Genomic DNA, 71,867 nt, shown 5'->3' on the forward strand with positions numbered 1-71,867 from the left:
GGAGTTTGCTGTATATGAAATTGAGATCCATTTAAATTCAACCCCATGCCACTGACTCTGTGAAAGGCAGGGCGTGCTCAGAGCTGTGGGAGGAGGTGATGGGATTTAGCAGGACTGGATCTCCTCCCAACCCCACTGCTGGCTGCTCTGACCTTGGCCAAATCATTTAAACTCTCCACGCTGTTTAGTCATCTGTAAAATTAGTGTATTACCATTTACCTGCCTCCGAGAGATAGAGTGAAGGTCACCATTTGTGAAATACCTGGAGACCTTTAGGGGAGCAAAACTTAGGTGGAGCCTGCTGGTGTTCCCAAACAGCACCCTGAGCCAAGCCCTGCAAATCCCAGCTCTTTAGCTGATCTGAGGGCAGAGATCCCAGTGCCATGGGGTCAGCAGCTTCTGGACAACTGCCAGCAGCTGAAATGGGTATTTGTCAGGTCTAGCAACAAATTACTGTTTCTTGGAAACTAACCTGGATCACCTCTGCAAAGAGTTCTAAGGTTTAAATCATGAATTGAATTATATTCACTTGAAATTACAAAATAAACAGCTCAGTGCCTGACAAAACTCTGCAATGTTCATCATTTAAACAGGAATGAAACTGGAAAAACCTTTAATTGGTTCTGCCAGCCATTTTTCCTGGAAACATGTCCCATCCTATAGACTGCACAGGTTTGCACTGCTTGAATTGCTGATGGAAATGGCCTTGGGATGTGATGTTCTTGGTGGCTGCTGAGCCATGTCATAGCTCTTCCTTTTTACCCAGATGCTAAGCATGCAAAGAGATGCTAATAGCTGCTAATAGGCAACTAAGAAAAAACTCTATATAGAAAATGTAAATTTGAATCTTTGTGCTTCAAGATCTTTCAGCCTTTTCTTTCTAGCAGCACTCAAAAGTGATGCTCAAAGAGATGAGCTGGAGGCAGATGCTTTGGGTCTAATGCTGTGCCCAGGTCCTCTTACACAGTTTGTCACCAGTGTTGAGGTAAAGTTTTTGTCAGACAAGCAAGGACTCATCTGGGTCAGACTTAGGGGCTTGAGGGAAAATAATTCGTTGGGATTAAACCAAATAGAAGCAAATACACAACAGAGGTGGGCAGGCATATGATAAATAAAAGAAAAAACACCCTCACACTGCACTGCTGAGCCCAGTTTGCTGAGCACTCTGTTTTATCTCCATGGGCATGAATGGAATACAGGCTGCTGGAGAGGCAGGGTAACAGAGGCACTGCTGGTTCACATTTGTGGCATTTTCTTCCATTACAGGCAGTTGTCACCATTCCTAAATCCTGCAGGTTGCTGTTGGAAGAGCATTACACCAATACAGCACATTTTCCACCCAGCCTCTCTAGAAGGTGGGCAAGAATGAGGAGACTTTCCAGGTTCAGAAATCCTGAGAATCTGGTTAAAACCAAGCACAGTGACACAGGCACCTGCCCACACTCTGTCCAGCTCTGTGGGGTTTTGCAGGAGCTGCTCTATCAGAGCTTCCCACAAAAATCGCTGTATCATTAACCTGAGCTTGGCTTTGAACCAGGCCTTGAAGAGTTTATACAAGTAGTAGCTAAAAGGCATTTAATAGTGCACTACAGCCAGTAAGCAATGAATTATTTAGAATATTTTACTAAGAATAATTGCTGTTTTTAAAGAGAATTTTCTCCCCCATCTTCCCTGGGGCCTGTAAATGCTTTCATGGTAGTAATAGCAAGTAAGAAAAAACCCCAAAATACAAAGCCACCTAATAGAGTCTGCCTGGGATCAGCTAAACCATGATGCAGAGGAGGAAGAGTATCTTGAATGTGGTTTCAGCATTTGTGTCTTAATTAAAGTAAATGCACAACCACAGACAATAAAGCAAATGCAGTGCCAAGAGCCAGGCTCACAGCCCAGCTAGTCCAGGCAGGATTGTGTACACTCACACCCTTAAAGCTGTTGTAACTCCCCCAAAATGCTAAAAAAAACTAAATCTTGCTGAGGTCCTGCCGCTCAGCCTGAGATCCAGTGGTTTCTCCCCAACACCAAGCTGTGAGCAGCCCCTGCCTTGCCCTGGCACAGCTTCACCTCAGCACAGCCATGGCACAGCTGTCCCTAAACACATTCACTGCATTTGTCTACCTTTTACCTCACAGAGCTGTCAGAAATAAGCAAAATATTTGGATTATTTTCAGTTAATTGTGTTCTTTCCTTGCTGCCGATCTATCACTGCTGTTTGCAGTGGGTGGGCTGGGGGCTCTGGAGATGAATTTTAGCACAGAGCCATTTCCCAGGGGTCAGGGATGAGCAGCCAAAGGCCACAGCACCAACCCTGCCTTGGATGGTGCCATGAGCTGGGGGTGGCAGGAAGCCGCAGCCTGGGGACAGCTGGCAGTACAACAAGGCTTTTTCCTGGGGTTCAATGCAAGATACTCAAACTGAATGGAAATCAAAGCTGGTGTGCAATTTACCCACCCAGCCCTGGTCCTGCTCAGGCTTCCAGCAGCACTTGGAGGATGCTCTGCCTGCCCAGAGCCCTCTCTCCTGGAAACCCATCAGCTGCTGCTGCAAAAACAACAGAAATGTTTGTTATTTGTGTGCTACATCAGGTCGTGAGCAGTGCTGGGAGAAAGGGTGCAAGAGAGGAGGATCAGAGGTTCACTGCCCAGTGATTAAGAGGGGTTTAACTCAAGCAGAGCTGTCCCTGGCTTTCGCTCATGTTTTGGAAAGTCATTCCTCTCCCTAATTCCAGGTGAGAAAACTCTTTCTTTGAAACACAGATGGGAAGGAGATGCTTCACTCAGGACACTGAGGAGTCCAGAAGTGAAAGGGAAAACAAACCCACCTCCAAAACCGCAGATAAAAAAAAAAATCCAAGAATTTTCCACCTGCCAGTCATTTCCCCTAGATTGCAAATGCTTCCTTTAATTAATAGTACTCTTCTCTGTGAGTGTCTACTAATGATAAGCTCCAGGCAAAAGACTCAGAGCAGGGAGCTCTCCATTGATCCCAGTATTGATTTTTTTATCTTTTTCCCTGTTGTTATTGTACATGCAAATGGCTGGTAATGACTCAACGTTACGACCACTCTCTTCAAGTGACATTTAGGAAAAAATGATTGAATCAGAAGGTCTAATATGCTGCTGTCCCTCTCTGTCCCCCGTGCTGGGCTGGGGTGGCCCTGCTGTGCCTCAACCACCTCTTCCTGGCAGGGGAGTGGGACAGAGCCCACTCTCTGTTCCTCTATTCTCACCAAAAATTTGTCCTACTGTGGGCTGAAACAGGCACCCCTGGTTCCTCATGCTGCCCTCCAGCCATGAAAATCCTCTATGGATGGGGGATGAGGTGAGAGGAGGAGGCTGACACACCCTCAGCATCCCCAGCCCTGCAGGCAGGATCTGAGCTGAGCAGAGATCCCAACTCTCTGCAATCAACAACAAAGCTCCAGCACTGGGTGCAGAAAAGAGCAAATTCAAGCTGGCAGGGCAGTGATTAGACAGAAACCACTTTCAGTCATGTACCTTCAAACCAGTAAGTTTCTGGGGGCTTTTTAGGGACATAATTTTAAGCCCCCTAAAGCGATCACTCACTGCATTTTTAATGTATTTTACTTACCAGTTTGAATAAGAACATGGCTTTATCCCTTCCACTGTTTGCTGCTACCTGCTTGCTCTGCCTAGGAAAATTAGCATGTTAAGTGATATATCTCTTTCCTTCCCTCCTTCTTCAGTACCTTTGCTTGGGACTAGTGAATTTTATGCTGTATTCTCAAAAAAATTATAGCAAAGGACTGCTAGTTTTCCACAAGTCTCACCCTTTTCTTGCTTCTTTTTCCCCTATAACACGCAAACAATGAAGCTCTGTATCCAGCCCAACATGCTCCTGTCAACACAAACCAGAAGAATAAAAAACACAGAAGCACCAAATAAATTTTTTTGAATCTTATTTAAAAAAGGGCCCTGTGAGAAATGCCAGGTCTGGGTGCTAGAGGGGAGGCAGGACACCTGCAATCTCTGCTGCTCCTCCATCCCAGACAGCTCTGGAGTTCAGCTGAAAGTCAAAGACTGCAGATATTCTTGGGAAATTCCTGACATTTTCTCCCTCTGGATGGGCCAGAAGTTATCATGAAAGCAGCCTTTCCTCTGGTGTTTTCATATTTCTTTTTTGGGAACCTCCTCGGTGCAGGCAGAGCCAAGTTTTCCCTGTGGCATCCATCACCCACGGCTCAGCTGGTCACGAGGGATGTCACAAAACCCACTTAAATCCCTGGCTTTGCACTCAAGAAAGTAAATTACTTGCTAAATAGCAAGGGATTGAGGGTTTTTTCCCCCAAAATTTTGTAATGTTTTACAGATTGACTCCTGCAGCTGGGAGATGGCTTATCCTTGCCCCAAAGAGTAGCCTGGCTCAGGAATTGATGGGGACACTTGGTTCAGGATTGGTCCCTGGCAGAGCAAGCTGCCCCATCTCGGGTACCCTGGCACAGCAGTTGTTGGAGCAGATGGAAGAGCAGCTTGTGGCTGGGGAAATGTTGGGAGTGGAGTCAGACCTTGGCTCTGTCCCATCATCACCCCAAGGAAAGGCCCAGGGCAGGGGACAGTGGAGGTGTCCAACCTCCTGACAGTGTCCCTGCAGCTCCCACAGTCTCAGCCCTTCCCACGGCCCCAGGGCTGGACACTCAGCCCAAGTGAGGTGACCACAGCCCTGCCCCAGCAGGGTTTCTGAGCAAAGGTGTCAGCGAGGTTAATGACACTAAAAGAATGTCCTCATCCTGTGCTGTGGCTCATTGAAGAGGTGACCATAAACACCCAAACCCAGGCAGGAGAGGAAGCAATAGGTGAGGAGTGGGACAGAGGACAGCAGGAGACCTTCAGAGCTGTGCTGATCCCCGGAGGAAAGCTCCCTTTCCCCAGCTGTCCTTAAGGCACGCAGAGCTGTAAATGCCTCACGCACATCACATTAGCCTGATGACTCTCTGAGATGTCTAGACTGCTGTTGGAGCTGATAGGAAGCTGGCATCATGCGAGCTCTTTGAGCCTTTCTTGCTTTTTCTTTTTTTTTTTTTTGACTTGTAATAAGATTCTTTTCATATTATGCACTGCTGGAAAGTCCCGTTCTCCTGCAGACAGCTGCTGTGTTTATAGACACCATCCCAAATGCAGCGAAACACGACAGCTCGCCTCCAGCCGAGCAGCAGGATTTGTTACACTGATCATTTCCAGAGGGAGCCCAGGAGCTCACAACATTTTCACTGGTTTTGAGTCAAAGCCTTGTCCTTATGCAAAGACAAAAGTCCCACATGGAAACATGCCTTGGGAAGGACCTGAAAGGGAGATAAAATCCGTAAAACTGAATGATAGCTTGAACAGCAGCAGCTCCCATTAATGTTTACCAGAAATACAAATGCTGAACTAAACAGGCTGTTCTCTGTGAGCATTTGAGGGTCATTCTTGGAGCACAAGAAAGTCATGAGCTTGCCTTTAGTGCTGAGCAAACCTGATGCTTGAAATCCTTCCTTGCAGAGCTGTGGAGCTAAAATAAAACTAAAGTAGGGAATTGCATCAAAACTACCTCCATTAAAAGCCAAGTCCATGAGACAAGCAGTTTGGGAGGATTCCTTCCAAGCAATCATAACACCACAGGAGTAATTTTACAGAAGAAAACAAAGGATAAGAGAATGAATTTGAACACACATTTCCAGTGAAACTCCATTTCCCCCAGATGGAAACCCTACATTAAAGCAAACAGGTAAATCATGGTTATGATACAAAATACAGTTGGTGAGGGAGAAGAGCATCCTAAATTAAAGGTATTTGCATATATTCGGTGAAGGAGCTTTTGTTGCAGAGCAATGCAGATGCTGCCTGTGATGAAGCCCTGGTTCCACCTCCCCATGCTGGCTTTGCCTTCATCCCTCTTCATCCCCCTCTGCCCCTCTGCCCCTCTGACCCAGCAGAGGTACAAAGCAGGTTTTAACCCAAACCAGCGTGGTGTGGGAAGAGGAGCAGGAGCAGCTCTGCACTCAGGAGCTTTGTCCTCAGAGCTTTTGTCCATGGCATGGGGATGGTCACACCTCAGGGACAGTGAGGCTCCTGCTCTGCGGCTGCACAGCTTTCCAGATAAAACACGCTCATCCCAACTGCACATTCCCTTGGATATAGGAAAGTACACAGTGCCCTCTCCTGCCAGCAGCCTGTGTTTTCCCAAATATTCCCCCTCACCTGTCTTTTTGCCCCTTTTTAAGGGGTGCAAATAATTGTATGGCTTGTTTTTACTAGAGGATGGTTACAAACTGTCACAGAGCTGAAAAAGGATGGGATTTTTCCTCTGCAGGCGTTTGGGTTCCGGCAGCACCAGCAGCCCCAGCCGTGACATCTGGGGGTGAGCGGCTGAGCACTGCCTGCTCTTCTCTGGAGACGAGAGGAAAAAGGTCATTTCCCCTTCCCACCCAGCCCGTCCGTCCGACAGCAGCTCGCACCGGGAAGGGCTCCGGAGCCCCGGCAGCCCCCACGGAGCCTTCCCGGCACAGGGAGGGTGAGGGAGATGCCACATCCAGCTCCAGCCTGCCAAGAGCCACAGGAACAAAACGTGCTCACGGCTCTCTGCTGGGGTCACAGGAAGGAGATTCCAGCTCTATTTTTCGAGCAGCTTTCAGCTGCCTAAAGGCAAGCACCCTCATCTTGATGCTGTCTGGCTGCACACCTAGACCTTTATTTATGCACAAAAGCATTTTGTTATGCAGACAGGTAATATCCAATATTCCTGACAAGCCCCAAAGCTTAGAATGCTCAGGTCCTTATGGCATCGAGCCACACACCTCTTCCTCCTCTACTGGAATGTGGCAGCTCCTTTGTGTAAGAACATGCATCATAAAATGGCAAACTAGATTAAAAGTGTAATCAGACTTTGAAATCAACTTATCAAAGCTTGCTTTCTATTATTTGCTTCTATTTCTTTTTGTGAAAAGATTGCAATCAAACAATGTAAGATTGCTGCCAGAAGTTTAACAGAGCATGGACTCAGGACATGGGCAAGTGCCTGGATCCAGAGCCTGCCAAGGCTGGTCCATCCGGGTTCTCTTTCTGCAGGTGCACAGAGAACATTTTCTCTGTTTCCTTTTATTCACCATATTTAGCACAATAAACAGTTCATTCAGAGTTAAAAAGCCCAAGTGGGATTTGGAAAAAAAAAAAGCACAGGAAACTGTTTTTAATTCAACTGCAAGAGGAAAACAAGAGATGAGACTATGAGATTAATTATTCCAACATCATGGAAGTCCCGGCTGAAAAAAAAAAAAAAAAAGTCAAGAACAAAACTTTAAATTCATTTATGGCAAACCAAGAGAGCATTGAAGTGCACACAGAGCTCTGACTGCATCCTGCTGAAGAGGGCAGCAGCTCCCAGCAGTGTTTCCCCACAGCAGGACATGTTCTCCAGCCCAGCTGCATGAGGGGCTCATGGAGAACAGGAGCACTGTGGTGAGTTCAGGTCATGCCAAGCCCAGCCATGCCAGTGCACACCTGGAAGTGCATTTTGAGTAGCTCTTGGCTCCCCACATGAACCACACAGCTACTCTAACACACAGGAAGAGCAGAGCCTGGCACAAGGACATGCCCTGGCAGCTGTGTGCAGATCCCTCTGCTTTCTCCCTTGCTGGCAGCTGAGCTCAGCTCTGGCCCCAGTCTGAGGATGGGAAGGTGCTGATTAACCCAGCTTATGACGATACTCAATTGTGTAGCTGAGAGGGACTTGGACAATGGCAGATAGTGACAGGAATAGATTCAAATTGGCAAAGGGTGGGTAGATACTAGGTATTGGGAAGAAATTCTTCCCTGTGAAGGTGGTGAGGCCCTGGCACAGGTTGCCCAGAGAAGCTGTGGCTCTCCCATCCCTGGAAGTGCTCAAGGCCAGGTTGAACCAGGCTTGGAGCACCCTGGGATAGTGAAAAGTGTCCCTGTCCATGGCAGGGTGGAACTGCACTACCTCCAAAGTGCCTTCCAATCCCAACCATTCTATGACTCTCTAACTCTGTCGTCAGTTTTTGTGTGAAGGAAGTTGTGAGCTTTTATCCAGACAGTGACCCCAAACATGCACATTCCCAGGGCTGATGGAATAGTCACATAGTCCCTTTTGGAACAGTCACATCTCATCTGTCTGCAGTGCAAATGATACCCCACAAAAGGCACAGTGAGAGGACTCTGGTCTCTCTTCTAGAGCTCAAAGGCAATTGCAGGGGAACAGGCAGCTGGCACAGGACCAGAACTGAGGGAGGCTGAGTCCCACAGCTCGCCTGGGGGAACTATTTCAAGCATGTTAAATTTTAACCACACATGGCAGCATCTCTGCGCTCCAGGGAGAGGTCATAGCAGAGAATCACAAGCTCCATCCCAAGTCAGTCCAAAATAAGAAACAATTTTTCAAAACATCCCAGCTCTCTGCAAGCTGAGAGTCTGGAAGAAAGCTCTTCCTCTGCCTCAGGGCAAACAGAAAACAAACCACAGCTCTTTTCATTGCTGACCTTTACATTGTCAGGAAACTAATACAAGCAATCTTCTCAGAAAAGCCATAGGGAAGGTGAAAGGAGAACATGGCATATGAATAAATGTAAATGCAGAGGGGTGTAGGAGAGGAAATCAACATTATATGGTGCTGTGCCTCATCGAGATCATAATCAGGAGAGGAAGCACAGAGCAGATGAGACTCCAGCTGTGACACGCCACTGATGTTGCTCTGAGGTACTTTGAGCTCCTAACCTGGAGCTCAGCAGCCACCCCGTGAAAGAAGCACAGGACTAAGGGTGGCTTGTTCCCAAGTCCCAGCCCCATGCAACCCTGCTGCCTCCAACGAGTCTCCCTATATGAGTCATGTGAATCAGTTCCAGTACTACATGGCCTTGGGGACCACGAGCAGAGGTCAGCTCTCCCTATGACCCTTTGACCTTCCTAATTTCACCTACATTGTGTTGTTATAGCAGTGTAACTGCAATGGGGACCACGAGGTCAGATGCTCCCAGTCCATCAGCTCTCAAATGGGGTCCCTTGGCTGCCCTGCTTCTCCATCCTACCTCAGCAGAGGTGACAGCCCAGCTCCCTGCCAGCTTCCTGCTGGCAGCAGTGCTGGGATCCCTTCCTGCCCGGCAGGCAGATGTGCCTGTGAGAACCAGGTCTGTGCAAGAGCAGCTGCCTGTGGGCACAGCTGTGCTTCTCCTTTGGGATAGGGAGAAAACAGATTAATCAATGAAACTGAATCCAGTTCATCAGAAACTAGAGCCATCTGTCTGCTTATTAATAGGCACAGAACTCCTGTAAAGCACTGCCATTAATACTCTGGGAAGATCTTTTTTTGGAGGAAAAATGTAGGTTGCTGCAACTGCAACGTTGGGTGGGGAAGGGTGGTTGGATGGTGGGATCTAAACCAGTTTATTATTTCACTTCTGCAAAATCAAATCAGTGGATTCCTCCCCACCTTCCTCCAGTACAGTATCTTCCCCCTCAGTAAAGCTAGTCTTACTTCCTTGGCTTTTACATATTACACCCCAAGCCTTCTTTAGATTCCCGAAACATTCACACGCCTGCTCATTTCTAAGGACTCTTTCTACTGAAGGGAATGCAGGTTAAGGTGGGAAAGTGTGCCTCAATAACCTCCCAGACCAAATTTGTACCAGGAACACATCCCAGCTTTGTCAGGTGGGCAGAGGGAAACCTGAAGAGGTTTTCAGAAAACACTTACAGAAACACAGCAGCACTTAAACCAGCTCATTTCCATTTCTTATATCATGAGACTGAACATGTGGGGATGAGGGAGAGGAAACAACTTGCCAGATTATTTTAAACTGTCTTTTATTTCTGAGACATGCATTTAAACTGCAAGGGTTGCTCTTCCTTTAGTTATGACCGAGTTATTTTTGTGCCGCGCTTGATTCTCTTGTGAGAACAGGCAGCTAAAATAAACACTCTGTATCTATTCACATCAAAGTTTTTCCAAGAGGAATTGAAATATCGCTGATGTGGCCTATTTTTCCTTAACCTCCAGCTTCTTGTCCTTGAAGCATCGTGACCGCGGGAGTTGCCTCTCTCGCTGCACCACTGCGATTTCTCGCTCAGAAAGATCAGTGGATGATCCAGGGATGAGCAGCATGAGCCATTTTACATCCATGCCATTTTTCTCATGCCTCACCAGCGGGATACAGCACAGCCAAAACATGTTACAGGTCTCTCTCCTAAAGTGTGGGAAGGGGAATGCAAGGAGCTGTGTCCCTGCTCCCCTGCACAGCCCTGGGACTGGGATAGAGCTGCAGAATTCACCTCCCAGCCAGGGAATTAAACCATGTAAGGGTGGGCAGCTCTCAAATGGGCTACCTGCAGGTGTCAGACAAGCTACAGCCAACAGAGCTGGGGGAGGAAAGCAGCAGTAGCTCCTGGAGATGACAATAAACCAGCCATGGTGACAATGGGAGGGGGCAGCACATGGGTACGGCAGCTCAAGACCCCAACCTGCTGTGCACAAAAAGCAAAGCTGGAGGCTGGAATAAAGTCCCAGCTCCAGCAAAATGGACTGTTTTCAAGTACTCGAAAAGCTACAAACAGCTGTGGGAAGAAAACTCTCCAGGCCTGTGGCAATGTAGAGCAAGGCACACACAGAGACAAGGTCCCCTCTTGAGCAGCAGAGGCACCAAGCAGGTGACAGGACTGGAGGGCTTGGGGACAGCAGGCCAGGCAGCTCAGTAGGCTCCTGCTGAGGAACCATGAATGAGGAAAACTCTCCTTCAAGGTATCTGACAAAATGTGCCTGTCCAGAAGACTCCCAAGAAACCAAGAGCTCTAAGTCATGTTTTGTGGGATCAGGAAAAGGCAGGACACATCCCAGGGGATGGCAGTGACAGCTTTGCTTCCTCTGGAGATTCGCCAGCAAACCCACAGCACCAGCTGGCAGCTCTGAGGAGGCTGATGGGCAGACAGAAGGCTGAGTATGAATCCACAATTGCAAGGTAAAGGATTTTAAACATTATGAGGCTTCAGGGAAGTCGTCACTTCCTGTGGTGTGTAACAAACCAAGGGCAGGGCCTGTGGGTGCTGGGCAGTCAATGCCTCCCTGTCCCACTGGGAATGGCACCAGGATCCAGCATTACAGGATTAGGGAGACAATTATTCAGAGTCATCCAAACTCATTTTCATGTAAGGTGCTTGAGGAACTCCAGAGCATCTAAAAGACTTTTTGCAGGGCTGCACAGAGCTCTTGAAAAGCCTCTGGTCTATTGTGTATTTTCCCTTTTTGCCTTAATCCAATATCAAGCATTTCTCCAGAGAATAATGTGCAGGCTGCTCAGCAGCATTAGCAGTAAGTCATTATTCTTTACAAATTGCAAGTCATGAATTTTAACAACTCTGAGGAAAGTGCTCATTAGTATTTTCCCAATTTCTAAGATTAGAAATTGAATAGAGATTTACCCATAGCTTGTTATCAAAGCTAAAAGGCAGCAACATTTCCAGGCTTCACTTTCCAAAGTGTTGCTCTGCTATTGTGTAGTTAAAAATAATGGATGTTTTAAATAGAACATTGTTAATTAGTTAAAAGTTACAAGTATGTCATGCAAATTGACATAAACCAGAAAATACCTCAACATGCTGCATTTCAACAGATGGCAAGTGTGTAATGTCGAATTACACTTTGCCTCGTGCAAAAAAAATCCATTTAATCTTTAATTTCTTGAAGTATTCCTCAATTTCTTCTTCGTAAACGAATCATTTGTAGGATTTTAGTATTTTTTTTTAAAATATCTTTGCTGTATTCTTCTCTTTTCCCCTGCAGCACAAGGGAACTGCAATTTATGCAGAATCATCAGCGCCTCCTAAAATATGTTGCGTTGCCATTTGCTGTTACACTACTGGAGTATTCCACTACAAAAACAAAACACTAAAAAACCAATCAACCTACAAAGTGACTCCTATGCCCATATGGTTATTTATACTTATTATAAATTAGGGTAACTAAAACTTGCCGCTTTTAATATATAACACCAAAGACTGGAAACATATTGGGGGTGCCAATAGTTGTATTTATGGGAACATATGTTTAAAAAAAGCTAACTTTAAAAAAGACTAGAGCTTTCCTAAAGGGGGAATTAATCTTGTTTTACAGTATCTGTGTTTCCACCAGCCTGGAGCAGAACAGAGCACTGCAGTTGGAGTTTCGGGGGCTGATCTGGAAACTGGGACAACAGCATAAATGGTACAGGCTGGGGGAGAGGAGGGTGAGAAAAGCAGAGAGCAAAGGAAGATGCAGAGAGAAGAAATGAAATAATCCAGGGAGAAAGGGAGGAGTTCTTTGGAACCTTTGGGGAAATCCACGGGTGGAAATACACAGGAGTGTGTCAGCTGGAAATGGAGCTAAGCTGGGGGTGAGAAAAAGGCCAGTCCTGGGGTCAGCACAAGCTCCTGCTGAGGTGAGACAGGAAAGCCAACAGGAAAACCTTGGCTGTGGGTTATGCAGTGAGCAGTTGTTACAAACACGATGGGATCCCCAGGAGCTCTGTACCACCCTGCTAATGCTAGGGACACTTGCTCTTACCACTGGAAAAATCTTTCAGGCTCTTGGCACTACCCCCTCCCAAGCCAGCCTGTGCAGCACACTTGGGCAGCACTCTGGTATTTTTTGGGTCACCTTGAGTGATGCTCTAAATGCCCAAGTGGTTTTAATCTCAGGATGTCACTGCACCTCCCTATAGCTCCCATCTGCACTCTGTGCCTGGGATCAGAACTGCTGTTCCTCTCACTAAAGGGATATTCATTCATGGACAGCAAGGAGGTCCCTTACAAAGCCATTTGCTCCTCTGGATTATAATCAGCCTCTCGACTGCTCTCCCATAACAACACATTAGTCTTAAGAAATACAGTAAATACCTTGATACAGCATTAAAGACACAGTTAAGTATTGACAAAATAACCACTGTTCTTTTAACTAACTGGAGAACTTTCACATAAACAAATAGTATGTTACTTAAACCTGTACCAATTTAAAATTATACTCTCTGTGATAAAAACATGGTTCATTATTAGCTCTTCCAGTCAGATTAAGAGTGGCCACATACCTGAGAGCTCAGTGTCACCAGAGCAGCTGATGGTGTGTAAGCAGCAACCACAGATGCTTTTCTTCTTCCCCAGTGAAGAGCACGCAGCTTGTTTTAGGATCAAATATGAATGAATCAAAAAAACAGTGTCTTATCCCCTAAGGCTCATGGAATGAGACAGCCCTGCTCTGTTCCAAGCCCCAGGCAGCACTGCAACTCTTCATTCCCAAGTGCCTCCTTGCCAACTCCTTCCATGCACAAATGCAAGTGCATTATTGAACAACAGCACGTTTCTTTGCCACCTTCACACCAAACAATCACAAATGAGGTTTCACATTTGAATTCCAACACTTGCATTCTTGTTTTTTTCCTTTTTTTCCTACTTCTATTGCTATGAAAAAAAATGAACTTCTGAAGTCCCACTTTCCTCCAAAAATATTTGAGTTTTGTTTAATCACATCGCTCTGTCCTTAGTGTTTTACAACTGTCCTGCCAGCTTTGAGAACTTGCAGGAAATAAAGAGAAGGTATGGCCTAAGTAAGGAATGTTTTTGGATAATGCTTTGTAAAGCACCTCCCTGCTCACACATTATCATCCTGCTTAATTGTTTTGTTGCTGTTGATCTGTATTTAATGGATTAGATCCTCCTTGTAGCTCAAGCAGCAACCTGAAAAACATCCCATCATCTAATACAGGAATGCTGTGTGATGTACTGGGCATCCCTGCTTTATCCAGATACTCTGTAGCAAAGCCTTGTGGAGAAGAGGTAAAACTTCCAAGTTCATTACACAAGAAAGCAACATTGCTGTAAAAATTATTTCAGACTGTCTCAGGTAAAGGTTTCACAACACCAAAGGCTGGCTGAGAGCCCTTGCCCTGGATCTTGGAAGGCAGCAGTTAATCCTCCCTTTAATACCAGAAATCCTTCATTAAATCCAGTAGATCAAAGCAGCAGCTCAGTTTTACTTCCCATTCCCTGGAGTTAGAGCAGACAGCTCTGCAAAGTGCCTGGAAACCTCATCACTGTCTGCAAAATATTAACGTAGTCCTCAAAAGAAGCACAGTGGAACTATATTTTTCGAACTTCTGCCATTTAAACAACAACAAAAAAACCCCAAATCAGTTTCAAAACACACTTGGCAGTAAAAGCAAGTGCTGTTAATGTGTCCCAATGTTCCTGTTGTTCAGGAAAAACTCACTCCAACCAATTTCTTAAAGCTTTTTTCATTCATTTTTCATGCCAACACTTACCTTTTGGTTAACTGGAAGCTAAAGTGGTAACTGAAACTTTATGTTTGGAAATCTATACATCACCAGTTATATAAAACATTCTACTTCAACACAGGAAGAACCAAGAAAGAAAAAATACAGTAAATAAGACAGGCTGCTCAAATCTTTTATGTATACATATTTATTTGTAATTTTACAGTGGCTTTAGTACTGTTTTACGATACCGTTTTTGGAAAGGAAAAAAAACCCAAAAGCTTCAGAACAAAGCTTCAACTAGAACTACAGAACTAGTTATTGACAGTTTTCCTTATGAAATTCTAGTTTCCTATAGAGTTATCAGTCCAAAAAACCAATGAAGCATGACTGCTGTCCATTAAAAAAAAAAAAAAACAACAAAAACAAACCTCAAAAAACTTTCGAGTCATCCTGAAAACAAAGTCCAGCATCAGACAAAATAGCCACTGCATTGAGAGGAACATGTTCCTATTGCACAAGCATCGAGAATGAGATATGACAATCAAAGCCTAATTCCATAGGCAGACGAGGCCACATGTATCTATAGTTAGACTTCAAAGCACATCTTTCTTCTGAAATTATATACCAGACTATAACTAATATTAAGGCCATAAAACCAGAACACTGTAACAAGTGATAGGGCTTGATGCTACTTTTGGTAAACAGAAGGTGGGAAAGAGGACCAAAGCAACAAAGGATTCTAAGGGAAGTTAAAACCTGAAGGCATTTCAAAAGAAACTCTCAAAGAACTACATTTTGGAGGGGGTTTATTTGGAGTCATTGGATAAAACTAGATTTCATAAATAATCACCTAATGAGCCTACTACACTCTTTAATAGCCTGTGTTCTGTAATACATTAAATAATATATTTTCTGGAATTTATATTTTAATTTGTATGAAAACAGTTAATTATTTCTGCTTGTTATTCCCTCTTTAAAATAGATGAAGATTTGTATAATCTTTATAAATTATCTTAACAACCAGGTAAGGCTTCAATGTACTGAGTTAACTGCACACAGGTATCTGATTTGCTCTTAATTAGGCATCTTGATCACACTAAACTGCTAAAACCACCTGGGGAACCACATTGTGATTTAAAGAAAGGGATAGTTAGGTATTGCTGTCTGTTCTAATTGTGTTCATTTTATTAGTGTATAAAACACCTGAAAGCAATTGTTCCAAAGAAGCAGTAGCTACCATGGAAGTTTAAACATTTTACTTTAGGAAAATCTGGGAATCTGATGAAGCTGAAAATGCACATTAGTAATTTTATAAAGTTTGGCTTGCCACCAGTTAAGAAAATATAGGTATCAAAACCAGACAAATACATTGCTAACCATCTGTTACATTTTCTTTTAAAAAATTAGCACCAATTTAAGCATCTGAATTCATAGAAAAGCTTGTGACACACTTGGGTTTTCAAAAAAAGGTTTTCTCCCTTAGAAGACAAGACAACAGCACATGCTCAGGAGTATAAGGAGCTCTGTGATCAGCAACAAACACAATCTCTGCTTCAGGCAGCCAACATCAACTGCTCTTGGTACCTGAATTCCTTTCTTCTCTGCTTTTGTTACCCTAAGGAGCCTATGGAGTGCTAAGTTACTGCCCAGCCTGGGAAAAAACCTCAAGGGCACCCCAGCAAAGAGCAGGGGTTTGGTGGAGGATTTCAGAGCAGGGACAGTGTCTTCCTGCAGCAGTCACAGAGCATCTGCTGCAGCAGAGTCCCACCAAGCAGATGTCCTGGCCTTACCACAGCATATACAACTACTTCATGATGCATAGCCAAGAGTTAAGAAAAGTTTTTTTTGTTTAAAAAAAGAATCCTAGTGCTCACAGCGAGCTGCCCTTGCTACAGGAACAGACATTGCTGTGTCTTTATCTAACAGATGGCCAGGTAGTCACATTGCCAATCAAGTCTCTCACTCAAAAGGTATTTCTCAAATGATCTCTTACCATGTGTTACATTTCAGCCCCCCAAAAGTTTTAGATTTCAAATCTCTGAAAAACAGGTTTTAAGAAACATGCTGATCAAATCTATCAGAATAGCAAAGACTGCAACCAAAATTTAAACACATTAAACATGTTATGCCATTCCTTTTTACACCATATACTGGTTGTATTTAGAAGAATCCTAAAGTGCTTCAAACCCAGCAATTAATAAAGTTGATTTCTTTTGTGCAAAACTGCAAGCACCTTTTCAAAAAATAAGCAGCAGCATCAAGGAATAAACTTAAATAGTTAAATGTATTTTCTCTATTTTGTTTTGAATTTTTGGACCAAAATGATTTGCCATGTTTTCAATAACAAATTGTGGAAGAGTGCATTTTATTAGTTTAATTTTATACTGGACTTGCTATACACATACTGTTTGAAATAGCGGACCCAGGAAATTTAAATCCACAAAGCAACACTGTGGGATTGAAATCCAACAACTGAAATTTTAGCTGCAAAAATAATCATTTTATAAAACACAAACAGAAACAATGGTTATCTCTCCACTTTCCTCCACAGATAATATGAGAAAAGATGGTTTACTTAAAACATTATTTTAGCTCCAGACATTATTTTAGCATGCAGTGTGGGCAAAAACCAAAACTGATTTGACAACTTGTGTAAGAAGCTTTTAGAACATCACTCATGAAAAAGACAATCTAAAATATGTAAAATAACGTAGCCAGAATACACTTTTTTTGTCATTTTTCAAAACGTTAAAAAAAATAATTCAAGACACTCTTGAAAAGCAAAGAAAACACTAGATTCATTATAGAACTCAAGTCCAAATTCTGCATCTGGGAGCAGGTGTCCCTGGATCAAAACCAGTTTTGAGCAGGAATTACACAACACACATCCCAGGAAAGAATTTGGTTCCCAGTATATGGTCTCACTACGTTGAGCATTGAGCCCTGATAGAACCCACATGACATATGCAGAACATGCAGGCAGAGGCAGTTCAGCATTTTCCCCCAACATTCTGTGCTGCTGCAAGGATGAACCTGCACTCCCCAACGACCTCAAGGATTTGTCTGCACCTGCAGCTGTCACCTCCCAGGTCACCCCCAGCTGGAGGGTGGCCCTTGTGACAACACAAGGCTCACCCACCCTGTTTTTGGAGACTCTGTATGTCAGCTCTGTTTTGAATAGCTAAATCCTACTTCATTCATAAAATTATATTTTAAGGAAAGCGATTTAGCATTTAAGGTCCTTCCTTTAAGAAAGAAAAATTAAACATACGGAATCGCTTTTTTTTCTTTTCATTAATTTGGAATAAACACATATGCTCTGTTAGGATGTAAAAAAAGACAAAACCTCAAGAGCCCTCTGGTTCCTAACAGCTTTTGAAACTCTCCAACCAACTAGTTAATTTCTAGTCAAGGTTGAGTTTTTCATTATTTTGACAAGAAAATGCAAACTTTGCTGGAAACATTACAAAACTTTAAAGGCTGTTTGCAAACTGCAGTTTCCAGTCCTTAGACTAGTTCAGTTTGTATGATCCATGCAGACAAAGCCTTAATTTTGACATTCATTTCTCGTCTTTTTCCATAAAGACCTAGACTTGTCATATCACAGTATTTCCTCAAAGTGCACTTACAGGCTGCTTACCCAGATTGCAAAATGCCAAGCTTCTCTTTCTAAGGTTTTTTTTTTAAGGAAAAATTATATGAGCACAGATGAAATGAACTGTTTAAAACATACTCCATTTCTGCAATGCCATTCAGCTACTCAGTGTTCAGATGTTAAACAAGTTTCTGGTAAAGTATCTGATTGATAGCCAAAGATCCCTTTCTTTTTCAGGTGAGCAGTTAAGATTACAGATTGTATCTATGTTGACCACCATTTATTTTAGTTATAGTTCATAAACTGTCTATGCATACTGCAGTAGTGTTAACACTGTACAAAGTCTCTCAAAGGAAAGTAACATTCATGTTTACAAAACTGAGCTGTTTTCTTAATATCTATGTATACACACACATAATCTTTAAATACATATAAATATTTATAAATGCCAAAGTGCAAAAAAATGGTCAATTGCATCACTTTACATACATAATTTTAGTATTAGGAATAAAAGTGATTATATTGCATACCAAACTATCTTAATTTTTAACCCCCTGTCAAGTTACATTGCATTTTGTTTTCCATCAGTGAGGAGGTTCTTGTGGCATTGACAACCATGTCACAAACCTGGCACTGAATTTCCCCTGCAGTCAGGAACAGTGATGTGGGGAGAAGCTGCATGCAGTGCATGGGGAGCCTTCATGTGCACACTGGGACAGCCTGGGAACTGCAGCGTGCAGCTGGATGGGTTTGGGTGGATATGGTGTGCAGAAGTGTTCTCTAGAGAGCCATGTGCATTTGCAATTTGGGTCTGAATTAAACTGGAGTCAAAATCCACAATATTCACAGACATTTCATGCATGCTCTGAAGGCATTCTGTAATTATGCTTCAATGTAGGCCATAGCAAGAAGAATTTAAAAAAAACATTAAAAAATTAGGTATGAGACAGCTTTTCCTACAAGATTTACAAATAAACTCAGTTAATCTCAAGGTTGGGGTTTCTTTTCTTGTTACAAGAGTACATGTTCAAGCTGCACTAGGAGCTGTGTTCAGTATGTGCTAGGAGAAGGTCAGGTATCAGTTCAAGTAATGAAGACAGGACAGTTTTGTCAAAAATATTAAAAGACAATTTGAATCACAGAATAATTTAGGTTGGAAGAGACCTGGAGGTCATCTGGTCCAACCCTCTGTTGTGCTGAGCAGCCCAAGTCCAACAGGAGAAATTCAACTCTGTGAATATTCAAACCACATGGGAAAAAGATAAATTTTAAGTCTTCTAAAGCAGTAACTGTTAAAATGAACACAGCACAGTACATCTTCAGCTGAAAAAATTTAAAAGTCTTGAAAAATAAAACCCAGCAGATGAATTCCATAATGAATCACTAACTGTTCATTGTGAATAGGTGTCTTCAGCTATTTTAACTTACAGAAATGAGGACTAAAAAAAGCAAAAGAACAGCAAACTGTACTGTTCTGCTATATGGCAAATAGGTATTTTTAAATGTTTTCCCAGTGACAAGAATGCCCTAAAAATATTTCACATATACCATCAGTATCCAAAGATAAAAGTTATCCATAGGTTTAAAACCAAGCAATAAGAAAAATCACAAGCCCCGATATCTTGCAATTCAATTAAATAAGAATTTTAAAAATCAGAGATGCCAGAATAGAATTCTGAAGTTAACATAACTATTTTGTTTGCTGTTTTTTTTAAATATTCTGGAACACTAAAATCTTCATATTTTTGCCATAGCAAATTAAGCTACTAAAAAGGGGCAAAATTTTAATATAAAAGCAGTGTTTGCATACGGAGAAAGTGCTGCTTTTCTAGTCATAAAGTGTGGAACAGTGGACAATTGTGTTTTCCAAGAGAAGCATGTCAGTAATGCAGTGGCTGTCTGGGCCAGTGTATTTTACAGGTTCTATTTATATATTCAAGGCAAGAGTATCTGATCAACAGCTAAATATAGTGCCTTTAAGAAAGTGGTGTTTTACCTCATCTTGTACATCTCTATTAGTCTTACAGTTCCATAGTTTAGTCACACACATGCACACATGAGATCCTTTAGCAAAATTTCACACTTGTGCACTCCAGAGTGAACGTGCACAAAGTCACAAGTGTGTGTTATAAAGCAGTTTAAGCCCTACTCTACTGCAAATGCATTTTCTAATTCAACAGATTGTGCAATGTAACAGGCAATTTTGTATTATCTGATTCTGAAAGCTGTATTGATAAGTCTGTATGGAAATCACAAATAACCTCCTCCTCTTGTCTGACACTGCATTTAGAAAATATGTATTAAACATGTTTTTCTTCTCCACTACAAATAGAGAGGTGTCCCTAAGGTGAGAATAGAGCTAGGCTCTGATAACTAAATACTTAATTTACAAGTGACTCAGAACTACTGTACTTTTATTTCTTTAATTACTCACTAGATAGAATGGACCCATTAAAAAAAATGGAAAATATTTATGCAGCTTTTTGAGGCTGCAAATCTCTCCAAGCCATCTCTCCTTGTATCAGAGTTTGCAGTGAATGAAGAGCATCACAGATAAAATTTCCTTTTCTGTTTATGTTTGTTAAAGGATGAGTATCACAAGCTAGAAAATACAGAACATTTTAGCACACTCTCCTCTTCTACACAGGCACTGCTTCACAGAGAAGTCACTCATCCTTCCTCAAGATTTATTTAAGCTACTGTATCTTCCATCCACATTTAAAAGACTGAAAAAGTTAGAGACACTCAGGTGAAATACAAAGTAATGGCTTTACACTTTAAACTTCACGTTTATCTCTTCTACAAGAAGAGAGAATTTCTGAAAAGTGAAGATAAAAAGGGCTTGATTAAAAAAAAAAAATAGTGCTATGTGGAAGAAAAACTGCCCTTCAAACATAGTACAGAGAGCATTCCACATGTGAGCTCACACTTACACACAACACTCCAGTCGTTAAATAAAGCAAACTGCCACAGTCACACGTTAAAACAAACTTCATAGGGACTATACATTCAAAAAACCTACTAATGAGCAATACTGTACTAAAATGTAAACAACCACTGTGTCACAGAAGCCTGTCAGCTGGGACTGCAGATTGATGAACCCAGTTAAGAGGAGTTATTGGCAAAAAGTCTATTATAACTGCTCACCTGAAATAGGCTGAAACAAAGAAAAGCCTATAACAGTGTCTAAATTTAAATGTTTTGTTTTTTTTCTTTAGACATTGATTTGTTTTCATTCTACAACATTAAGCAGGCAATTTCATAACAACTGAGTAAAAAAAACAACAGGCAGAACATGCAGAACATGGAGTTTTTCTACTTGGTTCCATTAACTCACAAGCAATTCAGGCCCAATGGAAACAAGAGTTCTTTTCCAAAGTCAAGTCTGCAATCGTGGCTGATCATCGACATCCTTCCAGGGGTCCTGTCAAGGCATCCAGGCTGCTGTCTGTGTCTGAGGCCAAGGTTTGCTCTGTTGACATGGATGAAATGTCATTGATAGATGATGACTGGGAAGGACTGGTGTTGCTATTCACTGCTGCATCTGTGCTAAGAAAACCAAACATAATAAAATCTGAGGCGAGACAATATTGCAGACACAAATAACCACGCTTCTGGGCTGTGAGCAGCACTTTCCCCACAGAAATCCTTAGAAAACCAAGGAATTAATAAAAAGGGAGAGAAGCAAGCACTAAGGGCCCTAGCACTCAAAAGCCAAGGTGACCTTTTAAGTGATTTTTCTTTTTCTCCCTCCCCGTTGAGGAAAGGGAGAAAAAACTAACAATGTATAGTGTGAACAGTGACTTGAGTGTCAAGAAATCTAAGCGATATGGTTAATAAGAGACAGTACAGTATTCTGACTACTGAGCCATGAGATTCAAACCCAAGGATTCCATCATGGGCACAAATACTTTGCACTGTTAAGTATCCTGAGGGAGCTCTAATGCTGTTTAACCCTGCAGGAGAGGGGTTCATGCTGAGCCACAGAACAGCATTCAGCACAGAAGTTACCTGCGCACCAGGTGAGGGAATGTGGTGCTGATAATTTCATTTGATGACAGCCTTTTGGGGAGAAGGCAGCTCAGGGTGTGGGAAGACTAGGGAAGTTTTTCTAAAAGTTCAAAACAATTAAGAACCAGAGCACGTGGATCTCCAAAGGCAGATCACTCTCAAGAGTCCCAAACAACAAAAGCTTTGCCTACCTGAGTTATCAAGCAGGATTTCTTCATTCACTAGACCAGCACTACGTGTGACAGTTACAGAACGACTGAAACAATGACTAACCTGAGGGCTGATCTTTTACCACACCATTCTTGCTCCTTTCTTCCCAATCCATAACTTCTTTGTATATTAATTCTTGTGAGAGAATGGTGGGAGGAAAGAGAGAAGAGGCAGAAAAAACACTGTAAGATCACAGAGGATTTGTATACAATTCACATTTGTATCAAGGTACAAGGAAATGGTTAAGGGTCCATCTGGACACAGAACTGTACAGGTATTTATTTTCCCTATTTCCAGCCCTACAGCAGTGATAAGAGAATTATACAGATTTTCTCAAGCATCACAGAAAGACATTAGGACTGTACCAAAACCAACATATTATATGTAAACAGCATAGCTGTCCATTTAAATACAACAAATATCCCTCCCCAGAATTTTATGCATACCTACAATACACTAATTTTAACTGTAAAACAAAATTAAGTATAATATTTGGATTTAAAAATCTGATTTTACGTAAACCCCCACAAATCTTACTTTGATAACAAAATAATGCACAAATATTTATTCTTGAAGAACCATCTCTAGAGATGTATTGAGGAAAGTCTGGATATTTTGGAGGTTAAACAATTAAAATATTGTATGAAAACCCTCATTTACTAATCAAGGACAACTTAGGATACAGCCACCTGAACAAAAACCAGAAAAAAAAACAGAGCTGTAACTTGAATCTCAGAAGTTTGTGTATTTACCCATAGTCTTCATGCAACTTAGATAACAGTATCTAAATAGATTAAGAAGTCTTTAATTCTGAGTAACAATGTTTACAAATGCATTCAATTAGATTTAGCTGATCCATTTTACCTTTCCACCTTGCAGTAATCAAAGATGATTTGAAGCCTACCTACCTGTGCAGGCATGCCCTAAGGATAATGCATGTATCTATCAGCCAGAATCAATATCTGAAATTTATAAAGCTGTTTTACAAAAGCAAGCAGCTTTCAAAGCAGTCATAAAAGATGTCTATTACCTTTGGTCTTGTGATGGCAGATGTAAAAATTTTAACTGCCTCACCATTTAACGGTTTTGACTAAACCTGCAAGGTGGAATTGATTTCAGTACCACAGTGCTGTTTATTCTTTTGTTTAAGTCAACAGTTTAATCTATTTGGTCAATAAATAAGCAATGAGATTAGAAAAGAAAACACACCAAAGAACTCTCCTGCTATTTAGGATTTCTAGAACAAATGAACTAGTAAATATTGTCATGAGATATGGCTTAAATAATGCACACTGAGAAGAGGCATGTTTCTTTTTCAGAGAACTCTCTATCAAGGAAAAATCTACACAGATTACAAACACTTAAGAACAAAAAGGGAAGAAAAAAAGAAACTGCAGCATTTTGTGGAACAGACTTCAGAATGTTACATGTATACATGAACATACACACACCTATGTATGTATTCACTTCACACTCAACATGTTTTCATTATTGATTTCTTTTCCTGTTGCCACAGGCAGTACTGCTTATTTGGAACAGTGGCCTCCAGTCAGTTATACAGTCCAGCACACGCTGCAGCCACTCATTAATAACACAAGATATTGCAATAAATGTAATTTGTCATGTTCACTTCTTACCTTTCCATTCTTCAATTGCATGTTCTCTTTCTTCCAATTGTGCATCATAGATTTGAGGTGGAGGCTACAAAGAAAAGAAAAGTCTATAGTGTCTGCTACAGGAGGGTAACACACCCAACCATAACTAAAAAAAAATCTAAGAATTACAACTTTTTTAGCATTTTTTACCTTCATTGCTGGCAGTTTATTCCCTATGTCTCAAAGACTAATTCATTTTAGAACTCCAGAATTTAAGTCCTGCCTCACACTGAATGGCTGTTTAAAAGCATTCAGCCAAAATTAAATTCATTGTAAGGCTTTACAGGGCCTTAGAGCAAGTCTCTGCTTCAAAAAGCCTTGAATTGCCACCAAACAGGCATCTCTTTCTGTAAAGTAAAATGAAATATCAACAACCACTTTCAAAATTATATCAAGTCCCCACCAGTAGCTGCTCTGCAGGTGATTTTGCCCCTAATGCTCATCTGAGAAGGCCTCCTGTGTGACTCCTCCTAACCAATGACTGAGTGCAAAGCAAGCTCTTGACTAAAATTAAAGTTATTAAATTGGAATCTTAAAAATTTATTTTAATTGCAAACTTACAGCTTCTGCTTCAGCTGGATCATACCAAACAGTAATATAAGGATGACGTAAGGCTTCATCTACAGAAATTCTCTTGTCTGGATCTACTACAAGCATTTTTGACAATAAATCTCTAGCTTGGCTGGCTAGAAAGTAAAGGTGAAAAGAACACACACGTAAAAGAGCTGTAGTGTTTAATGTCTGACACAGGAAATGAATACTGGGAACACAGGACATGCACTGCAACATTTCACTTCTGTTCTAGAGAATATAATAAGGTGGGTTGTTGGAGATTTTTTAAATTTTCTCAGTAATTATCAAAAGATAAAGTATAGCCAACGTGAGTGGTATGAAATAGAAAAAGATGATCAGCAATAACCTCAATAATAAGTATTACTTTTGGAGAACATTAAGTGACAGATATTATTCAATGGATTACAATTAAGAGAATTAAACAGAATCCTGGGGACAGGGAAATAATATGTATTTAGTAACTAAGATTCCAGAACTTGTCATAAATTAAAGGAAAAAAGTATGCAGCTTTTAATGTGACACCTACTGCAATACAGTTTTTTAATTAAATGTGCTGCAGACGTTTTAAATTAACATCATAGGAAAAAAGAGAGAAAAAATTTGCCTTACTTTTTAACTTGTCACGATCAGATTCTGATGGAAATATCCAGTCTGGGAAGAGCTCTTCAAACTTAATACCAGGATATTTTGGCCTGTTTTCTACATAATTCCTCACCGTAGGCTGTAGTTTCTTCATGAAGTCTGCTGACGGTGTTCCTAATTGTTCAATAACTTTATTCCATTGATCAATATCTGCACCATATCTTTAGGAAAATCAGCTGAAGAGTTTGAGGTCTGCACTCTACAAAAATACCACTTACAAAATCTGAGAAGTTAATGGGAACTTGAACAGAGGGCACAAAGATGAACTTCATTGTAGCATCAGCAGGATTCTGAGCTGCCATGCAAAAAGCTACACAGACACAAAAATAAGACTCAGATTTTGTAATCTGAAGGACAGGCTGGAAGTGCTGCACAATGCATTATGCTTAAATATCTTTTTCTAATTATAATACTTTTCTGGAGTCCAAAAGCTTTATTTGGCAGTTGTATTCATAGCAAAACAACTTTAAGGTCAGAAAAGAAAGGCTGCTGTGGAATCTTCTGAAGTGCAACGTAACAGCAGGAACACTGAAGATTCTTGAAGGTAGAGAAAAATACACAAAAACCCCTAAAGCACAAATGCATCCCATCCAAAGTAAGGAATTTTGTACCTGTTCCTTAAGGAAATCAAGCTTTGGGTTGGAGCATTTTGCAGGGGTGTAGCTGGATGGTTGGGGGCTTTTTGTTTTTTGGTCGATGTTTGGGTGGGGTTGGTTTCTTTTCCTTTTTCAAGGAAAAGAAAAGGTCCAGAGGAGTTCTGAACAGGAAATCCACATTCCAGAAGGTTGTATAGGAGGTTCTTTTGTTTAAGTGTATCAACTGTGGTAAGATTCACAGATAACTCTGTTCTTAAATTCAAAATGTAAATATTGTGTAAAAACAGTATTTACAAGCCACAAGCTGAAATTGTGCCTCATGTTTCTTCAGGGCTGTTCCTTCTCCCTCTCTCAAGTGAAGGCATTTTCCCCAGACATGGTGACACACAGATACCAGAGCCTGCTCTGAACCAGCCTCACTGGGGAAACAAAGCTCATTTATCACACCAAGACACTGCATTAATACTCCTGGTATTTAAGTCTACTCAGATTTACACTTTCCAGTTTTTCCTGATAAAAAGAATGTGCAATTCCAGCAGAGCCTATCCATTGACCTTGCAAACATTCCTAGCTAAATTCAGAATCTAGCACTTCAACCTATCCATTCTCATAGACAGATTATGCAACTGAACAACAAACATGCAGTACTTTGAATTAGGATGTATTTAAAAAACACTGAGGTGCTTCTTTTTTAGTTAGTGTGTCAAGAATACAATTTGGAATATATGTATAGTCACTGCTTCATGCTTCACTTTAGACTTCTGATACAAAGATTGAAAATTTTATTTGCTTATTGAATGCATTCCAATGGAAAAGCTATATTAAAATCAAAATTAGGAAGTATTATTAACACTCATGCTAAAACAAAGCACGGACAAAGAGGAAAATTAACAAACATCAGGAGATTTTGTTCCTAGCTGAGAAACTGATTTTTGTGAGATCTCCACCAATCTAGATTCAAGATGCTTTTCCTTTGAGTAGCAGCAGCCTGTTAGTCAGGTAATCAAATTAGAGTCCAGTTTATTGAGCTCTCAGAGGACTTCAGGAAGGGCAGAAAACTTAATGACCTGTCCCACTTTAGAGGTAAAAATGGGCAAAAAACAGTATCTCAGTTTCAAAGTGCTTTACAGATGGTGAAAGTTGGAAAAAAAACAACTCAATATAGGATGGACTTAAAATAAGCCTCTTATCAGAAACCCAAGTGGGATTTGTGTATAAAGCAGGCAGAGTAAGCTCTGTGAGTGACCTGGCAGCCTTCAGACAAAACCACTCTCTGCATTCTAGAGACTTCAGGGTCAGAAGGAACCAGGCATTTAATCCATGCCAAGTCTCTTTGCCTTTTGGGACTCTGGAAGAAAAGAAGTTGAAAACAGAGTCCTTATTACAATCACAATGAAGCGTGACTTTTCCCCAGAAAGCACAAATACGCCTCGTGCTTTTTGCATTGGTCAGACAATCAGTTTCCTTCTCCATATGAGCAGAAAGAACATCAAAAACACTCCACTGCTGCCAGGCTTTTCCATTATTTCACCTTAAGTATCTACAATCCTTGTTTTTTCTACGTTTCTCATTTCCAGTGCAACAGCGACTGGCAGTAACTCAGGCCTCCCCAGCACAGTCAGGAGCAGGTTCTGTGCTTCCATCACCCTGGCAACGCACAGCATTTCATTCCACCCAGAGCACTGCCTCAAGTATCCCAGAAATCCACATCCACCATCTGGGAAAACACAAATTACTGAGTCTAAGAGTAGGTTTTCCTGATGACAGTCAAGGGCACAGCATTGGGCAATATGCTGAACTTGGCTCCCTCCTCTAGATGCCCAAATACTAAGACACTTTAAAATTTAACTTAAAAAAAGCAACCAAAGAAAAGAAACCCCAAACACAACCAACAAAAGGAAAGCTTTATGGCCATGCACAGCAGCACTGCCCATAAACCATCCTGCCAAGACAATCCTGCAGCTAAGGAAAGGTGACAACCTGACCCACGCAGTGATCACTCAGGAAAAGCTTCAACCACAGCAACAGTTGTCAGTATCTCACATTAAAGAGACCTCAAACTCTTACAAGAAGCAAAAATCCCTGTAAGCACAACTGTGCACTTCCATATCAGGGGAGGAAACTCCTTGAAACATAGACTGGTGGAGCTTCAGTGACCCTGAGAGAATCTTGAGAATAATTTGCATATTCAACAAGTAAGAACAAAATTTCCTTCATTTATTCATGAATAAATCAAAACAGCCCATGCTAACAACATGCAGGTGAAAGACACATAACATCCATGAAGAATTGTGTTAGGTTGGTCTGAAGGCTTCAAAAGGTAAAATAATAAGTATAGAAAGGAAGAAAGGTAGGAAAAAAAAAACTTATTTAACGTTTAATCATTTTACTACTAAATAATGTATGATCAACTGCTGAAGATTAGTGTCATGAAATTTAGCATTAAAATTGGAAGTTGTCCTCTATAAGATACATAGGTACCTGTGAATAGGCACTTGATGTTTTTAGTGGTGGTTGCTTCTTGCTGATGAGCAAAAATATTATATTGGCTTAAAAAATTTGGAGCACAGGTTGCCCAGAGCAGCTGTGCCTGCCTCATCAATGGAAGTGTTCAAGGCCAGGTTAGATGGAGTTTGAAGCAAGCTGGTCTCGTGGAAGGTGTCCCTGCCCTCGGCAGAGAGGTTGGAACTGTATGGCTTTTAAGGCCCCTTCCAACCCAAACCATTCTGAGACTATGATTCTGTGAAATCTTGGTCAAAAATATTGGAGGAAGAAATGGAAGAATAACGATCTTATAGAAAAATAAGTCCAAAATCAAATTTTCATAAAATGGGGGAAAAAAAAAAAAGGAACCTCCAGGGAGTTTTTCTTTATATGTTAAAGAACAGTAACAAAAAAAGATCTCATGCAGGATGCTTGCAATTAGGTCACCTTTGCCCAGCAAGCACTAATAAACAAGAAAAAACTCTGACTGAAACTCAAAAAATTGTGCAATAAAAAAAATTAGTCTACTGTTCAAACAAACAATAAGCAAAATCCATGCATAGTTAAGAAGTAACTTTGTAGGCTTTTGCTTAAAACGCTTATCTAAAAAGAACAAGAGTAAAAAAACAATTAAGTATATTTTCTATTTTTCAAAGCTAGCGGTATCTGTCAAACTACAAAAGCTGAAGCTCCTAACACATTGGATTCAACCACTATAAATTACATGAAATGTAGTCTCCGAAGAAAATAAAATGGAAAGCTCAATAATTTGGTTAATGACACTAATTTCAAAGAGTATAGTGGATCTAGTAAAACATATTATTGAAAATATTTTTATACAGATCTAAATAATTGTGTTTCTGTTGGAAGTGGAATGGGATTCAAGGATGACTAGGGAAGGATACGATCAGTGCCTTGGAATATCACACAACCTTTCACCAATTCTCCCATGATGCACCCAACTGACCAGATATCAACTGAAAATAAAAGTGAAATGATCAAATTATGAAGTATCGTGAACAAATGTGAGGAAAACAAACAAAACCATCTGCATCTACAGTAAAACACAACAACGTGGAAAACCAAACTGCTCACATGAATTTTCAATCATATCAACACCAACTGACCATTCTTAGATTTTGTTATTTGCATTTGTATAGTCAGTTTTTACACTTGTGAAACGACCATGAAGAAGGATACAATCTCTTCCTGGGAACAGGACTTTATGGAGGACCATTTCTGCCATAATGCACCCAACAGACCAGATATCCACTATCATATGTTAGGTGCAACAAGGACAAAAGATTAAAGAGATTTTTTTTAAATACCACAATGATTTCTTTGTAAGCTCACACTGTATTCCCACAGTCCTGCAGATAATTTATTTCTGTCCCAAGCAGAACAATCTCTGCTGAAGTTCTGATCCACATCAGCACTTGCTGTACAACAAGCTACCTTCTGCACTAATTAGTCTTTTTATCATTACCAAGGGCTCAGCAAGCTCCCACAAGTCCCTTGTTTTACACAGCCAAAATGACAGGTATATGAAACCACAGCATCCACAAGCCCTTGCGATAAAGCAAAAAGCATGTAAGTCCAGTGCTAGTAAAAATCAGCAGGTAAAACCCCCAATAATGCAACAACAATTTCCTTAGCAGCAATTTTATTGGTTGAATGTTCAATGTATTACAGCTGTGTTGGTTTTAATAGCGTAACACCCAGCCTCTTTAAGCACTATGCAGACTCAAGAGAATATAAAACAGGGTTTATGATAGGGATCTGCAGCATATTTTAATAATCAGAGAAGCAAAAGGGGACACACTGTCAAAAGATGATGTTTCAGAATAAAATCACATTGATTAAAGGGTTTATTATTTATATATTGATCCTTTGGTTAGTTTCTTTTATACCAGCCAGCATCAGTGTCTCAACAAGTTTTTTGAGAATTTAAAACATGGCAAAAAGATAATAGGTGAATATATGACAAGATAGCAGGGGAGAGGGAGAAATAAATGTTAATGGAGAAAGGCACACGGAACTGAAAACTATCATACTCTCAACAAAAAATTACACTATAATAATTTTGATTTCCAAATACCATGATTAGAATATTTTAACAAACAACTTGACAGAGGGAAACCAGCCCTCCCTCCTGTTTTTAAAATAGTTATGTTCCAAGAGAGACATACCTTAGACAGAAGATTTAAAGCATTACTCCAGCAACTTACCATTCTCTTTATATCCCATTCCAAGGATAACTTCTGGTGCTCTGTAATACCGTGTTACTACATATGGAGTCATCATAAAGTTAGTACAAGCTGTTCTTGCCAGTCCAAAATCAAGGATTTTTAGAGTGCAATCTGATTTTACTACTATGTTGCTGGGTTTCAAATCCTAAAAAGAAATTACTTCAGTTAAGGGAGGATTAACATAGAGAATACCCACACACCCCCCTCCACAATCAGTATAAGCCAAAAATTCAATTTACTAACAACTGCATTGTCCTGCTCTGGTTTATGTGCTTATTTACACAACACTCCCCCCCTGCCTCCCTGTTTCATAACAAACTGTGATCACAAAGAGTATTGTTAATGATCTACTACTACCTACTCTGTGGATGATACCAGCTGAGTGGAGATGCTTGATACCACATAGCATTTGGTAAAGCAGATAAGACATTCTTTCATGATCCAATTCCATATGAATAACCTGGCACAAATTTGCATCCATCAGCTCCATAACCAAGTATCTAAAGCACGAAAAAGAAAGCATTAAGAAAATTCAAGTTGTACTTTTCATATGAGGTTTAAGCTTAGCATAAGAGATATTTAAGAAAAATCAACTACTTTGCTAACGTGTCAAAAAGCCAATGATAAAAAAATCCCATGCATGATCACAGTTACCAAGTAAACTTATCTATCCAAAAAGATTATCTATTCCATTTACTATTAAAAATTCAGTGTTCAATATTCCATCACAAAATATTAAAATGCCACTAGTTTTATAAACAGTAATACAGAGAATTGTCTCTATGCATCATGAAAAACTAAGACTGAGTGAAGTTGATGCAGAGACTGCAGATACTGCAACATAAATGCCCTCTTTCACTGTATTTTACTCTAAAAAGTAAGAAAATTAGGATAATCACAGTGAAAGCTATGAATAATAAAATAAGTTTTAATTGTCATCTACTTACCCTCTTCAGACACAAACACTCCCTCATTTACCCAAGCAGCCTATTCACAAACCACAACAGCACATTCACTGGAAGCTAGGGATATCCCACCAATCAAATGGCCAGGAATCCTTTCTAGACCAATTGATAATGCTTGAATAAAAAAGAAATACATTCAGTTCTGAATGGAGGCCAAAACACTGCTGTGCTGATGTGACTGGCACTGTAAAAAATTGCTCTCATGTTATCCAGACCAAGTTATTATCCTGAGGTGATCCACGCAGCTGAAGAACAATTCACACAAACCAGATTCATATACAAGCAAAGTATGGCAGATTGATGGATAATCAATAATAAAGGGTAAATATCCCTTTTTTATTTCCCACTTCAGCTTTCAGCTACTCTTGATTTTCAAAGCATGAAGTCTGTAGGATACTGGAAATTCATCTCTAGGGCATAGGCCAGTACTTGTCAGAGAAAATTAAAAAAATCTAGTACTTACACATCCTGAAATTCTTCTAATGACTTCTGTGGTGTAAATACATTTAATAAACTAATAATCTATAAAATAAAAACAAACATTAGAAGAAACTTCTGCTTTAATTCACATAAAACTTCACTACTGCAGAAGTTACCATGCAAAATAAAGTGCACAGTTACTATATACACAAGTTGAATGTTACTTGGCTGCACTAAATTCACATATGCTGAAAAACTGCCAATTCAGAAATAGTTCCAAACTGCAGCATGTGTACCAAAGGAAGCAAGACACAACAAAGTCACTTTTTTTTTTTTTAAGTTATATGACACTTTCTATCTCCCTCCCCAGTGCCTGAAATATATCCCATTTTCCCCCATAAATAATAACAATCTCTTATTTTAAATCACATGCTGTGCAAGGAATTTTAACCAAGGCTATCCAACACCACGTGCATGGAGGTGCCCCATGCCTTCCCATTAAACTTAGATTATGAGGTACTATTTCCAGAACTGCTAAAATGACTGTACTGCCATCTTTAATAACCACCTTGCTTTTATTCTGCTACATCTGGGCCTCACCAAAGGCTTAAAAATCAACCCTGATAGGTTAATTGACTGCAGGAAGTTTGAGACTTGACTGCACAACTTCAATGATCAGCAATGTTTGTAGCTCATGTTAGTAGCAGAACACAGCAGTCCCATAAACCCTATAGTCTTGTATTTGAACAATGAAGTATTGACATCAAGGCTCACTTTAGAGGGTTTAAAGATTTCAAAAGTCACACATTGTCCATAACATTTCACTTTTGCAGACATTGCTGCACCCCTGCAAAACCCACCAGTTAAACACTGTATTTAATAAAAATCTTGCCTAAGCCAGAAGATTTAAATACAGCGAAGTTACAATGGTCAAACTCACAAACCATCCCAGTGCCAAACAGGCTTTGCTGCATTATGACTTAAAGAGGGCAAATGCAACAGAGCAAAGCCTGCTCTCTAAAGCTGACACTGATGGCAGCCCTGTACCAACAACACAGCAAAAACCTCCTCCCCTTGGCACGTCACACCCCCAAACAGCTCAGCCAAAAACTGAGCCATGCCTTGTGCAGAACTGCACTGCCCACAGCAAAGCTTTCCAGTCTGTCGCTACTTCCATTCCTTTGGTTACTAACAGCAAGTGAGAGAGCAAATCCTAAGCTTTTCCTGATAACTCCCAGTAACAAGAGAAACACAAAGCCCAACTCACATTTTTGTGATTGACGCACTTTAACAGAACAAGCTCTCTGTAGGCCCTTTTTGCGTGGGTTTGGTTCTGAAAAGGACGACTCAGCTTCTTCACAGCAACATTGATTCCAAGCACTGTATCAAACGCAGCACTAGAAGTGTTCAAAGACAAACAAGTTGAAGTCTGTTTGAGGGAGAGGAGGGGGCAAAAGGGAGGCAGAAGTGAGGCAGGAATGGAATCAAGATTTAAGACAAAGCATATCCACTAACCTGTTTGTACTAACTTCACCTAAATTTAATTCAGAAAAGAAACTTCCTTAAAAACGACATGACCTTTAATAAATACAAATAAGTAAAAAAAGAAGCCACTGACATTCATCAGCTCTCCTTTCTGTCTTTAGACTGAAACTGCTGACTCAAGGCTCACACTCAAAATTGGAAGATCTAAAAATATTTTATTTGAAATCAAGAAGCATTCCAGCTGCCTAATCTGTACTTGGAATATTTTTTGGACACTTTTGCTGACTGACAATCATTTAGTATTTGCAGTAGAAATTTCTCTTTGCTAAAGGAGAGTCACAACCATGGCTCCACGACCCCTTCTGCATGGATCAATAGTCTCCTGTGGGTAGTTTGCAATGATAAAAAATTATAGTGCCTAGCAGAAAATTACATTCATCATCTGCTCTTGGGGGGTAAAAAAATCCATTGAATTGAGAAATATGGAAAACTCAGACTGAAGGGAGCAATACAAGAGTTTAAAAATGAACATGACCATTAATTTTACCCTGGTTTTCAGTTGTGCTTGTCCCTTCCCCCTACAGTTTGAGGACAAAGTGTAAGCTTGCTTTAATAGCTGTAAGAATATAAAGCTAAATTATCTGTATCAAGACTAAAGTGGGAACGTTGTTCCTCGTTAGCACACAGACTAATGTGTGGTAAAACATATTGGCAAAACATATGTGAAATCATAGAACATGCTACTCAGGAGTTCCAGTCTTTAAATAGTTTCAGTTTTAAATAAGGATTCCCACATTACCCTATTTCCATTTAATATTACTGTCATAGGGTAGGAAAGAATTCTCATTCACATATTTTCCAAGCACGTTTAAGCTCTTTGTGAGCTCCTTTCCTATCTCATCAAGATATATGAGACACCTGACTTAAAAGGACAATCACACTACAGTACTCTTACAAAAAGTACAGCTTTCCTGGGAGAACAACACCATTCAAAATTATATGAAGTTTCCCAGTATGAAGTCACTGCTTTCCTTCCTGGAAAAAGCAACACCACCACAAAGCAGGGCTCACCCAGGAGATGTGTTTTCTTGGGACACGCCCCCAAATTTGAACCAGTGTGCCATTTACACGAAAGACTTGCATTTATTTCAGCTTAGTTCTGTGAAATGCATAAGTCCTTATTGAATGTTACAATCCATCTTTGAATTAAAGCCTTTATGCCTGTGCAAAAGGAAACACAAAGTGGGAGGAAAGCAACTGGCCAGACAGCTAGAGAAATTATTTTCCTCCCAAACATGAAAGCACTGATATTTCAGTATTCACCCAAAAGATGTTATATGTAAATTAATTTTTTATATGCTAATACCTTTAATGTTTAATGAATTCCATATGTAAATGACTATACCTGAGAATTAGTATCAAATCAGTAACCAACAGTGTCTGCATAAATTAGCTGTAAATCACAGGGCAGCAGTGGACAGAGGAATAATTTTAGGGGAAGTGTCCCTCTGTGATCTGACAAATCAGATGTATGTCAAACCTCAGTCTAAGCACATATGAAGAACTCCACCTGAACCTCTTATTTTGGAGATTCACTAGAAAATTTAGGAAATCAAGGACAAAAAAAGGAAAAAAAAAAAAAGATGTCAGGAAGTTGAAGACAAAAATTATTTTGATTCAGTCCAAAATACATTACAAGACTTCAGATGTATTAATACTCAGGAATAAAGAAGGACAGTAAGTTAAATATATGTGTGTTTTGTATGTAAAATGCAAAAGGTATATCCAATTTCTCTCTTAGCCTATTTGCAGTGTGAGCAACTGCATAACAACTGAGTTATTTTTTCATCTTCCTCTAGTTCTCATTTATTGTTTTTCCCAAGTATGTCATTTTAAGTCTACTTATTTTCTTACATTTTAATATCGAAGATAAAACTACATGAAGCAAGACCAACAGAGTATCCTATTAACATAATGAGAAAAAAAGCCAAATTTAGACCTCTCCTAGCTAAAGGACACAAGTGTATTAAAAATTTCTCATAATAGAAATGAAATCGAGAAAAAAACTCCAGAAACACTTTTTCTTTTTTTATGTTAAAACACTGAATGATAAAAAACCTCATCACATCTGTGTTTTACACTGACTTGACAATTTTTTCACCCAAACATAGCACGATAGGACTCATCTTACACTGAGTTATCTACATTTTACCTTCTAGTATTTCATATCTTTCCCTTGTGCATTATAAGAGATTTTAGAAGAAATTAAGATTTTGCACCTTGTTCAACTTGAGCTATTTCACAGGAAGATGAAAGTTTATGCAGTGTTTCACTCTGTTGTTCCATAAATCAAGCAGTTTCAAAACAAGTCAATAAATCAAACCATTTCTTCTTCCTCCTAACACACTGACTTTAACACTACCTGCATTTCATTTTGAAGCAGAGCCACAGTCAAAGTCATCTGGCTTAGAAATGCTCTGCTTCTAATGAAAGGAGAAATGCTTTCAACCACCCCAAATTCCTGCACACCATCTAAGCCAAGAGTAACTCCAAGAATAGTTTTACCTGGAAAATGTCAGCACTACACTAAGTCTTACCCAAACACTAATGACTGAGATCTAGGACTCTCTCATCACCCAACCCACTAAAGAAGAATGAAATATGGTGTTGTCATTTTGCTTGTTCGTCACCTACCAGCAGGGCAATAGTGGTATCTAAAAAATTTAAAAATAAAGGCATGCTCTCACAAAAATGCACTCTTTTCCTACTTATATAACTTATTTTGGTTATGAAAAGGCCAAGAAGACATGGGCAGGTGCTGTATCAGGAGCTGTTCACAGTACATGAGTCATCACACTTATTCTGCAGATTTTATAGATGAAGACAAACTGCAGGCTGGATTCAAAGCACGAACAGCCCACCATGTGTTGTGACTACGTTAATATCACAGAGTTCCAGAGTACATCTGTTTGCTCCCCTGTTTATGGAATTAAAACCCACATCAATAAACATTTCTGCCGTTACCAAGTAAGTTTTGCCCAACAAAATACGGGCTGGCACTAAGTCGTGCAGTATGGATTGCTGCAGTCTAAAAAACATTTGAAAGTGTTTACCTTTAGCTGGCCCAGAGGTGTGGTGCCATACAAGAGACTAAGGTCCAGGATCAGCCTAAGGACTCCCACGTCCTGGGCCACTGGAGGCTGGACACATAGCTGGGGTGACACACCAAGGGAGAGCTGGCCAGCCCAAGCCCTCACACAGCATCCCTTTCTGGTTACTCCATGGAGTGACAATGACACTGATTTGCCTCATCCTGCCAGTTAATGGCAAGGCACTGCATTGATGGCTCCTAGAAATGGACAGGAGTGATTGGGAATAAAAGAGGGTGAAGAAAGGGGGCCATGATGAAGAAATGAGTAAAACCCAGAATCTCTCACCATTGTCATACCTTACACTGCAATATCACAACTACAAGGGGAATGGGAGAACTAGAAACAGAAATAAAGTGGTTAATGAGAAAGGAAGAAATTTGTTGACCATTCTTATTTATGCAGTTATCCAAATATTAATTTTCCCTATAAACAAAACAAATAAATAGGTTTGCACAGGAACTACAGCAAGCAATTGGTTTAGAATTTATTTAGTCCATAACCCTGTAACAAGAGAATTTATTATCAGTGTTATACGTTCTGTACCTCTATGAGAAACACATGCAAATTTTGCTTTCTATTCATAGCTTTTATATTTAAATAAAGTATTTATTACTCACCAAACAATGCCCTGTGCCCCTGATCCTATGGGCTTCAATTGCTGGTAACGTTTTAGCACAGTGAATGTTGAATCTGCAACTTGAACACTGTAAAATTGACTATCACATTTACTGTCAGTCATGGTGTAGTGTCATGTAGTTTTCTCTCTCAGGGACCTGGTAAAGTTTTCAAGATCTTAAAGAAAAAGAAAGAAAACAAATGTTCAATATCTCACTAATTCCAGGCAGACAAGATGGAAAATATTATACATATTTTAATACATATTAATTTTTCAAGAGCACACCATTAAACAAACATTCTTTCAGTTTTGTACATTACCACTGCTAATGAAAAATACTAGCAGACAGACAGCAATTACAGCTTTCACAGCTTTAAGGGAATGCATGTTCCTACTCCAAAGTCTCAAACAAAAAGCAGCTAAGTCAACAACTCTAAAAACAAAAACACCCAAATACAAAAACTTTCTACTCCTTGAAGGCCACTCCAGTAACTTAGAACTTCTGTGTGTTAGGACTGCATTAATTTCTGTATTAGAGAAAAAGGAAATCAAAGCTTATGCTATTCCAACACTGAAAATACAGATAAAAATGACAGCAGACGTTCACGGAGTCCATGGACAGAAGGAAACAGGGTTTTAATAAAAGACTTGATTAAAACAGCAAAACAGGTTTGAAACAAGACTGCCCCCAAAATCCCTGTGGCTGCTGAAGTTTCTCCAACATCCCTTTCAGCCTTGTTCAGAAGGAAATTTCAAGAAGGGCTCTGCTTGGCAGAGCAACCAGGCCAGGCAACCCTTCCTTGATCCAGACATATGGCAACACATTCTCCTTTCCATTTTATACACACCTCAACACCTACACTATCAGTCAGTGTCCTTATAGTACTGTAGAATTAGAGTTTTGTGCTACAGTGTAAAAGAGACTTTCCTGCCACGATAGAGTAAGTTAAATCTATCTGTCAAGAATGAATTAGAGGGAAGTAATTACATCAGAGAGCACAGTAATGGACTAAACCTCTTTAGCTCTGAAGTGCTACAGTAACAAGAGTACAGATGACCAGTTTTCCTGGGTGTCCATCCCTCTTCCAAACCTTACAAGAAAATGACCTCAGTAATTACTGAAGAGCTCTCTAACAAATTCTCCCATTTTTAATTTCGCATTCACAATGACAAATAGTGCCATTAGAGCCCAGAGTGATTTGCACAGGCAAATCACTTGAAACTTGTTCCTTAAAACAGGAAATGCAAGCAGCCCCTTCCCCCGGAGCAGCTGTGTCCTGTGCTGTCTGCTTTGGCTACAGAAGGAACAGCTTGTCTCTCTCTTCACTGGCCCCATAGAATATTTGTGAGCCAATGCAAAACAGAAAAGCCTCAAGAGCAATCCAGACACCTACCCTAGAAGGGCACAAAGCCACACAAATAACTCTCGGTTGCCTCAAGCATTAGAATTTGGATTTCTCTCGTCCTCAATGAATGCAGGAGGGAGCAGTATCTTTTCCATGTTTTAAGTCAGCAGATAAACTCAAGGAATCTGTAACAAAATAGGTGGAAGACCTCTAAGTGCTACTAAAGACTGAGTTGAAACCAAACTGTAATAATTAGTCTTAAGAGATTCTCAAGAAATGTCTAAAGTCCCTTTTACCTTCTAGTTTCTCAAAATTTATGCAGCATTTTAAGAAGCAGACATTCAATTGGGTCATCTCCAGCTCCAATTTAGACAGTCAGCTTACTTGAGATTTCCTCTTAGAAGCTTTAGAGAAAAAGCAGAGGAGAAAGGGTCAGCAAAGGGAAAATGTGGGCTACCAACTTTCTGCCTCTGTCACAGCAGAACCAGGGAGAAGGAGGAAGAAAACAACGTCTCCTACACAAGAATTTTAGGGGCAGTCAGATGCAGTTCCACAGCCAGCTCAAACTAACACGACACCAAAGTGATGCCACAAGAGCAGCTCCCAGACTCTCCTAGTACATCCCACTCTTCTTTCCAACCCTTTTTATTACTCCAGAGCCATGCACTCTGAGGTATCAAACTCTTTGGTGAACAGTCTCTGAGCAGCCATGATATTTTCACTGAACCTTCATTACTGGAAGAAAGGTACAGCTGGGAAGATCAAGACCCTCCCTCTGCAAGGACTTAGAGACAAAACCAAAAAAGTACAGATTTTGCATAAACTGGGTATTAAGTTACAGGATATCAACCACATTATTATAAAATTAGGTGCCACAGGATAGTGGCTGTTCACAGGACTTCAGACAATCTGTTCTGGGGGCCAGAGCTCTCAAATAAAAGCAGATTTCCTGCTATGCAAGTAAGAAGTATATCTGTCAAGTAAGTTTCTTAGTCCTTATCCATTATTCTCCTACTAGAAAAATAACAAACACACCAAATAGGTGTAGGCTTATACAGAATTTCATTGAGAAATCTTTAGAAGCTGAAATAAACTGCACTACAGAATACATCCTGTATTAAACAGTCACTTCCCTAAAACATATTTATTAAAATGGCAACTTATTATTAACCAGATCTGTCCTCTGGATATCTTCAAGTCAAAAAGCTTATGAAACAAACAGACTGGGAACACATTCCCAGGGTTGTTTTGGTTACAGAAATGTTATTACTGACAATGAAACACAAGAACAACATGAAGCTTAGCTTGATTTTTAAGCCTTAAGCTAAAATTCTACTGCCGACAATATTAACTATATATATATATGTATATATAAATACACACACACACATATGTGTATGAAAACATACGGGAATTCTGTGCAGAAAATCTCCCCCAGTTCTCTTATTCACCCTTGCAAAAGCACTTCAAATTCAGGTGTGCTCTTTTAAGGACTATCATCCAATAGGGTCAAGGGTTTTTTTAAATCTTTACAGCAATATATATCAAAAGGTGAGAGTCCAACTACAAAATCACAGTGAGTTACACCCCACTCCTCTACTCACAACCTTTAAAACCAAAGTGTCACAAAGCAGTAGCTGAGTAATGCCGAGGGATTACAGCCGTGTTCAGACGTAGTTTGCAACTGGAAACTCTTGGAAAGTAGACCTTCTTTTTTAAGCAACCCACATTACTACTGAGCAAACGCAGATTTCAGCACTACCTGTTATAGTATCATTCAGCTGTTACACACACCCGCAAACACTGACAGGATCTCAGCACTCTGCCAGGGCAAGTTGGTGTAAAGAGAGAAAAAGTTTAAACGTGCATCTGCTGTAACCAATTTTGCTGTTTATGTAAGAACTGTTTTTGCTGTTTATGCAAAAACAGTTTTCTCACATCTTTTCCAAAACTTCTGCTGAGAAACTGCTCCGGCTCCGGAAAGCCCGGGCTCGCCAGGGCTGCAGCGAGCGAGTCCCGCAGGCTCGGTCCTGCTGCCCTCCCTGCCCGGGGATCCGGGGCCGCTAGCGCCGGGCCGGCCGCACACGGGCACCGGGAGCCGGCCACGGAGAGACAGGGCAGCAGGAGGAGCAGAAGCGGCTCCCGCCGGGACCGGCACTGCGGCACGGGCAGGGCGGGGGGCTCGGCGGGAGCAGGAAGCGCCCGGCCTTACCGCTCCCCCGCGTCCCTCCGGCGCGGCCGGGCCCGGGCAGCGGCCCGCGGGGCGCCCCGGCTCTGCCCGCACGGCGGCGGACGGGCGCCGCTGGACGAGCCGCCGACTCCGGCCGGGCCAGGGCTCGTCCCGCCCCGGCTGCAGCCCCGCCGCCCCAGCACGCCCCTCACGGCCGCCCCCTCACCTGGCTCGGACGCGGCGGGACCAGCCCCGGCCGCCGCCTCCCGCTGCCCCAGCCACAATGGCCTCCCGCTGCTCCGCACGGCACCGCCCCGACTGACAGCCGCTCCGGCCAATCGCAGCCCTCCTCCGAAACAGATCAGCCAATCGGAAGGGGGGCGGGACCCGCTGGCCGCTATATAAGGGAGGGCGCTGAAGGCCCGCAGTGACGGGGCAGCTCGGCCTCCGCCCCTTGGCGTGATGTCATCGCCTGACGTCAGCCTGTCACGATAGTCGTGATGTCATCGCTTGACTTCAGCCTGTCATGATAGTCATGATGTCATCGTCTGACGTCAGCCTTTCGCAATCGGTGTGATGTCACCTCACAGCAGTACCCGTGCCTGGCTCCTCACAGCCCCAGCAGGAGCCCTCAGTGCCACCAGCCCTCGCCCCGGACAAGCAGGCCTCACAGCAGCACACTGACATCACACGCTGCTGGCCTGTCACCACCTCACCACACATCGTGTCCCCATCGTGCCACTGCACGCCTTACCGCCCTGGCTCTGCCACAGCCCGGCAGCACAGCCCTCCCACAGCTTTTCCAGAGGGATGGCTCAGAAGGGAAGGGATTTATTCCCTCCCTGAGCTATTTTCAACCCCACTCAAAAAATCATCAGCCTTCTATCCATTACACACCCCCCGCCTTGACACGAGGAGTGCTTGTTTTTTAAAACAGCTGCTGCCTAAAAATAAACTAAATTCGCCACCTCTCCTAGGGCTGATGAGAGCTTTCATTTCTGTGGTTTCTGTTCTCACAGATGATTTTAGAAAAACACACCTGTAATTTTTTTTAATAAATCAATTTAATGTAGCATATAGACTAGATGACATCAAAATGCTGTGATAGTTCCACTTTTTAATATGAAGAGAATACTAATTTTAGATAGAGAGAAAAAGGGGCCTTTTCATCACTTACCAAAACATGTTAGATACAGAGTTACATATTCCTGGCATTTAGGTCAGAACAGTACTATACTTCTCATTATGATTTTGGTTGTTTCATGTGGTTATAAAAAGTACTGGGGCAGTTTCCAGTAAGTAGCTCCTATTACAAACTGGTTTAACACTTTCAAGCTCTTACCCTAAATAAACATTCAAACACCTCCATGTAGAAGCAAGCCTACAGAGGAATATTATAAAGAAAATTTTACTAGTGAAGTATTTAGTTAATAAAATGCAGGAAAATTAAATACGATGCTTTCTGGGCATTTGGAAATAAAAACCAAATAAATGAGCAGAGAACTTCTTGTGTGTATCTATCTTATTTTTTTTCACGTTTACACATGCTCCCCTAGTGCAAGTTGGTTCACAACGAGCAAAGTGTGCTTTGAAAATATATATGGTATTAAAATAGGACTTTATTCAGACTGAGATAGGAGTCATGAAGTTAAAAAAAACCCAACGAAAATGAAACAAACAAAAAACCAAACACACACACAAAAAAAAAACCCAAACCACAAAACAAGAAGAATTATATAATCTTTTAATTGCATTTTCATTTCATTGTACCCTCTTCAAACAAAAATATCACTTGAAAGACATGTAGTTCCCTTATTCTGTTGCACTATACATGTTATGCAAATAAGAGCTGGGGTGGCATACAAAACAAATGTCGTTCTGGCTTTTCGAAACAGTTGAAAGAAGCAGAAATTTAAAACATAGCTGAGAATTTACAGACACAGAAGAACTTTGCAAATGACTTGTTAAATACAAAACACAGATGCAAAGGGGGAAGGGAAGCTGGGAAAGAAGAGGGGACAACAAATTTCCAGTTTGAGGCTGAAGAATGAAAATCTCTAACCACTGTACACAAGTATCAACATGCTCAGTATTTACATTCTGAGCATTACCAATGTTACAGGTAAGCAATGTACTAAAAAAATAACTTAAAAAAGCTATACAAATTGTACTTATAAATACTATATATTTAAAACTAGTTATGTAGTGTAGGCTAAAAAAATGTTCACAGTTACTCTGGAGAGAGCTGTATATATATATATTGCACAGTAAAAAAGTTCATTCAGTATACTATGTGTAAACAATTTTTATCTTCTTTGGCAATTTCAGGACTTAGAGGAGTATTTGCTGTGAGCAAAAGCACTCGGGTACAAGGCACATCAAAAGCTTTTAAAGCTGTGAGATAAATCCTTCTGACACTTTCCAGTTAGCACTGTCATTCTCTTTAGAAAAAACATTTACCTTTCAATTCAGAACAACACATTCTAAAAGTATAACACAGAGGTCTGGTGACAAAAACATCAGCTGTTCTTGGCTGTTATTCCACAGTAACAGATTTGGCCAAATTTCTTGGAAAGTCCACCTACAATGAAGAGACAGATTTTCAGTATGACAGAGTAATACTAACGTTCTGCATTTGACAGTTCATTTAGTGTGCTTTTTCAGACTTCCTAATGAGTTCTGCTTTATTCTAGACACATTAACACACACAACAGACTATAGATCTGCAGATAATGATGTGCAGCTGAATTCATCAGTGCTTCCAAAACCTTCCTAACAAATACATATTTGTTTTGCACAGGGTACCTTTCCAAAGCAGTCATCATTATTAAACTGACACACCAACACATCAACACACCAAGCTGTACAAAGCACTGACCTATTTTAAGTTAAAGAACAGTATCACAGTTCAAGATTCACTTCTCCAAAAAAGACCCATTTGCACTCTTAACTAATCAAACTAAGCAAAAGAGTTTTATCATTTTTCAGAAGGATACTAATTAAAAATACAAAACTGAAGAATTGGCACTGAAATGCCACCTCTATAACCACAGTCGCTATGAGCTTCACTAGCTATCTCTTAAATATGCCATATAACTGGGTCTTTCACTTTACACTGGTAGGAGGAAGTTCAAAACTGCACTAAATGGAGTGTTAAATATAAAAAACACTTACATCATATCCTCTGAGAACAGCCAGGTGGAATGAAAGCAGCTGAAGAGGAATGACACTCAACACCCCTTGAAGGCAGTCAACTGTATGAGGCAGCTCAATGGTTTTGTAGGCAAACTTTGAGCTTTCAGTGTCTTCTTTAGAACACAGAATGATTGGACGACCCTGAAAATAAAATTTTTGCATTGTTAAATGAAGATCTAGCCTAGAACTACTTGAAATATTGTCCACAGCATTCCTCTGTGTGTTTGAAGACACTCAAGTAGCTAAAAAAGGCAATGCCAGTCTTGCATAATGGCTCTTGACTTTCAGTACATTGTAAGAGTTGAAGGTTTTCACCATGTAGGTTTAACATTATTCCATTTGCTTCAAAACAGAAAAAACCCAACACAAACAAGCCATTTGAAATAAGTTTTCACTGCTGATGTTAACCTGTAATAACAACCTGCAATGCAGATGAAGCATCTTATTTACAACTTAATTATTAAAAGCAATCAGCAGTACATCCCTTTCCAGACGCACAGTCAGCAGCAATACAACGTGCACAATCTCTTTTCCTATGACACAGCAGAAGTTAATTCATTAAACACCATACCTGCCGGGCAGTGACCTGTTGCAGAGCGTTCTGGCACTTGGTGAAACAAGGATCCTTCATTATCACCATGATAACAGGCATTTGTTTATCTATTAGGGCTAAGGGCCCATGCTTCAGCTCACCAGCCAGGATACCTTCTGAGTGCATATAGGTGATTTCTTTTATTTTCTTAAAAAAGGAGGAAATGCCTCAAGTTACTGCTAAATCAGCTGAGAAACAACAGCCACAAGAAGCAAAACACCAAGTCTGTACCTCTGCCCTGAAATACATATACCCAGTATCAAGTGAAAACACATGGCTGTCTGCTGGGATTTCTAGCAGGCTGTAGGCAGCAGCAGAGCTTGCCCATGCACATGGAGCAACCAACAGGAACTTTAAGAACCAAACACCCAGCACAACCTTGGCTACTGCAGTCTGCCTTTAACCCACCAAACTCCTCTGAGAGAGGGATACATGCCCATTTTGCCAGAACCTTCTTAACATAATTCATGAGTGCCCTGCATAAGCATCTCTTCTCAACATCAGCACATTTTATTTTTTGGATGCTGTTTTCAAATGGGTCAGCAATTTGTTAGTTTCTTGTTTTTAAATAGACTCATTAAACACTGTGTTTAGCATGTGAGAGAAACTGATATAATATTCAAGTTCACCTTATGTATGTATTGAATTAAATGCTCCTAGTTATAGACAGCAGTTTTACTGCAGTAGAACTAAATTGTAATGAAATATTAGAATAAACAATGTTGCAGAAAGCATAAAAATCTCATTTTAAACAATATTAAATAATATTCAGAAGTACCTACCAAAGCTCCTTCCAGACAAGTGGCGTAATTATACCCACGACCCATAACCAGCAATGATCTTTGTTTGTACAGTTCAAGAGCCAAATCATGTATCTTCTCATCCAAGGACAAGACTTCTTTAATCATTTCTATTGAGGCACAAAAAAAAAAAATCAATTTTTTTAACTGGAAAAAAAACTTTGCTTGTAGTGGAATGTTCTAATTATCTGATAGAACAAAAACACTTAATACAATTCAACCATTAACTTTGCAACTTTGACTGCAGTTTAAGGATATTTTCTCCAGCCTTATTTACAGGAATAAATTGAAAGCAACTATTGGTATAAGCAGTGCTCATACATACCATTTGAATTTCTAAAGGAAGTTGTGAAACATCCATTTAAAAGTCACCTTGAATTAGTTTCCTTTTATCTATCCTGATTTAAAGTGGGAGGCTTTAAAAATTTCAAACCACAAATTCAGGGGATCAAGTAATATTTCTCATACAAAACTACCTTACTGTAATTAGAAAACCCAACCCACAAAAATTCCCATCTCCCTGCCAAGTTTCTTGGAAGGGCACTTGTAAAATTGGCAAATAGTGCAGAAATGAACAGTCCGTTTTTCTCATATTGTCTACCACTCAGGATGAGGGGGAGAGTGAAACTTAAATGAGAAAGAAATATCCCTGAGTAGCATTTTACATTGCCAACATCCCCTACGCCTCCTTAAACCCAAAATATCAATATACCTGGCAATGATTTTAGTCCACTAATGATTTCCTGTCTCCTTTTCTGCAAGGAAATTCTGTCTTCAGACATCATTAGGCCAAACATTACAAGAGACACGAATTGGCTGGTATAAGCCTGCAGACAAAACAAAAACATTTAGCAGCTAAGTCTGCAGAGAGTGAGTATGATCTCAGTTTGAAGTGCTGCAATTAAAATTTTAATTGTGTTCCACAGGACTGAAGGATGAAATTCAAACACTGAACAGCAATTACCTTTGTGCTTGCCACACCTATCTCAGGTCCTGCATTGATATGCACACCACAGTCAGTTTCCCTGGATATTGAACTTCCAACTGTGTTTGTGATGCCAACTGTCAGAGCACGACGTTCTTTGCAATACCTCAAGGCCATCAGTGTGTCTGCAGTTTCACCTGGAAAACATTCACATCTTGACTTTAGGTTGGCAGAGGATAATAGTGATTCCTGAAAAGCATAAAGTTCTACACAAGTGTGTTCTAAATAACTGTTCCCACACTTAGATGGTGCAAAATGCAATGGAAAGCAATCTTACAGCACTCACTCAACAGCAAATGCAGCTCACCTGACTGGCTTATAAAAAAGCACACGTCATCCCTGAATACAGGTGTGTTTCTGTCCAGGAAGTCACTGGCAAGTTCCACCATCACTGGTAATTCAGTTAATTCTTCCAGGACTTGTCGAGTCTGTATTCAAGCAGCACACAGTATTTGTTAATATTGCCACCCATGAACATTTAGACATTTTACAAGTCAGAGAAAATCTGAATGGACTCTTAGTAGAAAAGCTGGTAATTACAGCTCACCAGAGCTTTAAAAACTGGGATGAAAAAAGTTAACTTCTAGCATGATAGGTAATGGCATTGGAGCATTAATAAAGAACGTGGCAAAAAGGAAAATTAAATAAAAGGGCGAGACCCCTCAATGGAAAACAAAGTTTGAGATAAAAGAAAAAGCAGATAAAGAGCTGTTGTTTGAAACCCCAGCAATTAAGGGTTATATGTGTACTTCAACCAAGGCTGTGAACATACAGCGACTGCAGCGTGGTAACTGGTCCCACAGCCAATAATGATCAGTCTGCGGCATCTTCTGATTTCTTTCAAATGATCCTTCAGGCCCCCCAGCAGAACTGCAGACAGATAAATACACACATATCAGTGGTGTGTTTTATCTTCAAATCAGCATGTTTACAAATTTCAAACTTAGTGCAGTTTGAAGGGCTGTTCTCAGTTACCTGTGCTGCTCTCGAAGTTCACCCTGCCTCTCATTGTGTTGACAACTGATTCTGGTTGTTCAAAAATTTCCTTTTGCATGAAGGCACTGAAGTTACCTGTTTACAAAAACATGACATGGTCATGCTTAGGTTTGTTATTTTAAGTCTATTCCAGTTACAGAAAGAATTTTTAAGACAACCTGTGCTGACAAGATAACGTGATTTTGTTAGCTTAAACAAAAGCTTAGCATAGGCAAGAAGAAAGGAAGGATGGGTAGTTCACTGTGTTTGGTTGGTTCCATTTCCCAACACTGACAAGGTAAATAAATTCCTTCGTAAGGAAACTTTTGTGTTCCACTTCAATTCTTAATTTACAGTCAAACCGCCAACAACTAGAACATGTTAACATTAGTTATATTTTCACTAAATACTGAAATGAATAGAAGTATTTATGACTTTTCCAAGGCTAAATTTGATAGGGTCCCAGACTGCCCATTCTCTCTTAAACTTGGAATTATCAGCTCCCAGTTCAAACAGCCTAAATATAAGGTAATTTTCACAACAAATTAGCAGTTTTGTGCCTTATCTACGACAAAAATAGTTACTATCCATCCTTGATGAAACTATTTTACAAATGTTTCAACCCACCCTTCATGATTTGCTGCAATTCCATCTGCAAGGTCTGGATGGCCCGGGAAGGATCATCACTAGCTGAACGCTCCAGACGGTGAATCGAGAGCTTCCCATCAGTGACTGCTGCAATGTCATCATCTTCTAAGAAAATCACTCTGTTGGTGTGCTCAATGATAGCACTACAGAAAAGAAACAGAAGCAAAACAAACCTGACACGTCAGAGCTGGTAATAGCAATTAAATATGCCACGGGAGCACTTCCAGCTCTGCTTCTCCCTTCCTTTTGGGCATAACTACAGACAGAGCCATCCTAAAGGCAATGGCTCCATCTGCTGCTCCTCCTGCACTCTCACAGCTACCCTCAGCAGGAGGCTCAGGAACCACTGCATCAGTTCCTGCTGGTCTGAAGTCACCTCCCGGTGTCCCTGCTGGATCCTGCTAAGGTCACACTCTTGTTTCCAAGATAAATGTGTACCTGATGTCCAGGTTCCTGCCAAGCTTGGAACCACACCACTGTTTCCTCCTCTGATACCTGAATTAAAAACATCACAGTCCTGACTAACCTATAGTCTGTCCAAATATTCAGGTGATAGTGTTCATTTCTACCCAAATTACTTTCCTACACTGGATGTATTTCACATAGAGGTCAGCAACTGGCAGACGTTGCACTTGTGAAGGTTTGTCAACAGCATTTAAACAGTAATTTTAAAGCCTGAGGACTTTATGACAGCAATTGAAAGAAAGCAATTGCACAGTGGCAAGACAGCATAGGATTTCCAGAGTCTCACTTCTAAACAAAATCCTCTGTTCTATTTCACTTTTAAACAAAAACCCAGTATTTTCAGCAAAGTTGGAAGTATTTTTACTACCTTGCATCTGAAGCAAAGAAGAATTCTACTGCCTTATCCCCAACAGCATGAAGGCAGGTTGAGCTGTCTAGTCTTTTCATTCGGGAATTGCAGATGTTCTTCACCTTCTCAATGTTGCCTATTAAAAAAATAGACATTCTAAATGCAAAACCAGTTCTGTTCAAGTTAAGATTACAGACTATACAGGTTTAGGGCATCACAGTTACAGAAATAGTTTGAGGGATGGCACTTTTAAATGAATTACACATTCAGTAGTATAAAAATAACCTCAGCCAAGAAGCTATTTGGGGCATCAGCTGGTAGTTTTTATGGTACAAAAACCAATTAACCTAATTTCTAATCATAAAGCAATTTTAGTTCTTAAAAATAAAATATTTTGATTTCTCAACTTACATGTTCTATACAAAACAGGGATCTGCTCAGTTGAAAGCTTGTACTTGCTCCTAACCCCAATGAGCAAAGGACTCCCTCTCCTACAAAAAGGAAAACACTCAAGTTTATAAAGAGAAATGTGCATACAAAGAAGTTACAGGACATCTGTGAAGTTGAAAAGACAATATCCCATCTAGCTTCCTAAATAGGAAGAGCCTCCTTTAACCATAATCCTTAGGCCATCACATGGCAGGATTTCTATAAACTTGGTTTTTCTGTAAGCAAATATTATTATCTAAGTAAGTACCATGTGCCTTGGTGATTCTTTACTCGTAAACTACATCCAGGTAGAGGAACATGTATATGAACCAGTTTTTTTCTTTCCAGTAGTCAGAAAACAGCTTAGTACAGGCACCAGTTTGAAACAAAGCTTACTTTGCCTCTAAAGTGAGGTAAGCTCCAGTGCTCTTTAGAATTGAAATACTGTTACACTCTTTGTCTCTTCAGACTCAGAAACATCAACCATTGCAACTGCACCTCTGAAACTGTAGACTATTAAGATAATTTTTTTAAATTATAGGAGTTACATGTCACACTGAAGCCCTTACTAAAAAAATTAAAAAAAAAAAAATCAAAGGAATAAAAGAACAAGTCACACTCAGATTACAAGATTAGCTCCTCTAAAACCCCAAGCCTGAACCACATACAGAATAGCCCATTTCAGAAGATGTTCTCCAGTTGGAGTGATGGTACAGCTGCCTTTTTCACAATTTTAATGAAGTCTTATTTTAGACTACAGAAGCAATGGGCTTTGGGGCTGTAATACAAAACAGTCTTTATTCCCCACTTCTACATCACTTGCTATTTTAATATCTTTACATTTCCTGAAAGTTGTTTTCCAAGTCATAAATAAAAGCAGAACTTACACAGAAAGACATCACAAATGCTATGACAGCTAAAGAACACTGTACAACCTATTGCTATGATGGTCTTTTAGCCAACATGAACATACTTATCTCGGTCTTTACTCAATGGGAACTAAAACAGAATAATATCCCTTCCCTCTCCCCTTTTTGATACAGGAAAAATGTTAGCACACTCTTAATACAAATTTAGAAACAGAAGATGCACTGAGATTCTTTATTGACTCACTGAGTTTTGGTTAATTAAGCACTTTAAACATCAATATTTTAGTATCTTTAAGAGATGCTGGCCTTTTTTTTAACCTAATAAAAAGCATGTATTATGTATAAAATGGACTTTTACTAACCTGGTAGCAACAGCTTCACCTGGGTAATGGATGCTCTTGAAAACCAATGCAAAAGCACCTTCCTGGAAACCATGAACACAAAGGAGAAAAAAACATAAGAGACATCCTACACAACTTATCTCAAATAGTTGCATCTCATTAAACTGGGGCCCCTCTCTGAAGAGGCACTGAAGGAACTGCTATCAGGAATCTCCTCCTGGAGGGCAGACTGCACCTTTAAAGGAATTGGCCATGGAGCAGAACAAGCTGACATTAACAGTGCAACAGCTGAAAGATCAGGAAGTAAGCACTTAGCCTCTCTTTCTAAATAAAAACAATAACTTCAATGCAAAGGTTATGAGAATGTCAGAGATGTTACTCAGAATCAACATGAAGACTGTTAGACATTTACTTTCAGTAAGACTTTCAATCAGAATTTGCATGTAGTGCATTACCGTGCATTTTCAGCCAAAAACCTGGAGTTACTATTTCTACTTCAAGCAGCAAATTCTCATTAATGCATTTCAAAAACAAAACATGCAAAAAATCCACAACACCAGAACAAAACCTAGAAACAGCTCTGTAGCACTGACACAGCTGGCAAACTCCTGGAGGAGGATTCCCAAAGCAGGAGCCAAGGTCCCCCTGCCCTGCCAGCAGGACAGAGATGGTGACACTCCATCCTCTCCAGGGGCTCAACTCAGAGCACTCTGCCCCTGCTCTGGGCTCAGGAGAAGCCTCCCTTCCCCTCAGCTCTGGAGCTGCACTGCTGCTCCCTCTTGACCCACACAGGCCTTGACTTGGTGTGGATTCCAGCCCTGCTCCAAGGAATCCTACAGAGCTGCTTTAAAGAGGAGACAGGGGAGGTGAAAAGAGTGTAAGAAACTGCAGGAAGGGGAGGGAAAACATCTGCCCGGAGACTGGGGGAGGAAACAAAGCCAGCTTTCTCCAAGTTTGCAATGCATCTATCAAAGTTTTTAAGCATTCACATAGCCAGTAACAGTAGATTCCCACTTCACAGTTTGGAAACCAGTCCAGCTTGTTAGATCTATTTCCAAATAGGAGAGCCAAGGCATTGGCCAAACTTGAATCACAGCAGTGTTTCAACACGATCAGAATAACCTTTAAGAACACACTGCCATTTATGAGAGATTTTAACCCCCAGAGGCTCGTATTACTTTTTTTTTTTAATTACACTGCTTCATTAAAAAGCTGTGTTAACTTTTTGCTAAAAAAAAGCCAACACAAAAAAACCCCAAAAACTCATCAAACAAAACCCACAGCTACTGCAATTTTAAGATTTAACATTGAAAAGCCTTTGAAGTCTCCGAAATGTTAATCTCATTTCTTGGTCTATTAAGCATTGTTTAGCAGCCTGAAAGTGTTGTTTGCAGCACCTTCTAAGAACTCCTGCAGAGGATCTAAATGCATAAATGCAGAATGCTAAGGAACCCCACAAGTAGCTTATGCTGTGGTACAGGAAAAAAGGTAATTTCGCACTTACCAGCTGTTGAATAACTCTCTCTACCAAGGCTGAAAAACTGGTGTCTTCACTCTCTCTGTTGTCATACATGTATTTGATCAATTTGGGGATCGTTTCTGTATCTGTTTCAGATTCAAATTCATAGCCTTTGCTCTCCTGAAATACCATAAAGAAGAATAAAAATGGTGACCATCCTCAGGCAAGAAACACTGAAGGCCTCTCAGCTGCCTCCCAGCAGAAACTGCACAGTCAGACAGCTCAGAGCACTACACTGGACCAGTGGACATAAATCACTGCAGATAAAACATAACAACTTATCCTCTCATAGATACTCTTTGGGAAATGCTGTATAAGACATGTAGTAAGACTTGCTTAGCACCTGTCAAGCACCGAGAGACAGAAGAGAGCCCACTCCACACACCCTCTCAAAGAATCTGGGCACAAACTGCTACTCTACTCATAAATTCTCATAAATTCCATTTAGGATTACAGGAACATATTGCACTTCACTAGCTCCTGAGTATCTTTATTAGGCAGACTCTTTCACACAGCTTTTTTATAGATGATATCAAGAAACTTGAATTCAAGTTCCACCAAAGTAATGAAAGATCTGATGGTAGTCTGGGGGAGTATTAGCTTTCTACTTTTAGAATTGAGTTGCCACAGACTCACCAGAAATTTTCTCAGGTCCTTGTAGTTTGTGATGATTCCGTTATGGATGACAACAAACTCTAAGAGAAAAAATATGTACATATATTCATGAGCAATGAAAAATTAAGATATTTAGTACAGAATACAAAATTAAAAGGAAAAAAAACAGCTCAAAAGTACACTGGAAATGACCTGCTATGCCTTTCAGATCTACAGTTTATCACAACATGAACAACAGAGAGCAGAAGCTTACAAATTTTGAAAGCATACAAAGGCAGTTCCAAATAATTAAGAGAGTTCTAAACTACACCCAGCAGAAGAGCACCAAGCCATCTCAAGTGAAGAATTATATGAAATCCCCCCTTTTCTGATGCAGGCAATATTGACACATTTCTATTTTCAGTCTTACCGTTCAAAACAAGAATGTTGAACTCACTTAACTTGTAATTTTCAGAGAACAGATCTCATTAATTTTTTACAAGGTTACTTTAGCCTGAGAAGAGGCTATTTGATTTTGAAAGTGTCTAAGCTAAATAGAATGGCAACAGCTTAGCCCTAGTACAAAAAATAGATACCATAACAATAGTAAGAACATATGTGCTCTGTGGATTGAATCATTTCAGATTGATGTGGTTCAAGTGCTGCAGAGATTACCTACCATTCCTTTTATCTGATCTCTGAGGGTGACTATTTATTGCACTTGGTACTCCATGGGTCGCCCAGCGAGTATGAGCAATTCCAAAATGTGTTTCAAAATCTGTTTTTGAATCCAGGTCATCTTGTTCTATACAGGAGAAATTCAGTTTACTGAATAATTAATGCTGCCTCTTTCTCTCTCTCTCCCTCTCACATACACACACACACACATACAAGCAGTAAAACACAAAGAGAATTCCTACAGGCAAAGATCTAAAAGCTATCTTCTTTCTTTTAAACCATTTGCGTTCTTGACATTGCACTTCAGAAAGTTCAAGCTACTGTGATTAAAACCTTGTTTGCCAAGACTTGAGCATTTTCAGCCAATACTAACAGCCTGGCCAACAGAGCCCATTACTACAAATTATAATGTAAACGTATTAAAACACAACTTCAGCCTTTCACAGATGGAAGCACTGCATAAAGCAGATTGTGATGACAGCCAGCTGCTTAAATGGTCGTAAATTCTGTCAGAGTGCATGTTGCAGCATTTCAGCCATGCAGCATAGAAATCACACAAGTAAAGCACCAAAGGAGCCCAGGTTTGGAACAAAGGAGCAACCAAGAGAAGGGAGTGTAGACTGACAGTTTCACTTATCTGAAGATCAGCTTGTTTTTTTAGTGCAGATTTGAGGGGCACAAAAAGTTTAGCTGCTTGGATTCCCCAATGCAGTTATTGCTGACACAAAATCGTAACTGCAGTTTTATGGTCTGACTTTCTGCTGAGATGCAGATGGTATCTGACTGGGAGGCCAAAGTAAAAGGGTCATTTTTAACACTTACTGTACAACTCTTCTTCCAGGGCCTTTACTTTTCCTCTTTTCTTAACTAGTTTGATGAACCTTTCTTTATCTTCATTATTATTTCCATCAATTGCCACTCCTACAGCACAGGACACAATCATAAGCGTTATTTAAAGCATGAAATACACTAGATAAGGAAAAGGCTGAGAAAATACAGACAGGCACACACCACTGAAATGAGTATTTTTAAATTACCCTGTAAAGGGATATTTTTGAAGTCTGCTGCTAGACCAGTGCATGTTCAATTGAAACTACATCAAGTCGGTATCCACTGCACAGATTTAAATATCCATGAGCTATCTCAAATTGTGTTTGACAACAGACTGAAATATTTTGCCTGATGAAATGAGCCAACTCAAATCTAAGAAAAGTTGAATCTTCCCCATCCTTCACTGGGATTCACATGCACAAAAATGGCTGAGGCACAAACTACATGGCCCTGTTTAGAGATCTTTTACCACACCCTGTTAGTTTTGCTTGTGTGTACTAACCTCAACCATCTAATTACAGAGCTAAACACCCAATTTTAAGTCCTGAGGAAAGCAGCAGAACTCCAAGAATCAATCTAATTATTTCTGATCTGTTAGTCTGTAGAAGAAAGAAAGAAAAATCCAAGATGCCAGACACTGAAAGTACCCAAAAAAGTCATGGAATGAGCTATTGGTTGCTAAAATGAATTTGTTGTGTTGGTTAACATACCTGCAGAGTCATATCCTCTGTATTCCAGTCTCTGTAATCCTTTTATCAAGGTTTCATATATTTCCTTCCTAGTGCGAGGCACTCTGTAGTTTAGATAAGCAAAAATTCCTGTGTAATGAGAAAAGGGGAAGGAGGGGAAAAAAGAAGCAAAGAGTTTTTTAGAAACCGCATCCCTTCAGACTCAATTCAAAACTCTTTAAAACTAGTATCAGGGAGAAGTCCTAGGGGCACCCAACTTCCCATTTAGCACAATTCCTCCTAATGCATTTTTAAACTGAAAGAATTCAAATACAATAAAGGACTCAGAAGCCTCATTTCAACACACAGCACATAAACTTTCCTGGCAAGTTTCACTCTCCTCATGTTACCCACCAAGAGTTAAAGAGTTAGCAGAGGTTAAAAAAATTCTACTTTTCACGAAAACCACAGCTGAAAATGGGAACATTGTGATCTATTTCATATCCAGGCATTCAAAGAAGGAATATATTCACCAGAACTAACACAAGGAGACTTTTGTAATCCAAGTCATGGCCTCAAATACCCATGGGTAGGTACGAGGCACAACATCTATTTCTGAAAGGCTCCAGCTTAATCCTGCAGACAACAGTCACTTCAGCAGAAAGAGAATGGAGAAGAAAACATGAGGAAAGGGCAGAAGTCAATAGGGTAGGACAACAAAGGAAAGAAACAGAAGGTACAAGGCAGGGTCACCCAAAACACAAGCACTCCCCCTCGGCACTGCCTCAGCACAATCAGCCTGCCAAAGCAAACGAGGCACACAGGAGAGCTGTGCTGCCCCTGCCAGCTCCTCCAGGAGCATCTCAGGGACAGACTGAACCCACTCCCTGCCCACTCGGCAAACAGAGCCTGCAAGAGCCGAGAGCCTGATCCCTCTTCTCTTGAACAGACCAGTCATCAACCAAGATGAGGCATTTTTAGTTTGGGGGCTGGTTCCCCACCCTAATTTTTTTTTTTTTGGGAAGGCAAAACTACACAGGCATTAGAAGGATGTTGTGGATTTCATTTTATCTTTAGAAAAGGTATAATAAAAGAGTCACCTGCAAAGGAAACACAGCCATTCCTTTTCTCTGCCTACTGCTCTTCTTGGGACTCTGATATTTACATGGACACATTAGGCCCTTTTATTTGTTCTTGTACTTTATTTACTCTGTACCCCAATAAAACAGAAACAACTAATTTGAATATTTCAACATTTTCTCCAAGCAACAAGTCAGGACTGGAGACTACAGTAAGAAAAAAAACAAACTTTAAGAGCTCAACAGATAAGTAGTTCAGACAAGTGTCTTAGATAGAGGAAGCCTTTGTTTGAAATTTAACACCCTCTTCCCCCTCAGTTGAGGCTTTTGAACAGTAAATGGTCATAGCAAAGAAGCTGTTATAATGATACACCAATTAATCTCCCTTATAAATACTGCTGTTAATTCTGTTACTCCACTGGTTTATAAGCCATTGATACTGTTGATTTGTCACTGAGACTAAGACAGTATTACATTTGCCTCTGAATTTGTTTTGGAAAGATTAAAGGGTGGATAATACTTTTCTGCTTCAGAAGTGAGATTTATGAGGAGCTCAGCCTAATTATTTCTAGAGCATCTAACATTAACGGAGACATTAAGACAATGGTTGCATTTAAGAAGGTATTTGGGAATTTGAACTGATTAATACTGTTCTTCATGGATGCTTTGAAAAATAATGCCTCTGGTTATAAGCAGTCACTTCAGACTGAGAGCCTGTTGATCATTTTTCCAGACAGATATTTACCGTTCTCTGGCACTAACCACGAACCTCAAGAGCAGCATTCTTCAATTTCTTCAATACAAATTTCTCAACATCATTCCAAAACATTGCCAAACACCTCATTTCAGATCCAGCTCTACTTTCTAGGCCAGATTTCACAATTAATTTAAGCCTCAACAACCTTGTATGTTCCATGTGGCATCTTTCACTCCACAGAGCTCCAGGAAGAACCTTCCTCTGGGACTGTCCTCACAATGCTACCAGTGTGCTGCAATTGTTAAACAGATCCTTGTTTCCAGGGAATTGTAGCTGCACTTCCACACACGTGCACTAGAAGATGCAGAAGTCACCAGAGGCCATTTAAAATGAAAACAATAGCTGCAGCCCAACTTCAAAGGACATGGTATAAATTCTTTCAGTTAAGGGAAATAAATCTTACTCTAAGCACTGAGAGTAAGACTCTCTCTTCATGATTTTCTGTTTCATGATTTATCTGTTCACACATTTTCTCCCTCCTCAGTCATCATTTTGGCCAGATTTAAAGCACATTACTCAACTCATGTAGAAACAACTTCTGATAAAGACTCCTTGTAGCTTAATTCTTTCTGAAAGCACACCAGTGTGACTGAATCTCAGTTGAATCATACTTATGATAAGAGTTTTGTGACGCTAACAAGTTACTTTATGAGGGCCTCCCCAAGGTATTAGACGCCATTTCCAGATCTTGCTTCCCTAAGAAGACTCAAAAACATAAAATCCAGTGAAAGCACCTGAGAAGTGTTTTACTAGGACATTGCCCTCTTGATCTGTGTGTCAAATGTAGTTTATAACTTTCCATAATGATAGTTTGCTTACAAGGATGAAGCAGGTCAATCACATATGGCTTACCTTTAGAAGCAGATACTAAAAACAGAAACAGAAGGTTGTTGAAATATTACTAAAATCAGCTTCAATCAGGTGCAGACACTGAAAGCAAGGCTCTGCCTTAACCTGCATATTAAGACTTTAGAGCTTCCCCTGTCAGAATTACAAGCAGAGCATCAAGAGTAAGAAAAGTAAATGAGTATTTTTTGTGGGAAAATTCCACAAGAACTCTTGCAATTGCAAGACTTCACCAAAATCAAAAAGGGGGCAGCCTATACTTGAAGTTTGAACAAAACTGTTTATTTTTTAAAAAATAAAAGGATGCCTCTATTGGGGTAAGCACATTGCTGATGCCAGAAACTTAGCTTTGAGAGAGTCTCAACTTCATACCCTGATGAAACAAATTTTGATTTAAAATAGGTAAATCATCAGTTTAAGTGCATCTTAACTGTTTTTTAAACCCTGAATGCTTTCGCTATACTGTCTTTTTACATGAGAATGATAATATCTCAGCTTTGCTTCCTCACAAGCATGTTTATTGCAGTATTTACGATCTATGTATTTTCAAAACATAAAACAAGGGCTATAAATCTTCAAGTGCTACCTGAAGCCAAAGAAAACACAATAGGGTGTATTATCAGCACTTAAACCTGGAAAGGCATGCAAAAATAAAAAAACCCCAAAAAATTAATTTAGAAACTGCTGATTGCAGCTACTCAGTAACTCCTACACTCCCTACAGAGATCAGCATAGCAGGCTGGGGAATATCTTTAATGAAAACAAATGTAACATAAAAGGTCTCTAAGTGCTGATTGGGAAAAATCTAGCTCTACTCTCACTGCACTTCATGAACTGCTGCTCTTCGCCAGTTCACACTGAGTCACTTACTCCACCCCGAGTTAGACGTTTTACTGACCTCCTTGAACACTGTTAACACCCTCATTTCCCAATCAATACACAGCCCAGATATGCAAAGTTTTTGATTTTACCATTACGTGTCTCAGTCAGTGCTTGCCACGAATATTTTTGGGTGGCTCAGGCGCTGAGCCAGGTCTCTCACCTGAAGGGGTTTTGTTTAGAAGTCACCGAGTTTGTCTCAGTGATGCTTATCTGTCACGTAGGAGCTCAAACAATAGGAGTGGAAACAATTTCAACTCGTGTTTCCATTCACGTGAAAGAGGATTCCTGAACTCCTTGCTCTTTCTAACGTTACAATTAAAAAGGATGTGGAGGCAGGGAAAATATACCTTATTCAGTAAGTACAAGTTAGGGAGCAGTCACTCAACTCACTTTCAGTCGGCATCCCCCAAAAGAGGTTTTGTTGATGACGACTAAGAAATTCAAGTACAAATTTTCCTACTTTCATCAGACCTCAGAGGAGATGTCAGGGACAGATAAGCAAAGTTTCACTGAACTCTCCTCCCTAACTAAGTACAATTGCTTTAGCAGCTTCTGAACCCACACTTTGATTTCAATCTGACCCAAAGCATATCTAAGCAATTGTATACACGCTGCAGGAATTATCTTTACCATCTCATCTTTATTAGATAAAATGAGGTGAATAACCTCACAACAGCTAAGAATTAAGCTCCTTCACTGCCTTTGTTTGAAAACCACAAACTCTCCCTTATCGCCGCAGTTCGGAAGTGAGTCACGATTGATCAATCCCTAGTCCCAGATGAGGAAAGAGAGCCCAGCACATCCCGTGCAGCAGAGGCAGCGGCACCAGGAGCAGAGGTTACCCCCCAACCCGGACACCGCCGGGACACCGGGCGGTGGGAACGGGACGATTTCCACCCCAAGCCCCGGGAGAAGCCGCCAGGCACGGGGGGCTCGGGGAAGGAGGAACAGAACTGCCATCGCCTCTCCTTGGGAGAAGGGGCTTGCGGAGGGGCTTCCCCTTCACCTGCCAGGCGCTCCCTGTCCTTCCCACCTCCCAGATGGGTGCAGCGGGGCCAGTCCCGAGCGACCCCGCAGCGCCGGGCTCGGGGACCAAGCGGCTTGTCCCGCAGCGGCTCCGTCACTCACCGCACATGGTGGCAGCGCACGATCCCCCCGGTCCCGGCAAGCGCGGCGACGATGCCGGCCAGCCCCGCCGCCGGCGGCTCTTATAGCTCTGGCTAGGGGGCTGGGCTGGCCGTGCTTCCCCCGCCCCTGCCCGGGCCCCGCGGGGGCAGAGCCCGGAGGGACCGCGGCCACTCCCGCCCGGCCCTCGGAACACGGGCAGCCACGGGCAGTCAGCTCGGAAAAGACCGCCAGGGTCACCGAGTCCAGCCTCTGACCGACCGCGGCTGGCAAACAGAGCCACATCCATTCGTTTATTGACAACGGGGACTCCACCGCCTCCCTGAGCAGCTCCTTCCAGTGCTTGGTGACCCTTTTCGTGGAGAAATTCTGCCTGATGTCTCACCTGAACCTTCCCCGGCACAGCTTGAGGCTAAGTCCTTTCGTGAGGTCAAGGCAGGGTGAATCCCATGTCCACCTCGGGTCTGGGTGACTCAGGCCAGCTCAAGGATTTTCGGAGTGAAAGGAACCCCAGAGAGACCTGGCTGTGTCACCACGGGCAGCACAAGGAGTGGTTTTGTGCACTGATTCTGGTTTTCCACCTCACAATGCCATGAAGGAAAGGGACAGGCAGCAAAGTGGTCCATCCTGTCAGGGCAGCCCCTCTTGGAGCGGGGAAGGGGAAGGTGTCCCTATCCTCTAGCCACCAGCATTTACAGACACACGCTCAGCACACAGCACACAGCACACAGAACTTCATCTGCACAGGAAGGACTGGGAGCACCTGCTTGGCTGAACGTGGTCACCAGGCTCACCTGAGGGAGAGCCCAAACTCCTGCTCAGCCCTTGTGGTTCCTTCCATGTGCTTGGCAGGAAAGAACCTGCTCCAGGAGCCTTGTCTAGCCTCTGCCTCCTGGTCCAGCAGGCACTGCAAGGACAAGGAGAGCCATGGCCTCTGACGCAGGGTCAGGTCTGCAGACATAGCCCATGTGGTGCCTTGAGCTTTATCTTCTAAAGAAACTCATCTCTTATCTCAGAGAGCCTCCTCCAAACAAAAGGAATGAATGGCAGCTTTCAAAGTGAGTGCCTCAGAGCACCCTTGGACTGACAGTGTTCACAGAACAACTCAAGCCAGTATTTGAACAAACATGACTTTTAAAAGTACGCAAAGTTTCATGAAATAGTTTCCTCTTCCTTATTAAAAAGAACCAAAATATTTTATAGACATGATCCCAGTTTTCTTGTGGTGTTCTTGAAATTCAAGTGCAAGGTGTCTTGTTTAAGGTAGAATTTAATGGCTCTTTTCCTCTTGCATTTCTTTTTGCAGGTCTTTTTGCAGATTTTTTACCCAAAGCAGTGATTCCCTCAAACTTTGCCACTTTTCCTCTTGATGGAGAAATTGAATGAAGGATGAACATTAGAACATCAATATTTCCATTACATTACATTTAGCACCACTTGAAAAGGAGAAACCTTATACCGATTTTACGGTACAAATCTAGATTTAAAATATTTTCAAGTCATAAAATTAAAACTGTTGAAATTCTGCTTTTAATTAGTTTATAAAAAGGGATAAATTAAATATATTTTCAACTTACTGTCTGAAACAGCTATGCACACAATGCTCCATAAAAAACAGTATGGTTTTCCTTCCCCAGTCTCCCAGAATAAGACCAAACAGGCCCATGATTTGTCACTGTTGCAGTCCCAGCTCTGTCACTGACCTGCCATGTGACATCAGGTAAGTCATTTTGACACTCCATTCCAGTTTTTCTTGTCTGTTTAGATATCTGTTCCTCCTCTAAAGTGATCTCTGATCTTGTTTCCCCCAGCCCAGCCTGAGTGAAGAGGGATGTTTCTAATCCCAGCTCTGTGTGTTAAGTAGCATTTCTATTTATATTACATTATATACAATAAAGGAAAACTTTTTATTTGCTCCTTGTGCAGCATTTTTACTAACAAGTGGTGCAGAGAGTAGGGAACACTTTCTTTTTTTTTAACATCACTGCAATACTAATTGCCAAAGATCACGAGTTAGAGACCAAAATTCCACTCATGCAAGACGTTTCATATTTCCATGTGACATTTCCAGGGACAAAACTGAACAAAAATGAGATTCAACTGCTAGCAAGAACTGCATTAATTAGTGGTTAATGTGTCACCTTGATAACTTATCATTCAACACTTCCCAGACGCATCTGTCTGATGCCATTTGGCTTTTCCATGACTTTTTGGAAGTGCATTAGAGAGCACACTAATCTTTGTACTGGTGTGTTTGTTTGGCTTGAAGAACACATTGTACAGCACTCAGATGAGATGATCAAACTGATTCCATCTCACAACTTCTTAAATTCTAAAAGCCAAAATATTTGAAAGTATCACCTGCTGTATCCAACACAATAAGGATCCAGAAATTCTGCCATACTCTGGAAAAGTGCTCTTCTCAGGAGACAGTTAAGAAAACCACAACAAAACAGAGCAGTTTTGACAAGGAGTTTTTAAATTGAAGGTTGCAATTTTCCTGCCATAAGAGACAGGCAACTGAAGAGCAACAATGAGGTCACCTGGTGCAACTTCCTACTAAAGTCTGTCCACCCTAAGGATCAGGAATTTTTGCCCAGCTACATCTTTCTCTCTTCTTTTTTATCTTCACACAAGTGATCAAAAATAGAGTAGGAAACAGTGAGGTGCAGGATGGAGATCACTGCATCACTGTTTTAGTGTCAGGTAACAAGGAAGTTGCCTGGGGCACCATTAGGCAAAGGCGACGGGCAACAAAAATAATTCAAGATGTGGTTGGAAAGAGGAGGGATTTATGTTTAGGCTCACTCTGAGCTTAATACAGGTCCTAGTTCTCACAGCATTTGTGATCTGCCCTGAAAAGCAGCCAGCAGTGTTTTAAGAACAGATATTTCAAACTGCATTTGCATACTCAAGAGGTGCAGATGCATATCTGAATACCTTGCTCTGTTCCTTGTTCCTAGACACCCACAGGGACTGAATTTCCTGGTGAGGAGTTTCAGTAAAGTCCCTTGTCCCAGGGAGTGGAAGGACCAAAACCACTCTCAAACAGAGGCAGGAAAAAAGTAGTGGTTGTGAAGTGCAAAAGGGAAGAATTGTGACAAATATCAGGAAAAAAATTAGGAGGAGCAGTTCTGCAATGGAACAGGCTAGAGAGGCTGGTTTATGGCCCTATGGTGACACCACTGGAACAGACCCTGTCCTTGAGTCACCCTGAGTGACCTGCTTATGGTGTGAAGGACAAGGGGTGACCAAATGGCAGTCTTTTCCAGCTCCAGCACTTCCATGATTGTAGCTGGGTTATAAAACTCCTTTTCAATTGCCTGTTTTGGACTGCTGGTCGAGTGGCTACAACATTTTCTGAGAACTAATAGCCTGTCGCTAGATTCCTATTAGAGTACACAGCACAAGTGCTTATATTAACAATGAAATCCATTATTTTAATTTATATTACATATTTATGTATTAAATATAATTATAGATATACTTATATATTGTATATTTTATTTTTCTTACTTCAAAATATGAAAGTTGAGAGCCTAAAAGCAGCCACTGTACATTACAGATCATCATCCCCCTCAACTAAGCTCCTGCACTTCTGCAATTTTATGTATTGCTCTGAATAAACATATTTAAAACATGGACAAATTCTGAACATTCTCATCACCATCACTTTCATCCTAACAAAATGGGACAGGGTTATTCCCTACCAAGGCTCTCAAGAATATTTGAGCTGACAGCTTGGTCTGGATCTCTCTGATTTCTTCCCAGTCTGATAACAATGACTGCTGTTAACCAGGAGTCACTCCAGTGAAGCGAATTTCACTGTTAGAAAAAGCAAAAATAAAGGACTGACCTTGCTGCCATGAGGAGAAGGTCAGGCTGTGCTTCAGGACACCCTCTGCATCTGTCTCAACTCCACAGCAAGTTTGGAAGACAATCAGCAATGCCTTTGAAGTAAAGGCAGCAACACTTTTCTTCTGCTGAGAAGTTAAAAAGAGAGGAAAAAAATATTTGTTCTATTAATGCTTCTCTCAGTGGAGGTGTCAGCTAGCTGCTCACCTAGGATCTGTCTAGGGCTAAGGAATTGGTAATTTCAGTTTAAAAGTACATACTAGTAATTAAGAGCTTTTAACTGGAGAACAAGGGAGATTTAATTTGTCACTGTCAAGCAGCTGAATTTGAAATTATAAAAAATGTGTGGAAGGAGGAGTTACACATAAATGGGAATCAACATCATGCCTACGACTGAGGATTAAGTGACCATGATTTAATTCAATGGTGGCTTTTCAGCTGAATGTTATGAGGAGCATGTGTAATGTGAAACCAACCCAGCTAATTAACTAGATCTTAAATACTTAAAAAAACACAAAGGCACATTTAGTAATAATTCATCTAAAGCATTGTGTTTTGAAGAGCATTAAGTGGTTCCCTGGGGTTTTGATGTAAACTCCTCGTAACAGGAGCTGCATAAAAGTTGATGGCAAGTGTCAGGGAGAAAAATAAATGCTTGGAAAAGTCTGTAGATTTTTCAAGCAAGCCAGCTTTTGGTGCTGGATTAGTTTTCTCAGCATGCTGTGTGGTCCTGCAGGTCAAGAGTGAGCAATGCTGACAGAGTAACACAGATATCTGCATACCTGCTCTCCCCTGCCCCATTTCATTTACTCAGTATTTTTTTTTAAATGCAGGATTCTCTCATCTTACATGGGGTTGGAGGGAGCAAAGCTAGCTACTTACAATAGCTGCAGAAAGCATGTCCATGTAAGAAGTCAAGAAGCTTAAAATCCAAAGATAAAAAAAAACAATACAAGAAGTTAATTCTTTCCAGCAATGCACCCAAACATGGCTTCTCTGGAAGTGTTAGAGCAAGGAACTGCTCAGAGAAAAACATCATTGCTGCAGCTACTCCATGTGGCTCAGACAGCTCCATCACACCCCACAGAGGCCACAGCATCACCTCTTTCTTCTTCTCTGGTTGCTGCAGAGCCCTCCTGGCAGAACCACCCTCTGTGTGCAATAATTCTGCTCTCCCTCAGCTGCACAGGCTCATTCAACACCACAGAGCAGAGCAGGGTGAAGTGGAACTTCTGCACTCTTCTGGTTCATTTTATTTCTAATCATATGAACCTGGCTGGCTATTTTGGTAAGAACACTCTTATTCCCCTTTTCTCTCAAGTTGTTTTCACAGCTTTAATGCTTCAAGGATTTGTGCTGGCCTTTGAGAAGAACACCTCTGAAGCTAGAAAATGGTTCTGCTGCTGGCTGCCCTCTGGTTTGCCCTTTAAACAGTTCTCTGGCAAGAAGCTTCTGATTTTCCAAATAAAAACCTGTTGTTTTGCAGAACACATACCTGTACTCTCCACAAAGCTAAGCTGAATAACAGTCCAGTTTTCTCCAGTGTCTCACCCTTAACATTGTTCTGTCACCACTGCCCAGCAAGAAGCTGCTCCAGCAGCAGCTGGAATGAGCTGGAGGGAGGCAAGGTGCTGGGAATGTGAGTTACTTCCATCCAGCTCCAGTTATCAGCAGCTCTAGGCCGAAAGAAAACAAATCCAAGTTTCTAAAAGCAGCCCATATAACAAGATGCATCTGGCTTTACCTCACACAATCAAATCTGTCTGTTTTATCTGTCCATATCCCCAAATCCTAATCTGGCCCTATCACTTCCTTCTAATTGAGATAGGCATCAAAGGACTACATACTGGGAACTTAACCACCACCTCTTCCCTCTTTTCTCCCATTTGTGATTAAAATAAACAAATGAGGGGAGCCAGATTCAAGCTACAACAGTAATTTTTAGGACTGGTGTGTTTAACACTGCAGCTTCAGTGCTATTACTTATTTTAGAGGAGGAAGAAAGTGAAGTACCTTAAGTCCAAGCACAGGTAACCAGGGATTCCAGCTTTAATAAATAATGAAACAGTTTTGATAGATATGCCATGGTATTGTTTAGCAATTGATACAATATTGAAGAAGATTTTTCTCACAGGTGGGTTATTTTCTGTCCCAGAGTCACAGCCATTGTGATGATGTCTGCTTTTGCCTACAGATTCTATATTTCTCCTTCTTCTGATCTTGACACAAATCACAGCTTCAGCTTCTTCAAGTTGTTTTTAACAGCTTGTGATCTTGTTCTTTTGGCAGCTGATTCAAAGAAAAATGGCATTAACTCTGCTTAAATAGAAGCAGTCATTTTCTTTCACTGACAATTCATGACTCATCTATCTCCCTGTTTCCAGGGGTTTGGGGTTATTAGATCTGCCATGATCTACTAGTTGTCAAAATCAGGTTTGGGCACATCTACATTGGTAGAAATAAAGATATTGCACACAGAGGATTCAAAGATAAGTTTTCTATCATCAGCCATGTGCAAAACCAATTCAGTTTTTGAGCTGATCCTCTGTACTAGGGATTGGGAAGCACCTAAAAAAAGACAATTCAGAGCACCTGTTTATTTACTACACACACAGTATTGCTACAGAGCAGGGTGATAGAGACCACTGAGTAGAAGTTACAATTTGATGATTAACAGTGCTCTACAACCTGTGAAAGTGTGCAGGGTGTCATCCCTAAGTTAGCCTGGAATGGAGGCAAAGTTGTGCAGTGAAATGGCAGCTTCCCCACGGCATCACCTCGAGTGCACATCCCACACCACCTCCTTGCTGCCACTGCCCCTCGGCTGGAGAGGAAACCTGTCCCTAATCTGTCCCTGCCAGCTCCTGCCAGCTCCAGTGAAACAACTCTCATGACCAAGCCATGAATTGCACTGTTTACTAGCAGTAAAAATTCCTTGTATTTTCTCTCTTTTTGTGTTTTTTTCTTTTCTTTTTTGGTTGTCAATACAGTTTTTCTCCTATTATGCACAGGACTTTTATATTACAGTAAAATTAGAAATCCCCCTTGGGGTTCCCTCACTCAGATGGATTCTCTCTAGTCCTAACAGCTCCAACTACTAAATGGCTTTAGAACTTCATGTTTAGTGTATCCCATGAGATGCATGAAAGGATGGCATCCCTGTGGGGGTGTTTATGCTCTTGCAGTGCAAAGTTGCCTTTGGCAACAAAAGTTCCTGTGGTATTGTCATTGGGCTCTGGGTACTTTGGTGTGAACATACCAGATGGGGTAAGTTGAGGACAATGTTTTCCTTCAAAACTGCATTTTCTGCTTTCAGTCAGCCTACAGTTTACCTCATGACTGTATCTGGGCAAGTGGGAGACAAGATGATGGTTTTGATTTTCCACTTTTAACTGTGCTTCTTTGAGTTGTGTGCTGAAACTGAGCATGTGTTTCTTAAATGCTTCCTTCTCTTTCTGCAACTTAAAGAGAAAAAAGTATACTAACTCATGGTAATTTGGACAAAATTTAAGGAAGAGTTTGGGGAGTAAGTAGCAAAAAGTTGCCAGAAATTTAAAGAGGAATAGATGTTTCTCTTTTCTGTATTTTAGTTGCATCTTAAAATGAAGTGATTTTACTCTTAAAAATATTTCCTCCAGTCAAAACATGTAATTTCCATTCAGCTCTGAAACTTTTTTAATATGCTGTACATTTTGTCAGTAAAGACAGGCAGGTTCAACCCAGCTGACCAAAACTGGATGGCAAACTTGAAACCAAAGCAGCTAAATCCCTTATTTGTACAGCTGCAGGCACTGGGCTCTCCTCCACCCCCCTGCCATGATCATGTTGCAGGACATCAGCTCTGCATCAAGGCAGTAACCTCGGGGTCCTGCAGCAGGACATGGAATGATCACAAGACTTTTCTGTCCTTACAGGCTACCACAGTTCTGCCCATGTTTTGGAGGGAAGTATTGCTAAAGTCTTCTAACCATAGCAATGTTTGAAGCAGTGCTTGCACAGCTCCAGGCACAACATTGCTGCAGCCAAAGAGAGATCTGAATGCAGTGCAGTCAATTCAGGCTCAAAGCTTGGATATGTTGTTATAATACAGCTTGATTACATTTTAAATTGACTCAAACACAGCTAGGTGTTGAATTAAATGGCCAACATTTAACAGGAGTGTGTACATTTATGAATCCACCTGGCTTGAAAAATTGAAATTACTTCTAAGCAACCTAAATGAATACAGTTTTAACTTGGATGTGCTAAAATATCATAAGTTCACAAAAAAATTTCAAATACGAAACCATTGTATTTTATATCACGTATCTTCTGAGTTCATTTACAAGAAGCAGCAGTAAAAGAAGGCAGAAGGAACAGCTTCACAATCTGTCCTGTGTCTGCCACTGGAGCTACAACAAGAATTTCCATGTTGGAAACCAAAGGGAAGCATGTCAGTTCTCAAGAACCAGCATCCTTAGCACCAAGGACCAGAAATTTCCTACTTTAGTTTTGCAATGACTTCTGTGAAGGGTCATTTGCTTCCTGAACTGTGTCATGCTATGAAAATCCCAGATAAGAATCTTTCCCAAGAAATGGGAGATTATCATCTGCCATAATTACACATTAGAGTTCACAGAAAAAAAATTCCAATGTCGTTGTCTGTTAGTCACTTTGTTTGCTGGCAGTCTGAGTGCAAGGAGCACAGATGTTCAATAACCAGCTGCAGCACCTTCTCTATGCATCAGACTCAAGAGGAGGACTGCCAGGGCTTAGCTAGTCCTTAGTCCAACTGGAGAGTCAGCATCCTGTCTGGATTGGGGCAAAGTTTTTTATTACATCACTTCTGCTTCAAGACTGCTGTGACACACCAAATCTTCTACTTCCCTGTCTGCATGGAAGGTCACCACCTAACTCAGCTTGGAAATCCAAGAGGACCAAGAATGAGAAGCAGAAACAGCAATTTTGTAATTTTTTTTTCTAAGCAACCAATTCCCCCAATTCCAGAGCCATTTACCTAACACTTCTGAAGTCCCAGGCAGGGCAGTTTTGTTAACCTGTATTTACCTAAGGCTCAAAGGCTTTCCCAGATGAAGGGGTGTGTAAACCACCTCATCCTTCACAAGCAGCAGAGCTTCCAGGAGCTCATGTTGAAACCTCCTTTGTAGCAGATCCGCAGAGTGTGCTGAAGGATTTTGGCAGGAGAGGTTTCACATGGCTGTTTTCTCTCTACAACTCCCCTTTCCTTGTGGAAAAGCCACATTATTTGTCACGGTGTTGCTTGTCCTGTCAGAAAGCTGTTGGCCCTGGACCAGAGCCCAGGCTCTCCTGGGGCTCAGCATCACAGGAGTGTAACAAGATAGGAAATATTTGCTGTCTGAAGGATAATGGGAAGTAGCATAGCAGGGAAGGGTGGATCCTGGGGCAGCCTTGGAGCACAGGATCCCTTGGAAAACACTCGAGAAAGAAGCTGCCAGGAGCTGAGATAATGCCACTGCCCCCCTAAAGAGGAGGAGACTAAAGCAACAAATCTAGATGGTGGGGATGGAGGAAAAAGCTATAAAGTGGGAGAAACAGATATGAGAGTCTGAGAAGGGAGAGCTCAGTGCAGATCCTGGGCAAGAGCTCTGCCAGAGCAGCAGCAGGGCTAGTGCCTGCCTCAGCAGGGCTCAGCACTCCTGTGCTTTTACTCAGGCAAAGAATTTTTCACTCCTGCCAGACAAATTCCACCTCCATCTTCTTCCAGGCAGCTGCAGCACTGAAATGCTGCAGTCTGCTCTCACTAAGTGCCCAGAAAACAAACTCAAACCAATACACTGTTGTCTTGAGTCAGGATGTCACAGGTTAACATTTGCTGTGCAGTTTTTATTCCTGAGCAGGAGAAAAAGCTCCTTGGAGGGGAAAAACTGCACAGTTTGAACTCTTCAGTGAATAAATTAACATCACTTCTCTGTCTCCTCCCCTTTCCTTTCTGGGGTTAGTGCAACTGCAGGCTTTAGTTGGTGTTCTCCAAATAAACCTGAATTCCTGAGAAGCTCTTAAGAGCTCCTCTTCTCAGGAAAGAGTTTGCCGTCACAAATGAAACAAATCAGGAAAAAGTAATTTTCAAGTGATTTTTCTGTCCAGTCACTTCTTTGATGAAAGAGCAAAGAAAGTCTTTAACACCCCTCACGATGAATTTTCAGCTCTGTTTGTTTTGACTTTTTGTAGCTAAGCCAAAGAATAATTAAAAAAAAAAAAAACCAAAAAAACCAACCCACGTCTGAAAATTTCCACTAATGAATTCCAGACTTCTGGACTGCAAAACCATCTGCTTTCTCCCAAGTCATGTTGTCAACAACTAAACACAGCTGTATGAAGGGTAACAAACTATTGCAGTTTCTCGTGTTTCTACACCCCCAGATTTGCAGGGTTATTGAAGAACAGCAGAGAAACCCACCAGGTCCAGTGCAAGTCTTTGTCCTAACATTTAACTTTGCAAAAATCAGCAGCATTGCCCTGAGCACATTAAGCAGATGGGTTACATAGGTGGACTATTTTAATTGTTTTTGAAAAATCTTACAATAAAGTGGATGACCAAGCCCACCACCAGGGCTGTTACAATACAGCAAATTCAATGCACTAAAAAGAGGGCAAAGAGTTGATACAACAGAAGGTTTCCTATATGCTCCTAGAATGCTTTTAACTTTCAAGTTTCCTCTCTTCCTTACTTACAGCCTTTCTTTTAATAAGGCACAGGGGAAAGAGAGGCTTTGAGATAGACAATGAGAAACTGAAACCAGATATTTGACACAGAGCTTGTCAAATATTTCAAGTCAGAAATACCCATCAATGCATAAATAGCTTGTGCTTCAATTGTTAAAGCCTACACAAAGATATTTTTTCCAGATAGGCTGGGAAAAAGCACAACTCTGAATAGAACACATCTTTCCTCCTAGGAACAGAGCTCCTATAAATTTCCATGAACAGGAATAAATATTATTTTGGTTATTTTTTTTACTAGAAAAATCCAAAACCCAATACTAAATCTTTCTCTCTGTACTCTGTTAATAGTGTAAACCACAGCTTATTCACTGCCTTGAACCTGGTGGCTGCTAATACTGAACCAGCTTAAGCTTCTTTCTTATCCTTTAATTTGATGGATTTTAAATACACAGAAAACCCCACAAACAAACAACAACAACAACAAAAAAAAAACCAAACAAAAAAACCCACAAAACCAAAACCAGACAACAAAAGAAATACTTCTCCTTCATAGGCATAACCAGTCAGGTACAATTGGTGATGACTACATAAATAAATAAAATATAGCTAAGGGTCACCCCTGAGTAAGAGAAGTTAAGCCACACAGCAGAGTGATTTACCTGATCTACAGCAGCTGAGTTAATTCACAAGTGGTGAAGACTACCAGCTTTTCAAGGCAAGATCCCAAATACACAGCTGCTTCAGGAACCTTAGTTCCATTTTCCATCCAGATGGTTTCAGGGGTTAGGATGAGATCTGAGCTTTTGGAAACATGAACTACATTTCTGAATGTTGCATCCCTCAGGCCTTTCTGTGCACTGGCTCAGAGCTGAGCAGCTCTGGTGGGAATGTTCAGAGCAGAGGTGGCACAGCTGCTGTCCCTGCTGCACCAACCACCTCACCTGGCTGTGGCTTTGCAGCTCCTCTGCCTCACCCCAGGGTTACCCTCTGCCTCATCCCTTGACTTAAAATAGATGAGGATGACTCTGGAGCCTATTTCTTCCTTTCTTATTCAGACTGGTGGATTCTTGGGTTTAATTGCTTCTTATCAGCTCTGGCCCAGGTGGTCACTGGCTATATCCAAGCCTAACTGTTGGCCTCAGGGAATCTCTTCCCAGAGACAATTTGCCTCTAGTACCTGTGTGTCTGCTTATGCTCCTATCTTTTCCTTCTCCTTAGATAAGCAACCCGCTGCTAGAAGAATTCCTAAGAAAGCAAGGCTTTGTTGCTAGAAGTTCCCAAGCACAGAAGGATAATGCTGGGGGCAGTAAATGCACTTTGGGGTTGGGGCAAGGGCTGCCTGCTACAGCTGCAATCTCAGATCTGTGCCTGTGGCTTTTAATGAGCAGAGCTTTTAATGGGAGAGATTATTCAGAGCACCTGCAAGTGAACATTTGCATTTGGTTTTAGAAGGGCAAAACATCTGCTGAGGAGATAAATATAGTGGTAAATAGATATTCCTTCTCATGGGATAAAGGATTTATCAAAGGTCACAAAAAAGCCAGAGGCAGTGTGATGCTGACAATAGAGCATCTGTAGTGTCTGTCCCAATCACAAGTGTCCATCCCTCACCTCTCAGATCACACTTAAAAACAAAAGGTAATTAAATATTTCATTTATTCATACAATAAGTCTCTCAGATGATCTAGTCAGGTAGGACCTGCCCTTTACAAATTTGGCTTCTGAAGACTCTTCTTACCTTTCAATCCTTGCTGGTGTGTTATTCCAAACTTGAGAAAACACATCCAAGAGGAGACTGAATGTTTTTGTTGCAGCCAACAAAAGTAACGGAGCAGTTCCAGGAACAACTCTTCTTTACTTGTACCTACTGTCCTGTGATGTGCATTGCTAGTGACAGTGCCAAAATGCAATGAAAGCTTTGGCCTCTTGGCAACAGGGAGAACTAAGAAGTGTCCCCTGGGTAAGCTACATCCAGTTCTTGTTCCCTTTTTGTTAAAGGACCACCTCTCATAACTAGCATTTACTGACAACTTAGAGGAGGTTTCAGTAATGACTGACATGGTCCATCTCTTAATGGATCTGAGCACTCTTCACTGGGCAAAATATTAAAAGGCACATCAGCAAAATTAGCAGGAAATATATCCTTTTCTACAATACAGTTCCTTTCTACTAAATTTGGCTTAGATTTAACAAAACATCCTACACAGATGGAAATTTCTTTCAAAAACAAATTAGCCATCCTCAGCTAACCAAGATTTAATGGTTCTGGTAGAACAGTTAGATACAA

At 40.9% G+C, this 71,867-nt stretch overlaps 2 protein-coding genes and 1 pseudogene across 5 annotated transcripts; 1 reads left to right on the top strand and 2 right to left on the bottom strand.

Moving 5' to 3' along the window:
• Nucleotides 1-10,717: 10,717 nt before the first annotated feature.
• LOC146431233 (rho GTPase-activating protein 24-like) lies at nt 10,718-12,414 on the top strand (annotated as a pseudogene).
• Nucleotides 12,415-14,434: 2,020 nt separating this feature from the next.
• On the bottom strand, nt 14,435-40,748 carry MAPK9 (mitogen-activated protein kinase 9). Of its 4 annotated transcripts, none has more exons than XM_085073638.1 (12): nt 40,641-40,748; nt 36,900-37,074; nt 32,913-33,042; nt 31,689-31,747; nt 30,622-30,760; nt 30,240-30,405; nt 28,917-28,988; nt 24,899-25,081; nt 24,278-24,402; nt 23,699-23,762; nt 22,125-22,196; nt 14,435-21,384 (listed from the first exon to the last, which is right to left on the bottom strand). In XM_085073638.1, exons 2-12 carry the CDS (start codon nt 37,019-37,021, stop codon nt 21,242-21,244), a joined length of 1,275 nt encoding a protein of 424 aa, XP_084929764.1. In that variant the 5' UTR covers nt 37,022-37,074; nt 40,641-40,748; the 3' UTR covers nt 14,435-21,241. The 4 variants fall into 4 exon arrangements, with proteins under 4 accessions (XP_084929764.1, XP_084929767.1, XP_084929766.1 ...); XM_085073641.1 differs by having other exon boundaries at nt 14,435-21,389; XM_085073640.1 differs by lacking the exon at nt 28,917-28,988 and adding an exon at nt 29,212-29,283.
• A 1,393-nt stretch (nt 40,749-42,141) lies between these two features.
• GFPT2 (glutamine--fructose-6-phosphate transaminase 2) lies at nt 42,142-59,170 on the bottom strand. The gene is made up of 19 exons (XM_085073637.1): nt 59,045-59,170; nt 54,395-54,502; nt 53,676-53,774; nt 52,855-52,980; nt 52,218-52,276; nt 51,567-51,701; nt 50,084-50,145; nt 48,835-48,914; nt 48,442-48,559; nt 47,589-47,752; nt 46,962-47,057; nt 46,759-46,856; nt 46,294-46,414; nt 45,966-46,123; nt 45,714-45,828; nt 44,984-45,111; nt 44,181-44,348; nt 43,589-43,750; nt 42,142-42,995 (listed from the first exon to the last, which is right to left on the bottom strand). Exons 1-19 carry the CDS (start codon nt 59,049-59,051, stop codon nt 42,951-42,953), a joined length of 2,049 nt encoding a protein of 682 aa, XP_084929763.1. The 5' UTR covers nt 59,052-59,170; the 3' UTR covers nt 42,142-42,950.
• Nucleotides 59,171-71,867: the final 12,697 nt, after the last annotated feature.

Source organism: Lichenostomus cassidix, chromosome 13 (assembly GCF_008360975.1).
Source record: "Lichenostomus cassidix isolate B80296 chromosome 13, HeHo_3.0, whole genome shotgun sequence".
NCBI classification, from domain to species: domain Eukaryota; kingdom Metazoa; phylum Chordata; class Aves; order Passeriformes; family Meliphagidae; genus Lichenostomus; species Lichenostomus cassidix.

Excerpts from the sequence above, each read along its gene's own strand:
- MAPK9 (XM_085073638.1), bottom strand. The coding sequence starts at position 37,021 with ATGACTGACAGTAAATGTGATAGTCAATTTTACAGTGTTCAAGTTGCA. Across the intron at positions 33,043-36,899 it reads GGGGCACAGGGCATTGTTTG|TGCTGCGTTTGATACAGTGC; the intron begins GTGAGTAATAAA and ends GAACACTTCTAG. Across the intron at positions 24,403-24,898 it reads TGATCGTGACAAGTTAAAAA|CCAGCCAAGCTAGAGATTTA; the intron begins GTAAGGCAAATT and ends TTTACTTTCTAG.
- GFPT2 (XM_085073637.1), bottom strand. Across the intron at positions 51,702-52,217 it reads AGGACCTGAGAAAATTTCTG|GAGAGCAAAGGCTATGAATT; the intron begins GTGAGTCTGTGG and ends ATGGTATTTCAG. Across the intron at positions 44,349-44,983 it reads CTTGTCTGGAAGGAGCTTTG|AAAATAAAAGAAATCACCTA; the intron begins GTAGGTACTTCT and ends TCCTTTTTTAAG.